The sequence below is a fragment of the Myripristis murdjan genome, chromosome 23, assembly GCF_902150065.1.
Source record: "Myripristis murdjan chromosome 23, fMyrMur1.1, whole genome shotgun sequence".
Taxonomy (NCBI): domain Eukaryota; kingdom Metazoa; phylum Chordata; class Actinopteri; order Holocentriformes; family Holocentridae; genus Myripristis; species Myripristis murdjan.
Window position 1 is genome coordinate 25,653,741 of NC_044002.1, and position 68,659 is coordinate 25,722,399.

Sequence of the window (68,659 nt, forward strand, 5' to 3'; positions counted from 1 at the left end):
AAATAAAATAAAAAATATATAATACAATTTGATAACTTATACATTAAATTATATAAGAAATTAATATTAATTAAATTATGTAATAACTTAAGCAATACAATAAAATTATAAAATGAAATAAATTCTAAATTGAAAATATAATTCTTAATGAATGTTAAGCGATACAGCAATAATATTAAATACAATAATAAATAATGACAAAATTAATCGTATGATAATCAAAATAATCATGTAGATAGGCAAAATAAAAACAAATATTAAATAATAATAGTAGTAATAATAATAATAATAATAATAATAGAAATAGCGTTTTTATTTTGTTTTATTTTGAAGGTAAAATCTCCTCGTTTCCGGTCTGAAATAAACGCCTCCAGCCAACCGTTGGAATAAATTAATGGTTGTTTGGCTCCTCCTGCTGGATTACAGCTGTACTGCAGCCTTAAATAAATTACAAGAAGAAGCTCGAAATCTCAGCAGATTATTGAAAATGTTCAAATAAAGTTTAATATAGTTCTGCCGTTCAGGAAAACCGAAAAAACTGTATCTTACTATAGCTTTAATAGTCATAACAATTTAATAATCACACAATTATAAACTCTGAGCTGACCTTTAACCAACTTTATGGCTTTGTTTACAGTTTTATTCTATGTACTGGCCTGTTTTTTAATCTGGACCCTCAGTCTTGAAATGAAATGAAAAAAGAAAAAATGAAATTAGATGTGTGTAGTACCCTTTATAACTTGTTATAGATAGATAGATAGATAGATAGATAGATAGATAGATAGATAGATAGATAGATAGATGGACAGACATGAAAGTAGGGCAGTGGCTCATGCAGAAAGTAAAGTGACCTGTCTCTCTTTCATTTAGTAGGACACTGCAGTTCACGCAGATCAATATGCATGTCGCGCGCCCGTGTGTGCGTGCGTGCGTGTGTGCGTGTGCGCGCGCCTTCCCCTCTCACCCACTTCAGTGTGTGTTGCTCAGTCTGACCTGACTTGTCATTCAGGACAACGGGAAAGATGTCTCGCGCTGCAAACAGACTCCAGCTGCTGATCAATCACCTTGATCGATCACCTGCTCTTCTCGTATCCTTTCCTCGCGGTGGATAAATGTTATTATCATTTTTATTGCAGGTATCATCGTGTTTGTCTTCATACTCCGGCCATCAGCGGGCAGCGCCGTCAGATGTAGCGGGACCTGGTGCGCGGAGGCTCGGCCACGCTCCAAGGCAGTGCCGGGGTCTGCGGTGGGGAACAGGCCTGAAAAACGCCAGAGGTTAAATGGAGATTAAAAGTTGTTGTTGGTGGTTTTAATTGTTGTTTTATGGAAGTTTTGCCAGCGAATCGGCTTTCGGCGTTCATCGGCTCCGCAGTTTGAGTCGCTTTGAGCAGAAATCCCTGATCTGAATATTTCCATAGGCATCATTTACAATAACGGTACATGAATGGAAGCTGTGTTAATACCTTAAAGCATGACTTTAAACTAACGATGCGATCAAGAGTTGATGATAATGATAATATAATCTTTATTATCATGTGCCAAGTAGTCATGTACTAATTAAGTTCATTAATACAGGGAGTGGTCGTGTTCATTTCCATGCGAGGGCACCAGCGGGGTTACCGGGTCGCATCCCTGTAATCCATTATCTACCGAGTATTCAGATTACGTTTTACTGTGTCAGCCAGCAGCCTTGGTTTGCTTTCCAGATCTTGCAGCCTAATAATTAGTTTATAGTTGGGCTGTTAGTAATCTTGGAATATTACCTGGTCATTACTTGACCTTGAGATTGAGTTTTGTTTGCAGAATGTGTGAAAGTAGAGATCACTGTGATCTGTTGTGACTTAAAACAGTAATAATCATGTTTTCTCATGATTTTAATTATTATTATTATTATTATTAGTGGTAGTGGTAGTAGTAGTAGTAGTAGTAGTAGTAGTAGTAATAGTACTAGTAGTAGAAGTAGTAGTATACTTGTGGCTGTTTATGAGGCAGATGGCTCCAAAGTACATGTTACAAGTTTCTGTTAATACTTTCTGATTTTATGTAACAGCAGCTTGTGACTGCTCAGGTCTGGTTATCACCTGTAGCAGCCTGTGTGAGACAGCCTGGGACTGAAACACTGTGGACCTTGAGCCAACACAGTCTGCACACACACACACACACACACACACATGAGAACCAGAGCACTGTGATGTCAATGTAAATGTGTGTAATCTATCAGTGGTGGAAAAAGCACTAAAAAGTACTACTTAAATAGAAGTACTGTTCCTCTGCTGGTATGTGACTGCAGTAGAAGTAGAAGTACTGTTCCTCTGCTGGTATGTGACTGCAGTAGAAGTAGAAGTACTGTTCCTCTGCTGGTATGTGACTGCAGTAGAAGTAGAAGTAGTGCAGTAAAAATGTCCTGCAGTAAAAGTCCAAAGTGTCTCATTTCAAATGTCCTGGCAGAAAAAAAGTTTCTGAGCTCCTTTTATGGAAACGTTATCTTTGCTTGATGCAATCTTTATCAGTGAAATTCCCAAAGAACGAGAGTACGAGGTACAAATTCGAGTCTTTGAACTGGAAATGAGTAAATTTGTGTCACAAAAAAAAAAAAACAACAAACCAAAGCCAGATTACTCCTGTAATCTTTGCTAAGTGACCGTTTACTGTGAAAGGCGTCTAGTTTCTGAGGATGTGACTTAGATGCACTTGAGAAAAAGTAAAATTACTCACTTTTAAAAAATACTCAAAAAGTACAAGTACACGAAAAGCTACTTAATTACCGCGTTATGAGTAAATGTAATCAGTGACTTTCCCCTCAGGTCGTCTGTAGGAGGTTTCTAAGGAGCACATCATACACGTTGGTCTAATTTGACTTCCTTTAATAAAAACTCTGATAAATCGTCTCCTGGTTCTCTGACGTCGTCTGGGGGCGGAGTTTACCACCTGGTTTGTTTCCCTCCTTGACTGTTTTTTTACCCAGCATGCCTCACCTGTGTCTGCTCTGGCCGTCAGCTCCTCGCCGCCGCAGACTTTCAGGTAACAGCCGCGCCCACTCCGAACCGCCGTTGTTGTTTTGTTGTTGTTGATGTGGAGTTTATTGTTGACATTGTTGATATTTTTGTTGTTGATGTTGCTGTTGTTGACGTCTTAATTGTTGATGTTGTCGTTGTTGTTGCCGATAATGTTATTGTTGTTATTTTTGTTGTTGTTGATGTTATTGTCATTATTTTTGTTGTTGTTGTTGATGTTTTGCTGTTTATGTTTTGTTTCTGATGTCATTGATGTTGTTGACATTATTGTTGTTGTTGTTGATATTGATGTTGATGTTATTGTTATTGTTGTTGATATGATTGTTGTTATTTTGGTTATTTTTATTGTTATTGTTGATATTGTTGGTGATGTAGTTTATGTTCATTTTTTTGTTGTTGTCATTGGTGTGACTGTTGTTGTTGTTGTTGTTGTTGCTGTTGATGATGTAATCGCTGTTGTTTAGATACACTCTTGACAACGAGCTGCTGACTCCAGAGCAGCGGCTCTTCTACGAGGAGAACGGCTTCATCGTTGTCAAGAATCTGGTTTCTGACGCCGACATCGAGCGCTTCAGGTGAGAGAGGCCGCGGGCGATCGACGGCACCAAAAAACAAATAAAAAAACAACAAAAAAAACAAATTTCTGAAAATCAGCTTCCACCATGAGGATTTTTACGTGTGACTTTTCGTCATTTTAGTCTTTTTCACTCGTGTGCCGCAGTCTGTTTTAATTCCAGGTTATTTTGGGTCTATTTATTTTATCTCTTATTTATTATTAATAATCACCTTGTTGTTGTTGTTGTTGTTTTCTTCTTTTATCTCTGTGATTTATTGATTTGTCCTGTTTTTTTCTCAGCTGATCAGGAAGCACTTTGTAACTTTGTTTTGCCATATCAATAAAGTGCTACTTCAATAAAAATAATGGTTATGAGAATGATTACCCCTAACCCTAACCATATGAATTCAATTATTTAATTTAAAATGGAATACCATAAGAGATAAGAAAAAAAAAAAACACCATAAAACATGAAAAAGTAACTCAGTGTGGATATCAGACTGACTTCATGTTCATACAGTTTTTAAATAAGAGAAGGAAGTCAAAAAAATTCACATCATAATTCAATTTAATTAAAAAGTTAATCACACTGACACATGAACACGTCTTCAGACTGTCTTTAATTTCACCTGCAGAAACCCTGAGATCTGAGCCTTATCTGTGTGTGTGCGTGTGTGTGTGTGTGTGTGTGTGTGTGTCACCAGGAGTGCGTTTGAGCGGATCTGCAAACAGGAAGTGAAGATTCCCGGCCTCGTGGTCATGAGAGACGTCGCCATCGCCAAGTCGGAGTTCGTGGCCGATCAGAAGGCCGTCTCCAAACTGCAGGACTTCCAGGAAGATCCCGAACTGTTCCGCTACTGCGCCTTACCACAGGTCCACACACACACACACACACACACACACATTATGGTCCCTTTGTAGATCCAGAGTCCAGTGGATCTCGATTCGACCCTACGCTGATAACCACGACCTGGAATATTTCACTGATTCTTGAGAATTTGGATAAATCATGTCCCACTAAGAAAAATGCTATTTCTGTTGGAAATTTACAACATTTTAATGAATAAAAAGAATCAAAGGCATAATCAGGGGGTCCTTTGCACATTTGTAAGGTTTTTCATAGGTTTATTTTTAATTTGTATTAATTTAATGATTATATGTTGGCCCATGCCCTACAAAACCAGTTGTCCTCGGATAGGAGATAATCATTTCAACTTGATTAAAACAACAAAAAGTAATAATTTCATTGAATAATATCTTTACCACATGAAAGAGTACATCATAATATGTATTAAAAACTACAAACGATGGGTTTTGAACAATATTTACTATTATTTTGTGGTTGCTCAAAATGTGTCCCAGATATTTGTCACCACCGTCAGATATTTATTTAAAAAATAATAATAAAAAAACTACAAGGTCAATTACATTCCTGAGGAGCCCTTTTCAAACCTTCAGCTCTACTGCATGCTTCAAGACCGCTCAGGCTCCTGGAAGTTTGCTATTTTCTCTTAAATCTCTTCATATTTTTGGACACTGCTACTGTCACAACCATAAATTGTCAACACCGTCACTTCTGTATAAAAAATATTAAATTAGATGATGGAATAAATGTATACTTTTTAAGAAGAGGTCTGATGCAGGTAGCAACAGGGGGGAAACAAGCTGGCTAATGTGAACAACTCATGCTGATCATGTGAAAGAGCAGGTTTTTGTCTCCACCGTCAGACGTCACCACCGTCAGGTTTTCTGTGTGACGGTGATGACTGAAGTCTGAAAAATGCTTATAACAGAGCTCAGGATTCTTATTTTTTGTACCAAATAGTTAAAAAAAGTTGTTAAGCAAGAAGCCATTGACTTGAGTGGTATAAATTTTGGAAATGTATGTTTTAATGAGGCCACCGTCAGATTAGTGTCACCACCGTCAGAGGCAGTTATATTGGTTTTAAATGAATATGCTTACAATATGTTTCTTTGGTGCTGTTGAATTATTAAAGTAATAGTCTCTTTAATACAAAAACATGTTTTTCAGATTAAAAAAAAAACATTACGGTGACGGTGTTGACAAAAACAAAGTAGCCTAATAACTGGAAAAACCTGTTTTATGAAAAAAATGCAAAATGAGGAGGTTGCACCAGTACATTGCTGAACAGCCAAGACCTTGGCCTATAATGATATACCTTCAGATTTTGTAATTTAACACACTTTTTTTTTTTCAAAATTAAAACCTGTTTTATCCAAATTCCCAAGAATCAGTGATTTGTATTTTCTTTTCCTGGTCCGTCGTGACAGAAAAATATAAAGTGTGTGTGTGTTTCGTCGCGGCGCTGAGATCTCTTTGTGTTTCCTCGCCGTCAGATCCTGGAGTACGTGGAGTGTATCACGGGGCCCAACATCATGGCCATGCACACCATGCTGATCAACAAGCCTCCTGACGCCGGTGCGTGGAAACGGCCAGGCTCACATCCATGTTCTCTCCTTTTGGTTTGGTTTGTTTTTTTGTTGTTGTTTTTTTAATCTCAGGTATCACTGTGTCCTCGTCTTCCCTCTCCTGTGTTCTCAAGCTCCTTTTTTTTTTTTTTTTTTTGACAGTCGTCGGGTTTCCATCCACCTGTTTTTGTGCACGTTTTCAAATTTGTGCATTAAAAACCCGAATGGAAACGCTGAAAATTTGAAAAAATCTCCAAATATTGCAAAAAAATGTTTTTACACTTGGAAGGAGGTGAGAAAGTTGGTGTATGGATAAAGGAAAATGTGAATAAGTTGCCATGGAAACAGGTTTAGCCAATAAACGGTGACATTCATAACGACAGCTGGTTTGTTTGGAGCGAAGAAGAGACTTGAACTTTTCTTGAACTATTTAAAGAAAACAATATTAATGCAAACAACAGAGTTTTGATTTTTGACCGACGCGCCTGTAAGACGTCGTCACGCTGCACCTTCTTCTTCTGCAGTGGTATAATGTCACCTGGCTGGAGAATCAGCGCCACCTAGCACTCACCTCGATGAACTCCAACTCCAAATATTCACATAACAGAAGTGGATGGAAACGCAAATAAATTCTTGTTTTGTTTTGCTGATTTTCTGAAAATTTGGTTAAAATTTGCGATGAATTTGGATGGAAACCCGTCGAGAGTCTCTCATCTTTTTATTTTGCCTTCGATGTCGACACCGTTCTTGTGTCCTCTCGCCTGACGCCTGCCTCCGCTCGCCCCTCAGGTAAGAAAACGTCCCGTCACCCGATGCATCAGGATCTGCATTACTTCCCGTTCCGGCCGGCCGACCGCATCGTCTGCGCCTGGACCGCCATGGAGGCCATCAGCCGGCAGAACGGCTGCCTGGTGGTGCTGCCGGGAACACACACCGGCACGCTGAAGGAGCACGACTACCCCACCTGGGAGGTACACACACACACACACATTTTACCTGACTTCATTCTTCATTCTTCATTACCTGACTTCATACGTTCTGCAGCAACACTCAACATGGAATCGTCCTATTCCTCTTCCTGTCCTACTTTCCTCTTCCTATATCAGAATCAGAATCAGAATCACTTTTATTGTCATTTTCCCCATGTACCTACATACATCAGGAGCCTGAAATGTCGTTTCTCCTCAATCACTTGCAGTGCAAGACAACACATGGAGCCCATTCAATAAACATAAAAAAAAAAAAACCCCGAGGACATAACATAGACAACCATTTAAAAAGAGCCCCACTGTGACATGCAGTTCATATCTATATATCTATATATCCACATACATCCATACATCCATACATATACATACATATGGATGTATGTGGATATACAGATATATAGATAGGAACTGCATGTCATATCGACTACTATTTCCACTTTTCTACACTTATTCCTACGTTCAGTGGCGAGCGGTGACGTTTTTGTGTAGTCATGCTATGATCCCAGTATCATGCGCGAGCTCGAAAATTTTTGGGCATTTATTTATTAATAAAAACGCATAATATGGTTTTAACTATACTATATCAACTCGACAACTCGATTTTGATAGACGCGTGTGCGCATTTTGCCCCAATGTTACCAACAACGTGTTGGAATTTACAGTGTAAATGAAAGCAGAAATTATTAGAAGAGTTACAGAGTTACAGAGTCAAGCAAATGACACATGAACATGCTCACAGTGTTACCAACAACATGTTGGAATTCACCATGAGATGGGAACTATAGAGTGGTGAAGTCCCGCCCACCCACTTCCGGTACATGGGTCCTCAAAAGCACAAAATTATGAATGTGATCCAATGGGTAGATAAACATTATTTTCTGGTCCCGTTTGAATTGTGCCATGGATTTCACATATGTTGTTTGTGATATTTAAAGATAATTTTTCACGCAAAGAAGACTACAATTTAGCGCGAAGAATATTAATAATGTTAGGTTTTGTGTGAGCCCGCTTTGTGAACTACAACTCTTCACTGCTCTCGGTGTGAATGATATACGTCACCACCCGCACTGGAAGCCTACAACAGACATGGCCATTTCTCTGCTCCGCGCTGAGTTTTTGAGGTTCTGAGTTTTTGAGGTTCTGAGTTTTTGAGGTTCTGAGTTTTTCCGCCCGGCGGCGGGGTCCGCTCGCCCGCCCTCCCGCCCTGTCAGCCCTCGGAGACGCGGACAATCGGGAACAAAACACACCGGCATCTTGACTTGAATCTGGATGGAGGGAAACGGCGATGACGTGACGTCACATACGCGACACAGCATGTAGTCTTTCTAATTGTGCTTTCTCAGCAGCATTTAACTGAACAATGGCGCAATAAACGGTCAAACTCTTGACATGAAAATGTGTTATTTAAGCCTATAAACAACATTTGTGTAATCCATGGCATAACGACGGGGGGACCAGAAAATAATTATTTTCTGTCCATTGAACACCATTCATTTTTTTCACTCCGAAAGGTCCCATGGGGGCCCACCGGAAGGGGCGGGACTTCACCACTCTATTGGGACATGCCACGGGGTGATGCAAACACACAGCACTGTCACCAGCTGCCTACATGGTCAATGAAATGACACACACACATGCCCAGCTGCCCATCAGGCACCAAAGTGATAAACGTCAGAGAACACCTCTTTTTCAGAACACCTGCAGCAGCCTAAATCGATAAAACATGCCAGGTTACTCAACTGAAGTTGTGTTTTCGCCCATTTTGATTGGCACGATGCAGATGAAAGAACAAACTAACGTTAACGTTCCCGTACTAGCTAGCCAGCTAGCGACGTTAACGGTAGCTAGCTGTCAAGTGAATGACTTGCTGTTGCCGCTGAACATTTCAAGCGAGCTGCTGCGTAGCTGCTCGGGTTGCTCATGCGTCTTCTGAAAAGCTGATTGGCAGACAGCTTATTTTCCACGTACAGAAACACCGGCTACAAAACTACTGTAAATACTGGGTATCAGAGCGCATTCCAGCATTTCACTAACAAACTGAGATAGATACGTGTATATAGGCCGCGGTTTGCAACCAAAATGATAGAAATAAGGTTTATTATAAAAGGACACACTAGGAGACCAACATTTTAAAGATTTTAATTGAAGGGCTCGGGCATGAGCTGCATTTATAGCTGATTATGACCGCTCGGCCCTGACTACGTCCCAGTTTCCTCCTCTCTATTCCTGTTCCTGTTTTTACCTTCCTATTCCCTCCGTCCATTCCTGTTCTTCCTCTCCTTCCTTTCCTACCTTCCTATTCCCATTCCTTTTGCTATTCCTACCTTCCTGTTCCTTGTCCTGTTCCTGTCCCTTGTCCTGTTCCTATTTCAGTTGCTGTTCCTTCCTACCTTCCTTTTCCTTTTCCCACTTTCCTGCTATAATTGGAGAGCCGTGTGTTTGCTGGTCCACTTTTCCTTTGTACCACTGATCCAAAAGTTGGCTTCCAGGGTTCAGGTTCAGGTTCAGGTTCAGGTTACTTTATTCGTACCCGTAGGTAGATTTGTCCTGCAGTGAGTTGTCCAAACACATGTACACATCCAAACATAGCATCAAACAAACATAATAACCAGAAACCATGGTAATAAAGTGCTACATAGATCAAGGCTCCACCAATAAACACTCGAATTTCCTAAAACACAAAATGACGAAGGGAAAAATGTTTTAAAACAAGAATACAAAAAGTTTAAAAACCCGGATACTAAAATTTAATCAGATAACAAAGATTAAAAATACACAAATAAATAAATAATGAATAAATAAGGCCTGTGCACGGCATCTAGGGTTTTTAGGGGCGCGGGGTCGATTGAACACGTTCCCAAGTCAGTTGGATCATGGGAAATAGTCAGAAGTAGCCCACGGGCCGGAAACAGAAACGGTATCTTAGGAATGGAAAATCGTAGAGACGCAGGAACGAGCCGTGGGTCTGAGTCGCTACGAGGCTCAGTCTGGAGATCCTGTTCATAGAACCGTGGACTGGTTTGGGTTTTGGGGGCGGCTCAGTCGACTGGACCTCAGGAAATAGTCCGACTGGCACGTTCGGCGTCCCTGAAGCCTTGTTTCTACGTCGCTGCCAGGTTCAGCTCCACAAATCTCTCTAAAACAGCCGGAGAGCAGCTCATGGAAGCCGATGGCGGCTCTTTGCTGGTATTTATTCCTCGGTTACGAGTCAGAAGTCCTGAGATCGGCCTCGTGGCTCTTTAGCCTCACTCCCTTCGTGGAATGACACCCAGGAACATCGGTGGCGCTCCAGGCTGCTCTTCATCTGGGTTCGGTCGTGGTTTACAACCAAACCACCAAAAAAAAAAACCCAAAGAGATTATAATTTATGTCCCGTCTTTTCCACATGTGCAGCTCCAGACTTGTGCAGACTGTCCTCGGGTTTGTCTTTTTGTTTTTTTTTGTCGTTGTTTTTTTAATATTGGATGGTTGTGTAATGTTTGTGTTGAGAAAAGTGGGCTCCTTTGGAAAGAACATGGAGATATGGGCGGTCACTTCTCGTAAATGACAGGAAAGCCAGTTGAGTGTGAGGTTGATTCGTTTTTTTTTTTTTATCTCTTGTCAACATTTTGTGTTATAAAACTCTAAATCTGCTGTTTTTATAAGAACCAGTGGAGAGAAATCCTAGAAAATCCTTGGACTTATTTAAAAAACATGTGTGATGAGTCGATTTATTGCAGTTCCAGCTAGAGACGGTGTTCCTACCTGACATTAAGTCTCATAAACACTCACCTTTGTACTGACCTGAAAGCTTTTTATGAATTAGAAAAAAAGTGTGTAACTTTTGGAAGAGGGCAGCTTTTTGTTGAAAATTAAAACTTAAATCAGCCTGAAGGACGTCAAACAGTCTACAAAGCAAAAGGGCATCTGGGAGCTCGCTGGCTTTTAAGAGGAAGAAGCTGGACTGACAGAGAAATCTCCAGGTGCTCTGCTGGTTCAAGATCATTATTATTATTATTATTATTATTATTTTTTTTTTTTTTTTTTTTTACACACTCTGAGGTGTGCACACGTTAACACTGGAAACTGTAATGTGAATTTGCTGCAGTTTCAAAGCTCCTAAACAGAAAAAATCATCCCTCCTTTTTGGAGATTTTATTTTAAAAGTTTACTGAAATCACAGAGGAGGACAGGTACGGCCAGCCAATCAGAGCAGACGTACCAAAACGGCTTTACAGGACCGGAGGCTTGGCATCAGAAATTAAATATGTTTCTTTTTTTTTTTTTTTTTTTCAGTAAAAACAAAGAAATACTATTTGTAAGTGCACAAAGGGACAAAAGGTGGTATTTCAGAGAGAAATCAGAAAAAGTGTAACATTTTGTTCCAAGGAGCAAAATGTATGACTGAAAGCATGTTTGTTAAAATGTATTCTGACAGGACGTGCTCCTTCAAAATAAGACTAACAACACTAAACCTGCACGCTAAATACTTAAACACTAAAAATAATCAAAGACTAATGAGGACAGAATGCTTTATGTACTGGTTTGTTTGTGTGTGTGTGTGTGTGTGTGTGTGTGTGTGTGTGTGTGTGTCCGTCCTCAGGGTGGTGTGAACAAGATGTACCACGGGGTGCGGGACTACGACCCGCAGCACCCCCGGGTGCACCTGGAGATGGCGAAGGGCGACACCGTCTTCTTCCACCCGCTGCTGATCCACGGCTCCGGCATGAACCGCACGCAGGGCTTCCGCAAGGTACTACACTACCCACAATGCACCGCTGGCTTCCTATAAACACACGGCCGCGGTTTGGCGTGGCTTTCGCAACCAAACTGAAAGATCGACACTAAAACGATGTGTTGAAAATACACACAAAATACACACACACAAAAAAACGGAGTGTCTTTGAACTACACACGAAATGAGAGAAACGCAAATTTGACCGCCTACGAAATGACATCACACGTCCCCGGCCAATAGGCTTTCACACAGAGCAAGCGGACCAATCACAGGAGACCCAGCAGGCGGACGGTGCGTTCGCTTTACGAGCTAAAAAAAAGCGACAAAACAGTTTCAGTCATCACATCGACACAGCGGCTAAAGATATTATGTTCGTTTTATTTTGAAAAATTATTTCTTAATGATTAATCAAGGAAATAATAATAAAAACTAAATATATATCAACCCCATTTTCCCTCCTTCTGATTGGCTTGCATCATCGGGGCGTCAAACATGCTTCACTTAAATCAACCACAAACTGTATTTAACAGAATTTAAAGGTGCAAGTGAAGGCAGCACCGGTTCATTAAAGACATTAAATCATAAAAAAAAAGTATTTCAAAGCTGCATAACAAATAGTAAATTCAAATGCAACGTGATTAGGGGACGTAAAAAGATTATAGCTCCCAGGAAGTGCAGGACATTAACCCTTTGAGACCCGGAGGGACGCCTGACTTGTTGTGTTTAAGTGCCTGTGAACGCCGTCTGAAACCTGAGTATTCACCTGATTTCTTTCATAAACACGGGAAAAACTGCAGTGAGGAACTTGGCAAGAAAAATCTGCCACAAAAAAAAAAAATTAGTAAAAGTTACAAGAGAATGAGGCGGACAGCAGCTGATCTCCTGATTTCAGGTCGTTTCCTCGTGGATTTGCAGCAAATGGATCAAACATTTAAACTTGTTGTTTTTATTTTCCTTACAAAAGCAGCACTACTGCCCCCTTGTGGAAATGCAGCCGTTGCCTGACACGTGTATTGCGAACATAAAAGCTTGATTTATTTATCAGCACTAAATATTGTCACGTCATAGTGACCCTGTTTAAACAGACATGGTTGTGTAGCTTGTATGTATGTACAGGTGAGAACAGGTAGTTACAGTAAAAATATTTAAAGAAACTTAATGATGTTAGAATGCACCTTTCAGTTTGACCTGGAGAGGAAAGACTATCACACTAAGATTTTATACAAAAATGCAAAAAAAAATTTTAAAAATTATACAAAAATATGACGTGGAAACTGTGTGTGTGTGTGTGTGTGTGTGTGTGTGTGTGTGTGTGTGTGTGTGTGTGTGTAGGCCATCTCCTGCCACTACGCCAGCGCCGACTGCTTCTACATCGACGTGAAGGGAACCACGCAGGAGAACATCGAGAAGGAGGTGAAGGAGATCGCCAGCAGGAGGTACGACGTGGACGACAGCATCACGCTGCAGGTTTGCTCCTCACCGCCACACACACACACACGCACACACACACACACACACACACACACACACACACACACACACAGGCGGCTGGGTTTGGGTGAACTGAGCCTTTACATGTGTGTGTTTGTCCCGCAGGACGTGTGGGCTCTGCGCGGCCGCCTGGTGCAGGGCGAGAGGACCACGCTGTGAAAACAACAAACGTCCGCTCCAGCCAATCAGCTGCGAGCCGGCGGCAGACCCGCGACGTGATTGGAGGAGAAGCACAAAGTGTTTTTTTGTTGTTTTTGTTTATCTTGTTAGCCAGTTAGCGTTTAATCTGATGGCATATTAATACATACATACACATAATCCATACGTAACAGTTAAAAATAATAAAAAATAATATAATATAATTCATAATATAAGATAAAAATTGAAAAAAAATATTAGTGAAAAAAAATTAAAAAGAAATGAAATAAATAAAAATAAAATAAAGTTCAAGGAAAAGGTAGCAATAAAAATTTAAAAAATGTTCCTACCTTTGTTCATCACCAGAGTGCCGAATCTTTATAGGTTTTTCATTTTAATTTTAATTAATTTAATTTTTTAATTAACTTTTTTTTTTTTCAAAGTTATTAATAAAATAACTCTTATTTTTTCTGTTAACAGAGTAAATATATTTTTCTAAAGGATTTTAAACATGCAGACATTTTCCAGCACTCGGTTCTTTTTCCCTTCACTTTCCTCAGAGCTGGAGCTTTAAAGGAACATTTCACCCAAAACACACGACAAAAGATTTCAGCGTTCCTCTGCTGTGAAGTCTGTCACACTGTGTGTTTGATTTACAGGCGGATGGATACGGTTCACTGGTGTTCTTCGGCAGGAAATAGTTCCCCGTTCCCCCTCGAGGCCTGTCGGGTGTGTGTGTGTGTGTGTGTGTGTGTGTGTGTGTGTGTGTGTGTGTGTGTGTCGTTGTTTTTGGAAAGAGTTTTTCTGGAATTTTCTGACAGTTTGAGCTCCACAGAATAAACCGAAACCGTCCTCATCCTCATCCAGACCTCTACAGATCACACACACACACACACACACACACACACACACACACACACACACACACACACATGTTTTTTTTTTGTTTTGTTTTTTTTAAATATATTTTGGGTGAACTGTTCCTTTAAACTCTTATTAACACCGGGGGTTTTATTCCTCCGGGACGTTTCCTGGCCTCAAAACACCTGATCCAGCAGAGCCCTGTGTGTGTGTGTGTGTGTGAGTGTGTGTGTGTGTGTGTGAGAGTGTGTGTGTGTGTGTGTGAACGGGCTCTTTGTGTGTGAGGGGAAGTTCTCTGCTCTCCTCTTAATGCAGAAATGCAGGAAGTCGGGCCGCCTGCCGTGAAAACACACACACACACACACACACACACACACGGCTCATTTCCCCCCACGTGTCACCTCACTGGAGATTAATCGATCAGTTGTTTGATCAATAAAATGTCAGAAAACAGTGAAACATGTTGATGAGTTCAATTTATCTGAATTTTCTTGCATTTTTCTGTTTTTCTTTTGTGAGAATAAAAATAAAAATGTTCGTGTTTTGTTTTCTCATAATTTTGTGAGTTTCTGTCTTGTAATTTTACAAGTTTAATCTCAGAGTGTGTGAGCTATTTCTTAATAAATCTGTGACTTGATACTCTCAAAATGTTCCTAGTTTTTTTTTCTTCATAAATTTAGTTTTTTTCTCGAGTTTTTTTCTCGTAAATCTACAGATTTAATCTCTTCTGGGAATCTTCCTGCTGCTCTTGGCCTCAGCAGCTTCCAGCCTCCGTTCTTTTCCCTGCTCTCGTTCACTTTCTGTCACTCCACACACACACACACACACACACACACACACACACACACACACAAGCAGCTTCATCATCTTTTTTTTGTTGTTGTAATTTTTACCTTTATTTAGCCTGGAGACAGAAGATCTGCTGCTCCAGACAGCAGCACCAGCAGTGTCATACCAACAGTAAAATAACAATAATAATAATAATAATAATAATAAAGACACGGTGCTGTAGTTGTTTCTGTGAAGGGATGTGAGGCTGCAGATGAGAGCTGGGAGTTCACCTGATGCACAATCAGTTTTTTCCAGCGAGGACGAAGCTGCAGGTGAATCACAGGTCAAACTCTCCTGGTGTCCTGCTGCTTTTAGGAGACAAGAGCCAAACTACAGTGACAAGAAACGTCCTTTTGTCCATCATCATCATCATCATCATCATCATCATGCAGATTAAAGGTCACACACTGAGCTGTCTGTAAGAAGTGACTCTCTCTCCACGTGCGCCCCCTGATGGTAAAACAGTGTAAGAGCGAGTGCAGGTGGCGTCTTTGGTCTGGTTTGACTTCAGGAACCAGTTTTTGATTTTCTGGCTCGAGTCGGGCTCAGTCAGGCGGAGAGTAAACAGTCGGCTCGTAACTGTGACGCATTCGTCCAAATCCATACTGACGTCCAGATGCCTTTATACCCTATGATGGATCCCTGCACGGGCACATTGGGCACGTGCCCCAGGGTCCTGGCAGCCAATCAGGGTCCTTGGCCGTTCTTGGCCAAGAGTGTAGTTTTTATTTTTTAAATTTTATTAAATCATGAAAATAAATGTGGGCCCCCACTGAACACCAATCCCTCATAATTTATGTGTTTTTTTTTAACAAAAAAATGTTTTTCGCAAAAATGTTTCTCAGTCAAGCCAAGGTCGCGCGTCAATCACGTGGTGTGTAACGTCAATGACCCTGGGTCCGTTTCAGCTGTCCACCCTCTTTCAGCCACATGCAGTATTTTAGTCCAGTAATTTTAGGCCAAAATTGGGGTCAACCTAGGACAAATTGCAAGAGAAGCAAACTCAGCTGATTCTGTATCCTCAGTTTGTCCTGAGTGAGGGGAAAAAGTCCCAAGGAATCCCATTGGTGGAAAGTTTTGAAAATCACCTATTTATGACCACATATTACCAAAAAACACTGTTTTTAACACACAGGGGAAAGGGGTTCAACATTTTACTTTCAGATATCACTATAAAAATTCACAAGTTGATTACACACACAAAGACAAGAAAAAAAGCCAATTACAAGTTCTTTGAATTATTCTGTTTACACAGTGTTTTTTGGTAATATGTGGTCATAAATAGGTGATTTTCAAAACTTTCCACCAATGGGATTTCCTGGGACTTTTTCCCCTCACTCAGGACAAACTGAGGATACAGAATCAGTTGAGTTTGTTTCTCTTGCAGTTTGTCCTAGGTTTTTTCATAAAATGACTGGACTATTTAACTTCCTCATTCATTCAGTCAGCAGGCGAGTTTTGGCATGGCATATTAATTCTGCCGTCTGTTATTTAAAATAAATAAGTAAATGAATAAATAAATAAAACAGTCAGTAGGCCTTTATTAGAAGTCCATTAGTAGCCTAGTTAGGTGGCGACTTTTTTCACGAACATGGCATGTCCTTTCGACAACGATCCCGTGGATGAAGCTTAAGTTACCTCCCTCTGTGAAACAGGCTGGAGTTACCCCTCTTTCTCTGCTTTGACTTACCTCCCTTTGTGAAACAGAAAACTCAGAGTTTCCCTCATTTCAGGGTTAACAGACTCAGAGTTTTCACTAAACCTGCTTTGTGAAACGGACCCCAGGATAGACAGTTTACGTCGTTAACGTTAGACCTGCGTTTGACAACATGGAGAAGCATTGTGAATACACTGGGCACTTGTATCTGACTTTAGAGAAGTAAACCACACTCCTCTGAATCCGCTTGTCTGCTAGTCATTCCTACAACAATAACATAATTAATAACAATAATAATATATAATATAGTAACATATTATTGTGGGGTGAATTGAGTGTGTGAAATTAGTGATACAGGGCCCTCTGCGTTCGTGCCCAGGGTCTGGGTTTGTGCTCCTCATCCTCTCCAGCAGCTTGTCCCTCCTCGGCCGTGATGTTCTCCATGTCTGTGAGGTGGTGAGGAACCTCGTGCTGACGGTCCGAGCAGATCCCCTTCAGGGTTTGATTTTATTCTTTACTCAGGAACATAAACATAAACATATGGAACAAAGAACGCACATTTTTTTCAAAGCACAAAGGACAAAAGTCTGTTTTTAGGAAGAGCATGAAAATAAAACCAGACGCCTCCATCTGCATCTCCTCCCTGACCTCCTGCACACACACACACACACACACACACACACACACACACACACACATAAACACACACACACACACACACACACAAGCGATGTCTTCCTTTGCACATCTTCTCTCTCCTCCGTCCTCCTCTCCTCGTTTTCCTCCGTTCCTCTCCTTCCCCTTCCCTTCTCTCTCTCTCTGATGAGGCGTTTGATGTCCTGTCAGGTACGTGGGTCTTTACAGCGTCTGCCTGCAGTTTACGGGCCGGCCTGCTGGTGCCTTCATGTCTTTTTAAAACGCCTCGCAGTGACCAAAGCATCAGCCCGGCGTCTGTGTTTCCCCAGGTTATGTTCCACACCGCCTCCTCTCTCTCTCTCTCTCTCTCCCTCTCTCTCTCTCTCTCTCTCTCTTTGTGTCACAATCAGAAACAGAGTTGGAAAAACGTTTACAGGCTGCCGGGTCTCGTGCTGCCAAAGCTCCTGGAGCTGCGGCTGCTTAAAGCGTCTTACAGTCTCATTTTCCACTACAGACTCCCACAGAAAAAAAAAAAAAAAATTAAAAAAAAGAGCCGTGCACAGACTCACCGTCATTAAACACATCAGTGTTCATCAGAGTTCTTTTTATTTGAATCAAAATTAAGAGCCTACGGCGGCTTATCAGGGCCACTGCAGGGAGTAAAAAAAAAAAAAAAAAAAAACGACTGAGCTGGGAGAGTGGGGGTGATAATCGAGAAAAACTCATTATTTTCAGGATTAAAGTGGAAAATTTATGAGGAAAAAAGATGGAAAATTCGGAGATTATAAAGTCATAATAATAGTTTTTCCTTTAGTTTTTGTTCTCCTCTTTTTTTTTTTTTTTTTTTTTTTTTTTTTGTCAAGGAACCAAGAACCAAGAACCAGATTCAGCAAAGTGAAGCCATGTGGCTCCTTGACAAAAACAAAAAAGAAAAAGAAAAAGAAAAACTGTTTTTCTGAGTTTATTCTCATAAATTTACCTTTTTTAATTTTTTTGCTCAGAATATTACACTTTCCCTGCCACCTCGCCATGTATCAGCTGTGTGGTTTCTGAATGTTGAGAAGCAGAACATTATAAGGCGGCTGCTTCAACCACAAACTCACATTTTTATTGGCCATGAGGACGGCGGTCTCTGTGGTCATTAAACGCAACGCTGCAGGAGGACGGCGGTCTGTGAGGTCATTAAACGCATCACCACAGGAGGACGGCGGTTTGTGAGGTCATTAAACACATCACTGCAGGAAGATGGTAGTCTGTGAGGTCATTAAATGCATCACCGCAGGAGGACGGCGGTCTGTGAGGTCATTAAACGCAGCATCACAGGAGGACGGCGGTCTGCGAGGTCATTAAATGTATCACCGCAGGAGGATGGCGGTCTGTGAGGTCATTAAATGCATCACCGCAGGAGGATGGTGGTCTGTGAGGTCATTAAACGCATCACCACAGGAGGACAGCGAGGTCATTAAACGCATCACCACAGGAGGACGGCGGCCTGTGAGGTCATTAAACGCATCATGCACGACAACAGTGGTCTGTAAGGTCATTAAACACATCACCACAGTCGGACGGCGGCCTGTGAGGTCATTAAACGCATCACCACAGGAAGATGGTACTCTGTGAGGTCATTAAACGCATCACCACACGAAGACGGTAGACTGTGAGGTCATTAAATGCATCACCACATGAAGATGGCGGTCTGTGAGGTCATTAAACACATCACCACAGGAGGATGGCGGTCTGTGAGGTCATTAAATGCATCACCACAGGAGGATGGTAGTCTATGAGGTCATTAAACGCATCACCACAGGAAGATGGTAGTCTATGAGGTCATTAAACGCATCACCACAGGACGATGGCGGTCTGTGAGGTCATTAAACGCATCACCACAGGAGGATGGAAGTCTGTGAGGTCATTAAACGCATCACCACAGGAAGACGGTAGTCTGTGAGGTCATTAAACGCATCACCACAGGAGGATGGAAGTCTGTGAGGTCATTAAACACATCACCACAGGAGGACGGTGGCCTGTGAGGTCATTAAACGCATCACCACAGTCGGACGGCGGCCTGTGAGGTCATTAAACGCATCACCACGGGAATTCTGTTCTTTAATATTATCAGTTCTTCAAATGTCTTCTTTGTGTTTCTCTTGAACGTTTGTCTGCACCGCCTTATAACCATGTCCATATTTAACATTCAGCATTAATGAGCCTCTAATCGACCAATCAGCATCAGGAACAGTAATAATCATCTCTGTGAGCGTGGCGGACAGGGACCCGGAGCCTCTCAGCACATCGTGTTCGCGTTGTGTTCACGTTGTGTTCACATCGTGTTCACGTTGTGTTCAGTGTTATGTAAGCGGCGGCGTGACGGACAGCTCGGGACAGGTGTGTGTTTTTCTGTAAATACACACTTGAGCCTCACATGTATATAATCTGGGCCGTCTTATATAATCTGTACGTCTGGACCTTCTTCTTCTTCTTCTTCTGCCAAGTCCTGCTCTCCTCTTTCTGTCCCCCTCCTGTTCTTTTCCTCCACCTCACTCCTCCTTCTTCTCCCTCTCCTCCTTCCTCCTCTGCTTCTTCTTCTTCTTCTTCTTCTTCTTCTGCTTCTCCCTTGGGCGATTGAAATTCCAGCTGGTCTCCCTCCTCCTCCTCCTCCTCCTCCTCCTCTCTTCCTCCTCCTCCTCTCTTCTTCTCTTTCCCCTTTTTCTCTGCAGCTCATTTGGTCGTGCGGTGAAACCCAGACGAGTCCTTCTCTCTCTCTCTTTCTCTCACTCTCTCTCTCTCTCCGCTCTGCGAGATGTTCTGGACCAAGGTCTTCGTCCTCTCTCTGCCGGCCGCCCTCCTCATCCTCACCTGTGAGTACCTGGGCTGAAAAAGCAGGGGTCAGGGGTCAGGGGTCAGGGGGGATTTGGGTTATAAAGCATCAGCTGAGATAAGGAGATGTGCTGATCTTTTATTTTGAAGTAACATTACAGCCTTCATTTTTTTTCGTTTTAGTTTTATTTTTACTTTTTTTGCAGCCACTTTCTATCGTTCCACTCAGGCTTTTATTTTGGAGTAATCTTCTAACCTTAGTTTTTCACTGGTTTTCATATTTATTTTTATCCTTTTACTCCAGTTTACTGACTTTTATTAATTTGCTTTTGGCATTTCTTGTTGTAATTTTCAGTCTAGCATGCTTTTTTATTGTTGTCTATTGTTTGTTGATGTTTATTCTTATTTTATTGTATTTTTACTGAACATATCAACAGCAGTTTCTGAAATAAAACTCAAAGAAATGGTACGTGGACAAATCACAGCCCTTAAATCTCTTCTCTCTTATCAAAGAGTAATCTGTTGCTGTGATGAGCTGTTATCATTAATTATCAATAACTGGAATAAAACGTGCCGTTCTGATGCTGTGCAAAGGAAGACAAGCATCGTCTCCAATTCAGAGACAAACAGGAACATTTATCCTTCCTAAAAAATCATAGTTAGCTCCAAAAATCACCACAAAAAGCAAGAAAGCCAAACACTGATCAGTCAGTCTGCATTTTTCATGAATGTGCCGCCTTTGATATATTTTTTCAGGCAACTTTCCCGGGATCAGTGCAAAAAAAAAAAAAAAAAAAAAAAAAATTGTCAGAATAAAAATCCTCCTTTTGCGTCTTTTTCTCTTCCTCCTCCTTGTTTTCTGCTCCGTTTCAACCACTCATCCATTTTCTGGATTTTTTGGTCGTAGTGAACAAACATCCTCGCTCGCAGATTTAAAGCACAAACACACACATCTGACACCTTCAGATAAAATGTGCTTTATCAAACTCACGTTAACAGTTTTATTGACCTTATTATAGCGCAGGCTCATTATTTTAGCAACTATGCACACCTGATATTTTTCCAACATACCCCCAGCGGTGCACTTACCACCATTTGACTGATTCTGCAGTGAGAATCCTAAACTTACATCGTCTCTGACTTCTGCACGGGAATGCTTCGATAAAGTCTCGGAGGTTGATCATTCCTAACTGATGTACCTGAAGTAGCTCATTAGCATAACGAGCAGCTCTGTCCTCAGCCCAGCATGAAGGTAAAGCGTGTGACAGACCCACTGCTCCACCAGAGGGCAGCGTGTCAGTGTTACGCTTTAGTGCCACTGAGGCGTGAAAACTGCAGGGTTTTCATGAAGCTGCAGTGACGTGAGGCGGCCTGCAGGGGGCGGCAGAGTGCACGTGAGGGGGCAGATCAAAGACGTCAGCGTCCCGGCTGAGGCTCCTGCGTGTCGCTGGGACGCCTCGGTGACGCAAAAACCCCGACACGCTGCCCTCTGGTGGAGCAGCCGGTCTATTACACGCTTTGATATACAATATAATCCATAACGTGACGAATTCGTAACAGACAGGTGATGCAAATCTTCCCTGTGGTTGGTTCAAAATGATCTCTAAACTGCATTTATGGCAGATTTTAATTTCCTCTTTGCTGAACCAGGATGTGAAGGCGAGTCTTGAATTCGATCATCTTGAGCGAATGTTTTTCACAAAACCGAAAGGCTGTGGTGTCATAATATTTCTAAAAAATCCAGTTCTGTCAGCAAACAGGCTGATAATAATCAGCTGATAATGTCTTCTCTCCCGCTCAGTGTCCGGCGGGGCGGAGGGCGCGGCCGTCCGGGACGACGCCAAAGCCGAAGAGCCAAAAGGTGCGGATCCTCGCCTCGTGTTTCCACCATGACACTGCTGCTCCACCTTCTCACCTCTGACCTCTGACCTCTGACCTTTTAGGGGCGGCGCGGCGGATCTTCATGCCCGAGTCGGACGCCTCCAACTTCTTCAAACGCCGAGGACGCCGCTCCGTCCGCTACCAGGAGATGCTGGGTGGGTTTTTCCGCCTGTTTCCATTTAACAGCTTGGAGAGCAAATCACTGTCAGCTGGGTTTGTTTTCTCCGAGCTGCTGGAAGCCACACACAGATTTACCTGAAACTGTCACTATTACACTGCAAAAACTCAGAATATTGGTCTTATTTCTAGTCAAAATGTCTCATTACACTTAAAATAAGACACGATCACCTGAGAAATAACTTGTTTTTAGAGAATTTCCACTTGTTTCATGTCAAAATTTGCCTCAAACAAGTGAAAATTGTCTAAAAACAAGTTATTTCTTCAGTGATCGTGTCTTATTTTAAGTGTAATGAGACATTTTGACTTGAAATAAGACAAATATTGTTGGTCAGAGTTTGACGTTTTGCAGTGTGGGCTTCATTCAGGCTCTGGGGGGGGAAACGTCCGAGAACTGGGACTTCCAAATAATTCCTCACATTCACTCACGTTTCTGTAACCGAGTGGCTTTCTTGTGCTCCTGTATGCACTGCAAAAAGTCAAAATCTTACCAAGATTATTTGTCTTATTTCAAGTCAAAAATGTCTTATTTCAAGTCAAAATATCTCATTACACTTAAAATAAGACATGATCACCTCAGATGTAACTTGTTTTTAGACAATTGTCTCTTGTTTCAAGTGAAAATTTACTTGAAACAAGAAACAAATTCTGTCAATAAGTAAGTAAGTAAGTAAGTAAGATTTTGACTTTTTGCAGTGTGTTTTTAAAGTCGGTCACTTTAGTTTGACTTCGGCTCACGGCTCGACTTTTGTCCGTGTTTTGAATCAGATCCTTAAAAACCGATCAGAGGCAGGTTGAAGCCTCCAGAGCCCAGCGGGGAGGAGGACATGTCGCAGATCTGAGGCTCTGAGGGTTTTTGAGCCGACCGACGGCGGCTTGTGTGTGTGTGTGTGTGTGTGTGTGTGTGTGTGTGTGTGTGTGTGTGTGTGTGTGTGTGTGTGTGCGTCCGGGCTCAGATGCCTTTGTACTTTGATGCTTTGGCAAAGAAAGAATGAACTTATTGTGCTGAGAGAGAGAGAGAGAGAGAGAGAGAGAGAGAGAGAGAGAGAGAGAGAGCCTGCTCCATACTGCCCTGTGACTCCCTCTGCAGCCTCCAGCTCGTGTGTGTGTGTGTGTGTGTGTGTGTGTGTGTGTGTGTTAAGAGTTGCTCCTGTATGAAACAACACCTGATTTGCAGCCTCGCTCTCGCTCTCCTTCTGTCTCTCTGTTTTCTTAACTTTCACAGCTTCCACTCGCCCTCATCATCCAGCTACAAACCAACACACACACACACACACACACACACACACACACACACACACACACACACACAGCTCCAGTCCTGTCCTGGAGGCCAAACCCAGCCATAACTCAGTGTGTCCACGCTGAGGCCGAGTGGACCGCACACACCGCCTCAGGCTCGGCGGCCACACAGGACACCAAATATAAATCAACATAAACAGCGTCTCCGTGCTCCTCCAAAGCCCTCAGACCGGCCGCGTTAACCCCGAGGCCCCGCCCCCCGGCCCCCCCCGACTCCCCCGACCCCCCCGGGCCGCCCCGTCAGGGACATGATGAACGGCCTGTCCTCGGAGTCGAGCTCATTGTTTCCTCTAAGACGGACAAAATGTTTTTGGCCGGAGGGCGAAGCGCCTGTCACCTCAGACACAAGACAAGGTGTAACACACACACACACACACACACACACACACACACACACACACTGAGCCACTTTTTATTTTTAGCTCACACACACACTCAATGCTTTTCAGTGCGATATCCATTCTATTTTTAGAGGATTTATTTTAGTTTCATATTTATTGGATGTGTGCTCGTCGTCCACTGACAGTAATTCTGTTCTTATTTTCTATTTGGGAGGAGGATCAGGGAGGCGTCACTCGAAGGGAGTAAATATAATTATAAAGACAATTCCTCTGTGGGATTTTGAAAATGTGACGGCGCCGGTTTGTCCGGAGCGGGACGCCAATAGAGGAGAGGATATTTGGATTCTAAAATAAAACAAGTCGACGGCGACCTCCAGGTTTCCTGTCAGCCGCTCCTGCACGGGACGCCTCCTCTGGGACGCCTCCTCTGGGACGCCTCCTGCACGGGACGCCTCCTCTGGGACGCCTCCTCTGGGACGCCTCCTCTGGGACGCCTCCTCTGGGACGCCTCCTGCACGGGACGCCTCCTCTGGGACGCCTCCTCTGGGACGCCTCCTGCACGGGACGCCTCCTGCACGGGACGCCTCCTGCACGGGACGCCTCCTGCACGGGACGCCTCCTCTGGGACGCCTCCTCTGGGACGCCTCCTGCACGGGACGCCTCCTGCACGGGACGCCTCCTCTGGGACGCCTCCTGCACGGGACGCTCCTGCACGGGACGCTCCTGCACGGGACGCCTCCTCTGGGACGCCTCCTCTGGGATGCCTCCTGCACGGGACGCCTCCTCTGGGACGCCTCCTCTGGGATGCCTCCTGCACGGGACGCCTCCTCTGGGACGCCTCCTGCACGGGACGCCTCCTCTGGGACGCCTCCTCTGGGACGCCTCCTCTGGGATGCCTCCTTCACGAGACGCTCCTGCACGGGACGCCTCCTCTGGGACGCCTCCTCTGGGACGCCTCCTGCACGGGACGCCTCCTCTGGGACGCCTCCTGCACGGGACGCCTCCTCTGGGACGCCTCCTCTGGGATGCCTCCTTCACGAGACGCTCCTGCACGGGACGCTTCCTCTGGGACGCCTCCTCTGGGACGCCTCCTGCACGGGACGCCTCCTCTGGGACGCCTCCTCTGGGACGCCTCCTCTGGGACGCCTCCTCTGGGACGCCTCCTGCACGGGACGCCTCCTCTGGGACGCCTCCTCTGGGACGCCTCCTGCACGGGACGCCTCCTGCACGGGACGCCTCCTCTGGGACGCCTCCTCTGGGACGCCTCCTGCACGGGACGCCTCCTGCACGGGACGCCTCCTCTGGGACGCCTCCTGCACGGGACGCCTCCTCTGGGACGCCTCCTGCACGGGACGCTCCTGCACGGGACGCTCCTGCACGGGACGCCTCCTCTGGGACGCCTCCTCTGGGATGCCTCCTGCACGGGACGCCTCCTCTGGGACGCCTCCTCTGGGATGCCTCCTGCACGGGACGCCTCCTCTGGGACGCCTCCTGCACGGGACGCCTCCTCTGGGACGCCTCCTCTGGGACGCCTCCTCTGGGATGCCTCCTTCACGAGACGCTCCTGCACGGGACGCCTCCTCTGGGACGCCTCCTCTGGGACGCCTCCTGCACGGGACGCCTCCTCTGGGACGCCTCCTGCACGGGACGCCTCCTCTGGGACGCCTCCTCTGGGATGCCTCCTTCACGAGACGCTCCTGCACGGGACGCTTCCTCTGGGACGCCTCCTCTGGGACGCCTCCTGCACGGGACGCCTCCTCTGGGACGCCTCCTCTGGGACGCCTCCTCTGGGACGCCTCCTCTGGGACGCCTCCTCTGGGACGCCTCCTGCACGGGACGCCTCCTCTGGGACGCCTCCTCTGGGACGCCTCCTGCACGGGACGCCTCCTGCACGGGACGCCTCCTGCACGGGACGCCTCCTCTGGGACGCCTCCTCTGGGACGCCTCCTCTGGGACGCCTCCTGCACGGGACGCCTCCTGCACGGGACGCCTCCTCTGGGACGCCTCCTGCACGGGACGCCTCCTCTGGGACGCCTCCTGCACGGGACGCTCCTGCACGGGACGCCTCCTCTGGGACGCCTCCTCTGGGATGCCTCCTGCACGGGACGCCTCCTCTGGGACGCCTCCTCTGGGATGCCTCCTGCACGGGACGCCTCCTCTGGGACGCCTCCTGCACGGGACGCCTCCTCTGGGACGCCTCCTCTGGGACGCCTCCTCTGGGATGCCTCCTTCACGAGACGCTCCTGCACGGGACGCCTCCTCTGGGACGCCTCCTCTGGGACGCCTCCTGCACGGGACGCCTCCTCTGGGACGCCTCCTGCACGGGACGCCTCCTCTGGGACGCCTCCTCTGGGATGCCTCCTTCACGAGACGCTCCTGCACGGGACGCCTCCTCTGGGACGCCTCCTCTGGGACGCCTCCTGCACGGGACGCCTCCTCTGGGACGCCTCCTCTGGGACGCCTCCTCTGGGACGCCTCCTCTGGGACGCTGCTGCCTCAGGCTCAGGGGCTTTGTTTGGCCTGTTGGTGGCGCTGTGGTGGCCCGACCTGCTTCATTTAGTGGAGACAAGGCGTCGCACCTAAACCTGTCGTTCCCCAGAGGCTCCTGAAGTCTGATGTGTCTGAGACGGTGAGCCTGAGGCTTTGGGTCCTGTTGGCCAGCAGGGGGCAGCACCACCCACCCAGCTAGCTGCTCCCGTCCTCATAGAGCAGATTAAAGTAAATATCTGAGAAAAAACTTGGACAATCTCTGAGATTAAGGCGGTACACTTTCAAGAACAAACTCACAAATTTACAAGAAAAAACTTGAGAACTCTGAGATGATAAAAAAAAATTTTCTCGTAAAATTTGTGACTTAATAATCTCAGAATTTTTTTTTTTTTTTTTCATAAAATTGTGGGTATCACTTTACAAGAAGAGTACAACAATTAACGTTAGTTAACGTGAGTTAATGCGTAATGGTTAATTAACTGTTAGTTACTGATTATTATGTCATTTATTAATGTTAATAATATCTACAATAACCCTTAAATAACATATAAATTAATACCTTAGCATGAACAGCATTAGTACATGATTCTTAGACACATTAGTTAACGGTTAGTTACCTGATACTTCATGTTTATTACCTGTTATTTAATGTTTATTACCTGTTACTTCATGTTTATTATGGCATTAACTAACATTAATTGTTGTACTCTTATTGTAGAGTGTTACCAAATTGTGAGTTTTTCTCATAATTTTACCACTTTAATCTTGCAAATTCTGAGTTTTTTCCTCGGATACGTCGGAAACAGCAGCAGCTGATGATGATGGAAGAACAAGAATAAGAGTTCATAAACGCATTTTATTAAACATAAAAGATATGAATCAAATTTATATTGTAGCCTCTGCCATGCCAGTGTGTGTGTGTGTGTGTGAATGGGTGAATGTGAGGCAAATATTGTTGAGTCCTTTTAGTGACTGGTAGACTACAAAATGCAGCCCATGTACCGTTTATTAAAAGGCCTTTGCCTGCTGAGGGACTTGATGGAGCGTTCAGATCCAGAGCCGTCGGAGCGATCAGCCTCTGGTCTGAGTTTATTTCGGCTCCGGGTGTGTTGTGAGGCGAGAGTGAGGTTCCACAAAGTGCAGTATTCACCTGGGACGCCACATTACAGCCACACGCTGCACGGGAAACAGCACGTCCACATGTCCTCGGGGAGATTTCACCACAAACTGCGACCTGCACTCATAACGACCTTCATTAAGTCACATTATGTTTCTGTTTTTTACTGAAAAACACAGAAAAAAAAAAAAAAACTGGAAAAAGCCGCTCTGTCCCGTCCAGAGAGGGGCGGAGGTCTGCTCCAGCTCGCCACATTCCTCCAAAATAAAGGCCCGGTCCACGACAACCTGAGGGGGCAGCTGCATGTGTGTGTGTGTGTGTGTGTGTGTGTGTGTGTGTGTGTGACCCTGCCACAGAAGCGATGCACAGGTAGCAGGAAAATCCCTGCAGGAGCCGAGGCAGGAATGTAAAGGAGCAATTTAGACTTAAAGAGGCGCCGCCGGGGGGGAGGGGGGGGTTTCTGTGAAGTGTTTTTGTGGCTCGTCGGTGAAATGACCTGCTGACTGTTTAGAAAATCGGCCCCGAGGTGGTCGCCGGCCCCGGGGCCCCGTGCTCACCCTTAAAGGTGCAGTCAGACAGGAAGCTGCACGCTCTGCTCTCACTTTCAAACGGCTTGTGGTTCGCCATGTTTACGTTTTGAAAGTTTAGAGCGCATCAGGGTTTACAACATAATGATGGAAGCGTATAATTTGGCCATTCCCGTGCCTAAATATATCTCACAAGTTGTTGCTGCAGCTTTGGGGTTGATACCGTTGAATTTTAAGCATTTTTGACGACTGGAGAAATGATAAAAATGGTCAAAAATCCCTCCAGAATACCACAAGACGACTGAATCAAAGCCAACTGATGCAGCTCCAAGACTGTTTAGGCCCCAGTCTGCACACACACACCATTTTACAACAGGCCACAAGAACACATGTGGACTGCAGGCTTTGGGGCCCAAACTGCATGGGATTAGCAGAAGGTGGGCGTGTCTGCAGAGGGGAGAGAACCCATTTTCATTCACACAGCTGGAGGTCAGAGGTCAAGGGACGAGCAGTGAGCCTGACCGACGCTAGATGGCGCTGTTGTTTAGAGTTTGGCTGATGAAAGACGCTGGCTAAGCGATACAGAAACGCAGAAATAAAACTAATCCCATCAGAAACGTCTGTTGTTCTGCTGCTCATATTTGAACGTTAAAATCTCGACCACAGAAACGATCAAATTGGCCGATTTCACAAACCAAACGAGCCGTCAGTTTTCCACCTGGACGTCTCCGTTGTTGGTGGTGGTTCTGTGTCCTGTCAGGGTCAAATTTACCGAAAAGGTGGGACAGGAAGTAGGGTTGGGTATCGGTTGGGTTTTATCCGATACCGGTGCCGACTCGGTATTTTTTAAACGGTTCCGGTGCTTAAACGATTCTCGAACCGCTACTTAAAAAAATGAAAACGCACACACAAGGCAGTACTTTTTACTACGGATCTTTTGTAGCACAGGGGAGATATGCTGCTCAAACACTCAGTATGTAGTGTTAGTGTATGTTTATGAGTTGTAGAACATAATAAATTATCTTGAAGGAGTAGATGTTTACCAGTAAGCTTGACTCCAATAATCTAACAATATGTTAAATTATTATTTGTTTTAAAAATGTAAATTACTTATCAAACAGACCCAACAATTCAGCTACCAATGAATGAGCAGTAGTATGAATGTGATAACATAGATTGAATATGAAAAATAAGCCGAAGTGATACCTCTTCTCTGAATAGACAAGCTAAGCCAGTGTGCTGCTGTTAGCCAGTGAAAATAGAGCGGAGTGGCAACTCTTCGCTTTGTTACACAATCTTTGTCAGTGCGCTGCTGTAGCTGGAAAGTTTCTCTGCCTTTTGGACTCGTACGGTGCCGGTGCAGTTTTTTATTATTATTATTATTATTATTATTATTATTATTATTATTATTTTATTATTATCAGTTGGCTAATTCCGCGATTCCGTGTTTGCGGAAGTTACAGGGCCCTAGTTAGCATCCCTGTCACTATCGGCTCTGATCAACAGGTGTGCTGAGCAGCATCACTGATGTCACGTTCAACAACCACAAGTTGATGCTGGTGTTCTGTCAATTTTTGCTGCTTTGTCGAAATTTGCTACCGCCGCATAAACCGACAGGTTAATCTATCGATATCGGCATTAAGTGGGCAAAGTTATCTGATGCAAAGTTATCTGGCACCGAAATGAGGCACCGACATTTTTGTTCTTATTCGGTCTCGTTACTACCGTTTATGTTGGAACCGGTGCCCTGTTGGCACCGCGTTTCGGTACCCAACCCGAACGGGAAGGTACACACTCTTTTCTTAAGATGCGTTTAGTGTGTCAGCGAGCAGCTCGCGTTATTAAAGAAAGCTCTGGCTCTGCTTGTCTTCTGGAAGAGGAAGACAGCTGTGGCCTGTGAGATGTAAACACGTTCCATGTGGCTTTAAATGACATTTTATTTTATTTTATTTTATTTTGGTGAGAACACGAGGTCAGTCCCACCGCCCCATCACTCAGGTCAAAGGTCAGACGGATTTCACTCAAAGTTTGTTCCACAAGATATTAAATTATTTCGTCACGGAAAACTAGTCATTTTAGTTTTGTTTTTGTAAATCCCAGGGTTTAGGATATGATGTCTGATGTTTAGCTGAGTTGTATCTCCAGCTGTGATGTCATTTAAGAAAACCAAGAGATTAGAATGAGTCGGAGGGTAAAAAAAAAAAAAAGAAAAAAGAAAGAAAAAATGGGGGAAAAATAGTTTGGCAGCACAAATTGGCTTCTTCTACAGGCAAGTAGCTTCGCATGTGTGTATGTGTGTGTGTATGTGTGTGTGTGTGTGTGAGTGACAGAGAGAAGGATGAGTTAATCTGCAAGCCAAACCCCGACTCCACGCCACAACTGAGCCTCAAATCACCGTCCTGCTGCGGAGGAAAATAAATCTGCAGACGGGACGCGTGTCTCGTGTCGTAATCCCGACACTGCAGCGCTCCGACTCGGGACGTTACAGCCGTCATGTCTCCTGTCCCGGGACAGAGCCTGGCCTGTCCCGGGCTGGGCGGGGGCGCAAATACAGCTTACACACACTGTTTTTATTTATTTACAGAAACAGTTTATCCAACTTTATCAGGAATCAGTGACTGGGGCCAGATGTGTAAACACTGTTTATGCTATTTTCTACACAGAAATGAGTTTTCATAAGAACAGGTGCAGGGAGGAGGTGCTTCCTGCACGCGCACACACACACACACACACACACACACACACACACAGAGTTTTGGCTGCAGGTTGTTGTAGAAGTGGCAGAAAATAACATGAAAGTGGGATTTATGCCACATTATTATTGTAACGTCATTACTTCAATTTCACCGTGCATGTATGATTTGGCACAAGCCTATTTATCTATTTATTATTATTATTATTATTATTATTATCATTATGTTTGAATGAGAATGTGTGTGTTGCACCGTGTGACACATAATCCAGATGTGAGTGACGTGTGTGTGATCAGCTCATATTCATTATGATGAGCTACACACCTCGCTGAATGAGCAGCAGCAGGTGTTTCTATGGAAACGAGCCAATTAGGAGCCTCCGTTTATGGCTGATTGTGGGAGCGTGCATGAGGCTCGTGCACGTGCACAACAGTCACACAAAGACTGGGGGTTTATTTTTTTTTTGACTGTCTCCTCTGTTCCTCTGCTGGTATGTGACTGCAGTAGAAGTACTGTTCCTCTGCTGGTATGTGACTGCAGTAGAAGTAGAAGTACTGTTCCTCTACTGGTATGTGACTGCAGTAGAAGTAGAAGTACTGTTCCTCTGCTGGTATGTGACTGCAGTAGAAGTAGAAGTACTGTTCCTCTGCTGGTATCTGACTGCAGTAGAAGTAGAAGTACTGTTCCTCTGCTGGTATCTGACTGCAGTAGAAGTAGAAGTACTGTTCCTCTGCTGGTATCTGACTGCAGTAGAAGTAGAAGTACTGTTCCTCTGCTGGTATGTGACTGCAGTAGAAGTAGAAGTACTGTTCCTCTGCTGGTATGTGACTGCAGTAGAAGTAGAAGTACTGTTCCTCTGCTGGTATCTGACTGCAGTAGAAGTAGAAGTAGTGCAGTAAAAATGTCCTGCAGTAAAAGTCCAAAGTGTCTCATGTCAAATGTCCTGGCAGTAAAAGTGACTGAGCTCCTTTTTCCAAACAGTAACTGTGTTAGCTGGGATCTTTTCCATGCAGTTAGAAAAGGAGGAGAGAACACGCTGCACACTGCATGCTTTTAAAGGGGCATTACACTAAACTGAAGTGAGGACCCTGGAGACTCAACTGACAAAATGTGGGATAAATTTTTTCCAGTTGAGTCTAAAACCTTTTATTCCATTTATTTTTCTTGACTGTTTTGGGTTTGAGTTATTTAAATTATTTTTATTTATTTATTTATTTTTATTTGTTTATTTGTTTATTTTCTGTGTTTCATGTCGTACTCATTACTACTTTTATTTTGCTAGTTTGAGTTCATTCTGTTTCTTGTTAGTCTTCTTCCTGCCGCCGGGGTTTCCTCGATGGAAAATGCTGAGTTTTATGACGCTGTTTCTTCAGCTGCTGTTTTTACTGGGGTTGTGTGTGTGTGTGTGTGTGTGTGTTGCTTCACTGTATGGAGCACTTTGTGACATATGCATTTGAATGAACAGTGCTATATGAATAGTCTGATTGATTGATTGATTGATTAAAACGGTCCTCGCTTCCACTGACTGCCTGCAGTTTTTCATGGTGCAGCTTTTATTGTGAAATTTGGAAAAGGACAAAAAAGTAGAGCCAACACAGTAGAAGCAGGTTCCTCTTCTCATCTCTGCTGACTGAGCTTTTATTGTGAAAGGCTCCAGTCAGTCATTAATCATCTGTTCTGTGTGACGGATCTGATTTAAAATGTAGAAAAGACAAAATTCAGGTAGAAAATGGACTGAAGGAAAACAAAAATACCCTCATTTAAAAAAAAAAAAAAACTCAAAAAAGTAAAAGTACACAAAGAAGCTCCTCAGTTACAGTAACAGGAGGAAATGTAATCAGTTACTTCAACCTGAACCTGACAACAGACACATGACAGCTCTCTCTCTCTCTCTCTCTCCCTCTCCCTCTCTCTCTCTCTCCCTCTCTCTCTCTCCCTCTCTCTCCCTCCAGCTGAGCAGAGGGTGAGGCAGTCCCAGGATGAGAGGAGGAGGGAGTACAACGAGGAGCAGAGGGACGAGTATGAGAACTACACCGAGGAGGCGCGTGACGGTACGACGCCCAAACACCTCAACTGTTCATTTTGCGGCGAGGCCCCGAGCCGCCGCCCCTCCCCCCGCGGCCCGACGCCCGCCGGGACAAACTGCAGCTTCTAAACTGAGAGTTCCCTCTCGGAGCCGCAGAGCTTGGCAGCGTCGGCGAGTTGACACCAAGTTAAAGGCACAGTTCACCCAAAATACAAGGAGGAGATATTTTCCAGCTTCCCCTTGTTAGTTTCTGTGTGATTTGACGACGTTTCCAGGCTGGATGGAAAAGTAGATTTAGTCTTTTCTTCTTGGGCCAAGTGACCACATGACTTCACTCGGCTGCTGTCTCAGGCCTGCAGCTGACGACCTCATCAAATCTACTCTGACATGGGATTCAGGAACAAGGAGATCCTGCTGATCTGAGCCCAGAATCAGCAGATTGTTTTCTTCTGAATCGGCCCAAGTCACAGCAACGTCTCTTCAGAGTCCAGATGCTGAGGAGGAGGTTGGGGTTCTGGACTCAGACCAGCAGGATTTCCTTCAGACTGGATCCCACAGGAGGAGGACAAACTGGTTTTCAGATTTTTTTTTCTCATAAATTTGACTTTGATCTCATAATCTAAGACTTGAATTTTTGAATTCAGACTTGTTTGAATAAACAGTTTGATTCACTTCATAGGATGTAAGCAGATTTTTTTTTTTCTGTTTTGGGTGAACTGTTCCTTTAAAAAAAACAAAACAAACAAACAAACAAAAAAACTACTTTATTTACTTGTAGAACAAAATGTCACAATGAGGGATTGACTTCACAGGACACCAGCAGGAATATCTTGTTTTGTGTTTTGGGTGAATTATTCCTTTAAAATAAACACATTTTCTTTATCTACAGAACAAAACGAGAGGATGAGGGAGAAGAACGAGCAGGTGCGGGAGTTTCACTACGACGGCATGTACCCTCGCTACTACTGGTACCACTGAGCGCGCTCCGTAGCGTGATGGGCGGGGCCAACAACACCTGGCGGCCAATGGCGGACGACCCCGCCGCCCAGAGGAAACTCGTTCATCATGTTTCCTCTGATTCCTGAGAAAAATTCAACTGTTTGTCTCTACCATTTTAGTCTGAAAGCTTTTTGTATAAAATCTTAGTGCAATAGTCTTTCCTCTCCAGGTCAAACTGAAAGGTGCATTTTAATAGTCATTAAGTTTCTTTAAATATTTTTACTGTAACTACCTGTTCTCACCTGTACATACATACAAGCTACACAACCATGTCTTCATGGCCAGTCTGTTTAAACAGGGTCACTATGAAGTGACAATATTTAGTGCTGATAAATAAATCAAGCTTTTATGTTCGCAATACATGTGTCAGGCAATGGCTGCATTTCCACAAGGGGGCAGTAGTGCTGCTTTTGTAAGGAAAATAAAAACAACTTTAAAGGACCGCACCAGTGATTTTAAAAGTTTGGCTCATTTACTAAAAATTCTCCACATTTTCCATGTCAACAAACTTTTTATCAAATCATGTGAAAGTACTAAAGATTTCACAACATAGAATTAAAAATATCTCCATTTTCAAATTTGAATTTTTTTCAGTTTAAAGTGGAATGTTTCCCCCCGGGGGGAACTATTTTTTTTTTTTTTTTTTTTTTTTTTTTTTCCCCACTCTGACCACAATTTAAAACCCAACAGTGCTGCAGCTTTTAGGAAAACTCATGTGGAGGACTTTATTCGGCTGATGGAAAACTGGAGTGAAGAAAGTGTGAAGGCTCTGAAAGTTCATGTTCATATCGTAGTGGAATGAATGGAAACCAGCGGCTGGAGGAAAGGGAGGAGGAGTGATGTGGCAGCTCCAATGTCCCACTGCTCGCTTTTGGTAAAAGAGTTCATGCATTTTTGTTGACATGACGCTGAACATGCAGAGTCACTGGGACGGTCCTTTAACGTCTCTTCTGTAACTCAGAGCCACAAATAAAGACCAAAGTTTCTCCGATCTCTAAACGTCGCCGATGTGTCATGACTCATTCTGGTATTTGGAGAATTTGAAAGGAGGGAAGGCAGGATGGAGCGGGGACGAGGTCGGCATGGGGAAGTCATCAGTCTGGAGGCTCTGCACATTCCAGAGTGGAAATATTAGACGAGAAACTGGGCAGCGGTGTGTGCGCGGGGAGCTGGGAGAGGGAAAGAAGGTGGAAAAATACAAAAAAAAAAAAAAAAAAAGCCAAAGGCAGGATAATGAGCAAAAAGAAGGAAAAAAAAAACGTCAAATGATGTGGCATGGCACTCCACTCTCGCTAATCACACAGCTTCAGGTCCAGGAGGCTAATTTTATCCCCCAGCTGTGATTTCAGCTCCGCATCTGCTCATTCTGGCCGTTCAATAAAACTGTCAGCAGGAGCGACGGGCGCCTGGCCGGCACACGGATCCTGGGGGAAGGGGGTTCATGTGTGCAGATTACAGGACACAAGTCACAAGGACCAATTGTTCAATACATCAATAGCGCCAAGTCAGCGGAAAGATTTTGAAAACGATCCCGATGTTAATGTTTTTACTGTCGTTCCCCTCAGGGCCGTCCCTAGAAATTTGGGGGCCCTTGTGTTTTACCATGAAACCACCCTTTGTGGAGCCCAGAGTTTTATTTCACCCAGTGAACTAAATTAACTTCATCTCCACTTGTACACATTGTAAAAAGTTGCCAGAAAAATCCCTCAAAAAATTAAGAATCACATTTTTTGAGGTAATTACCTGGCAGCTATTTTTAAATTTATATTCTATTTTATTTACTTGGCTAATTCTGTGGTCATGTTTAAAAAAAAAAAAAAAAAAAAAAAAAAAAAAATTATATCTATCTATCTATATATGTATTCCTTCATGTCCTGCTAATTTTCGTCACCTTTCCCCCCCCCCCCCAATATATTTAAGAATTTCCCAATTTCTTTTCACTGCGAATGTGTCCTGATGTGCCCGTCATCACTAAAACTAAACACTAAAGCTAAAATTGAAGCTAAATCTAAAAATAAAGCTAAAACTGAAGCTAAAACTAAAACTGAAGCTAAATCCAAAAATAAAACTAAAACTGAAGCTAAATCTAAAAATAAAACTAAAACTGAAGCTAAAAATAAAGCTAAAACTAAAACTGAAGCTAAATCTAAAAATAAAGCTAAAACTAAAACTGAAGCTAAATCTAAAAATAAAGCTAAAGCTAAAACTGAATCTAAAAATGAAGCTAAAACTAAAACTGAAGCTAAATCTAAAAATAAAGCTAAGGCTAAAACTGAAGCTAAAGCTAAAGCATCAGACCGTGGGAAAAGGGGGCCGGGAGTTTTGCGTCTCCAACAGGAACAGAAACATTTCCCTGGATAGCTCGAACATTTTTTTCTTTATTTCCATCCAGATTTAAACGTGGAAAAGATGAATCATGACCAGGTTGAAATCCCTGTTGTGTTTTATTAACCGGCAGCAACACAGACGTTTAATTCAGATGACATGTGGCTCGTTGTTCATTTCATCAGCTCATTTCCAGCAGACAGAAGGGAATCTGACAAACAGCTTCCACTAAAATCAATTAAAAAAAAACTACTCAAAATTAAAAACAGGATTCAGACCACAGTAACACAGAGCTGTACAGGATTAAACAAAACTTGTAAAAGTGGCTCCTCCAGCAGGAGGCGGTGTTGCAGGCGTGGAGGAGGAGGAGGAGGAGGAGGAGGATGAGGATGATGATGAGGATGATGAGGATGAAGACGGGAGGCTTCACTTCATGCTGTTGAGGAACTTGGGCTGCTCGTCGCCGCGAGGCAGCAGCAGCTCGCCGCCCAGCTTCGGCCCCGCCTTCTCCTGCCATTCAAACACATTGGAAAAATTCATCAATACATAAGTTTTTAAGAAATCACAATGATGCCAGGGATATTTTCTTTGACAGGGCAATGAAAAATATTTAAAATATTTTATTTTTTAAATAATCAGATTAACGCTCATTTTTATTAAAGGCAAAAAAATGTATTTGTTCTATATTAATTGGCCTATAAAACAATTTGTGCTAGAACAAATTAGCACAAATTATAAATCCTAAGAGAAACTAAGAGACAAACTGAATACAGGAACTAAATTCAAAGAGCAACCTAACAAATGGCTAAGTGAATATCAGGATATTTGGTGTAAACCCTGGAAAATAAAAAAAGGTAAAACATTTAGATTTTTCTGGAATGGTTAAAAAAAACAAAACAAAAAAACAAAAACAAATCCAGCCTCCAGAGCTGGTTTACCTTCAGCATCCCGTCCCGCTGCCATTTGAACAGACCACAGTTGCTGTAATGACAGAAACAGAAACACTGAAGTTAACACAAGTTTGTAGGTCGTGGTTTTTCATTTGGACAGAACCAGGCTAACGACTCCCATAGACTTCAAGTCTTTATGCTAAGCTAACAGGAAATGCTACCCGTAGCAACTGGGGAAGTCGGGAAATGGGGGATTTTGCCCAAAACTGTTGGATCCGTCCTTTAGGAGGTGACTAAAAAGAGGAAATGAAGTCTCCCGGGGGCGAGGGAGGGGTGTCCCGGGGGGGGAGGGGCGTCCTGGGGGGGGGGGGGGGAGGGGCATCCCGGGGGTGAGGGAGGGGCGTCCCGGGCTCTGACCTGCAGTGTTTGTGCGGCAGGCGGTCCAGGGCGATGGCTCTCTGGCCGCAGGGGCACCTGAAGAAGCGTTTGACGGCGTCGTGCCAGCGCAGCTCGTGGCTCTCGGCCACGCAGCGATCCGCCGGCTTGAAGTAGGTGTAGCCGCACTGTGAGCAGAGGATCATGGGAAACGTGTCAGCATTAACTCATATTTACAGAGGCGGAGATCTGAAAGAGGCGGGTGGGGGGGGGGGGGTCATCACACAGATTTCTTTTCAGACACATAACTCTAGAAAACACAAAATACAAAAACTGAATCTTTGTATTTCTTGAGGAAACAAACTGTTTTTGAAAAACACAAATTCATAGACAGTTTCTCTTTTGGCTGTTTAGCCCTGAATAACAATGAAACAAGAAGGAATTAATCAGTAATATTATACGAACCATCATTAATAAAAGTTAATAGTTAATTAAATTTGAGTTAATTGTTTACATTTTAAAAAACAAAAATAATGTTTACTTATTGCACAGTAAACTATACATTACTTTATTGTAGCACTCATAACATTTTATTTACTCCATTAACTATCTGTACATGATAACAAATTGATTTGTAAACCGTTAAAAGATAATTTGATCATCTACAAACATAACAGAGATGTCATACGTATAAATTCTTAAAGGTTTACAAATCAACTGATAAAAATCCAGAAATACCTACTACAGTAAATAAAATCTTGTATTTGCAACAATAATATGTATTAGTTTACTACACAAAAAGTAAATATTATTATCATTTTGTTGTTAACTGAGAATAACTAAAATTTAATTAACTATGAATTTACAGTTTATTAATGATGGTTAATATAAAGTGTCCCACTGTCTACAGCTGATTAAAATATGACAAAATGACCATAAAAGCCTCTGAAAGGGCAAAACGGGTGCAGATTGTTTTTCTGCTAAAATGAAGAGAAACATCTGGATCTGGAACACGACGTCAGCCGAGACGCCGTGCAGGTTACCATGGAGACGGCGGGCTTGGCGCAGCGTGTTTAACGGGCCGTGAGGCGCAGGATGTTTTGTGTTTTTGGTCGTTAACAAATCAAAGCGAGTGGCGGGGCGTTCAGGGTCCCGTACCTTCCTGCAGGACACGGCCCGACACTTCATCTCCCTGATGCCCCTCATCTTCTCCTCCATCTGCTCCTTCTGCACCAGAGCGTCAAAGTACCGCTCCTGCAGCTGGAACTCCGCCTGCCACACACACACACACACACACACACACACACACACACACACAGTCAGCTGATTTACAAAGGGAAAAAAACACACTGAGGCCGTCCCCTGAAGGAGGAGTTGTCCCATGAGCTCGGGGTCCCGGGCTGACGGGGGATGGGATTGGGTGTGTGTGTGTGTGTGTGTGTGTGTGTGTGTGTGTGTGTGTGTGAGAAGGCGTCTCGTCGTCTCACCGCCTGCAGTTCGGCTCCGTGACGAGACTTGGCGTTGAGAATCTTCTGGAACTCGTCTGATTGGACGTAGCTGAGCTGATCTCTCCGCCTCTTCAGCGCCGGCTCCTCCCCCTCGCCTCCTGCTGGGTCAGAGCAGGAAGTGATGAGCGCTGAGTGTCTGCTGGAGGCGGAGCTTAGTCCCGCGTGCTGTGTGTGTGTGTGTGTTGTTACCTTCAGGTGAGCTGCGGCTCTTCTCCACGCGGGCGCTGATCTCGCTGCTGCTGCTCCTCTTCCTCTTCACGGCGTTTGGATCCTCCCTCTCCAGCTGCGCCCCTCTGACCCGCAGCGTCCTGAGGGCGGCCATCTTGGCGGCTGACAGGCCGGAGGCGCCGGGCGGCGGCGGGCTGTGGTCGAAGAACAGGATGTCCTCGCCCTCGGAGAAGCCCCGGCCCAGCGTGGGGGTCTGGGGGCCCGCGGGGCTCCGTGCGGCCTCGGGAGCCTCACAGGGGGCTTTAGGGGACAGGAGGCCCCCCCGGCCCGGGAGCCCCGCCGTGCCCGAGCTCTGCGGCGCCCTCTTCTGGATTTCCTCGGCCCGCCGCCGCCGGCTCTGCAGGAGCTCCTGCTGCTGCTGTTTCTGCTGCTTCAGCAGCTCTGAGGCCGAGATGGAGCGCACCGCCGCACCGGCCGGCCCCGGGGAGCCGGAGGGGGGGGAGGGGGGGGGGGGGGGGGGGGGGGGGGGCAGAGTCACCGAGTGAAAACCCGAAACACAGACGGGACGACCTGAAGAGCAGCTTGGCTTCAGTTTAGCTCGATCCTTCAGAGTAAAAGCCCCTGAGGTGGAGCCGCAGGTGAGGGCAGGTGAGCTACACTACTCACAAAAAGTTAGGGATATTCAGCTTTCAGGTGAAATTTCAGGATGAACCTAAAATGCATTCTAACCTTTACAGGTGAACTTAATGTGACCTTCTGTAAACTTTTGAATGCACATGTCCAACTGTTCAATGTTTCAGTACTTTTTGCACAAGTTGCTGTTCTCTAACAAGGAGTTTAACGGCAAAATTCACATCAGGTGTTTGATGCTCCAGCTCATCGAGGTCGTATCATTAGGGAACGGCTGCTGGAGACTGGGGTACCTCAGATGGAGTGGCCTGCACTTTCTCAGACCTGAATCCCATAGAAAACCTATGGGATCAGCTGAGTGGCCGTGTAGAGGCTCGGAGCTCTGTACCCCAGAGCCTCAATGTCCTGAGGGCCGCCCTTCAAGAAGAGTGGGATGCCATGCCTCAGCAGACAATAAGTCGACTTGTGAACAGCATGAGACGTCGTTGTCAAGCTGTAATTGATGCTCAAGGGCACATGACAAGTTATTGACACTGACATTTTTTGTTGTGGTATATCCACCACTGTTGTTGGCTTTTGTTTCAAGAAATTATTTGAGATGAGGAAATCACCAGTGTATGCTTCTACTTAAATGCCCTACTTTCATGATATAATATCACTGTAGCGTGAACTTTTTACATTTTCCATAAATTTCACCCAAAAGCCAAATATCCCTAACTTTTTGTGAGTAGTGTACCTGTGTGTTTGCTGTGTGTTTACCTGTGTGTTTACTGTGTGTTTACCTGTGTGTTTGCTGTGTGTTTACCTGTGTGTTTGCTGTGTGTCAGGTGTTTCCTGAGCTGCAGCGCTCCGGGCGTCGGCTGTGACATCAGACTCCTGAAGTCGTCGGAGCAGCCGGAAACCTGTCCGGCCTGCAGCGCTGAAACAGCAGAGAAACACCTCGAGTCAAAGTGATGCAGCAGGACGTTCATGTGGCCAGCAGGAGGCGCTGGATTACAACACAAACGATCAGCTGGCCGATAATCAGCCGGTATGAGTGTGTGTTGTCTGTGTGACAGCGTGTCAGGGAAAGAACATTACAGAGCCAAGGAAACAGGGCTACTATTCCAAGAGAAAAACTCAGAATTTCTGAGATTAAAGTAGTAAAATTACAAGAAAAAAAAAAACAGATATTCTCTGAGATTAAAGTGGTAAAATTACAAGAAAAAAAAACAGATATTCTCTGCAATTAAAGTAGTAAAATTACAAGAAAAAAACAGATATTCTCTGAGATTAAAGTGGTAAAATTACAAGAAAAAAAAACAGATATTCTCTGCAATTAAAGTAGTAAAATTACAAGAAAAAAAACAGATATTCTCTGCAATTAAAGTAGTAAAATTACAAGAAAAAAACAGATATTCTCTGAGATTAAAGTGGTAAAATTACAAGAAAAAAAACAGATATTCTCTGCAATTAAAGTGGTAAAATTACAAGAAAAAAAACAGATATTCTCTGCAATTAAAGTAGTAAAATTACAAGAAAAAAACAGATATTCTCTGAGATTAAAGTGGTAAAATTACAAGAAAAAAAACAGATATTCTCTGAGATTAAAGGAGTAAAATTACAAGAAAAAAAACAGATATTCTCTGAGATTAAAGTGGCAAAATTGAAAGAAAAAAACAGATATTCTCTGAGATTAAAGTGGTAAAAATACAAGAAAAAAACAGATATTCTCTGAGATTAAAGTAGTAAAATTACAAGAAAAAAAACAGATATTCTCTGAGATTAAAGTGGTAAAATTACAAGAAAAAAAAACAGATATTCTCTGAGATTAAAGTAGTAAAATTACAAGAAAAAAAAACAGATATTCTCTGAGATTAAAGTGGTAAAATTACAAGAAAAAAACAGATATTCTCTGAGATTAAAGTGGTAAAATTACAAGAAAAGAAAAAACAGATATTCTCTGAGATTTAAGTGGTAAAATTACAAGAAAAAAAACAGATATACTCTGAGATTAAAGTAGTAAAATTACAAGAAAAAAAAAACAGATATTCTCTGAGATTAAAGTGGTAAAATTACAAGAAAAAACAGATATTCTCTGAGATTAAAGTGGTAAAATTACAAGAAAAGAAAAAACAGATATTCTCTGAGATTTAAGTGATAAAATTACAAGAAAAAAACAGATATTCTCTGAGATTAAAGTGGTAAAATTACAAGAAAAAAACAGATATTCTCTGAGATTAAAGTGGTAAAATTTCAAGAAAAAAACAGATATTCTCTGAGATTAAAGTGGTAAAATTACAAGAAAAAAAACAGATATACTCTGAGATTAAAGTAGTAAAATTACAAGAAAAAAAAAACAGATATTCTCTGAGATTAAAGTGGTAAAATTACAAGAAAAAACAGATATTCTCTGAGATTAAAGTGGTAAAATTACAAGAAAAGAAAAAACAGATATTCTCTGAGATTTAAGTGATAAAATTACAAGAAAAAAACAGATATTCTCTGAGATTAAAGTGGTAAAATTACAAGAAAAAAACAGATATTCTCTGAGATTAAAGTGGTAAAATTTCAAGAAAAAAACAGATATTCTCTGAGATTAAAGTGGTAAAATTACAAGAAAAAAACAGATATTCTCTGAGATTAAAGTAGTAAAATTACAAGAAAAAAAACAGATATTCTCTGAGATTAAAGTAGTAAAATTACAAGAAAAAAAACAGATATTCTCTGAGATTAAAGTGGTAAAATTACAAGAAAAAAAAAACAGATATTCTCTGAGATTAAAGTAGTAAAATTACAAGAAAAAAAAATAGATATTCTCTGAGACTAAAGTGGTAAAATTACAAGAAAAAAAACAGATATTCTCTGAGATTAAAGTAGTAAAATTACAAGATAAAAAAAGATATTCTCTGAGATTAAAGTGGTAAAATTACAAGAAAGAAACAGATATTCTCTGAGATTAAAGTCGTAAAATTACAAGAAAAAAACATATATTCTCTGAGATTAAAGCGGTAAATTTACAAGAAATAACTCATATCTTAGTGAGAAAAATGCTCAAAGATACTGAGATTATCAAGTCACAAATTTGAGAGGAAAAACTCAAATTCTGAGGTTGAATTCATAAATTTATGAGAACCATAATTTCACATGGTGTATATAACACAGAAATAATGGAATATAACGCAGAAAAAATGATTTGGGCAATTCAGAAAAAGAATATTTGATTGTTATTTTCCTTAATTCAAGTGCGATTAATATATTTAAATACATAGCTCAATTTTTTTTATTTTTATTTAAACATATTGATGATTGTTAAATTCCCGGTTAAGTTTATTTGACATCAGTGCTCTTTTAGGGTGAAAACCTGATTTAAAGATAGGAAAAATCTCCAGGAAATGAATGGAAGTCAATGTAATGTCCTCTGAGGTGATGGAAACATGACTGTGTGTGTGTGTGTGTGTGTGTGTGTGTGTGTGTGTGTGTGTGTGTGTGTGTGTGTGTGTGTGTGTGTGTGTGTGTGTGTGTTTACCGAGCCTCTTGGCCTGGTCGGCGAGCTGAGACGAGCCTTTCACAAACAGCTGATCCAGAGAGCGCTGGGTGGGTTTGTTGGGTTTGGAGGCCGAGCTGAAACACACACACACACACACACACACACACACACACACACACACACACACTTGTTATCAGGACGCCTGCTTTCCGTGTCTGAAACGTTGAATGGCCCCACCCTGCGTGACTCACAGCGAGGCGGCGCAGGCGGCCGAGGACACGCCGCCGTAGTGGAACCCGTCCTGGCAGAGGCGCTGCTTGAGCCCGCCCCCGCCGCCGCCGCCGGCTAAGCCCCGCCCCCTCGGCTTCCCCGGGGCCTTCCCCGAGAACGACGACTGCAGCTCGGCCCGCTTGGAGCTCATCTTCTTGTACTGAGCCTTGACGTGGTACTGACAGAACTGACAGGCGTACTGCAGACACACACAGGAAGCCTCCTTTCAGAATAAAAGCCCTGCACTCCTTCATGTTCCCTCAGTGAAAGTTCAGCAGTGATCTCAGGAAAATGTAAAGATAGAGTTTACTAACAATTTATTACACAGACCTACAGATTTATACTGTACGTGTGTGTGTGTGTGTGTGTGTGTGTGTGTGTGTGTACTGAAGGACACCCATCTGAGCAACAGCACAAACCGCTGAAACCCCAATAAATGTAAAGCAGAAAAAGTGCAAGATTTTCCTCTGACATGCAGAATGTAGGGAAACTGGACACACACACACACACACACACACCAAGATAAATAGAATAATATAAAATAATTCATCAATTAACTTAAATAAACATTTTAAAAAGCTAAATAAAGTTTGTTAATCAGGTTAAAATGAAGAAAATTGGTTTTGTTTCAGCAAGTCAACTTTTCTTTTGGAAAGCTGGATTGGCAAGTTTGTTGATATGGTTAATTAAAAAAAACTGCTGTACCTGAAATAAATAAATAAATGAATAAATAAATCACTAATTTAATTTTTTTTTTTTAATTTTTAAAATTTATTTTCATTTTAATAATATTTAAATAATTAATAAATGTGTGTATTTGTATAAAATCTGGTGGAATCTAATCAAAGCAAGAGTAAAAAAGCAAAATATAACAGAGAGAGAGACAGAGAGAGCTGGATTTAGGAACTACTGGACACACTCATGCAGACACAGATAAAACAAACACGTATGTAAACACACACACACACACACACACACACACACACACACACACACTCACACACACACACACACAGACCCACCATGTTGACGATCTGCGAGCAGGGCTCTCCGTTCTTCTTGGCCGCCTTGCAGGTGCCGAAGTCCTGAGCCTCTCCCATCAGCAGCACCTTCTGAGGGTGATCCACCGACAGGCTGACCTGCAGCCGCGGGACCACACCACACACACACCACACACACACATCACACACACATCACACACACACCACACATCACACACACGTCACATGACCGCAAAAACACCCAATCACACGACACGGTGCAGCAAGAGCAGGCAAACAAACGACGACTGAAAACTGATTTATCCAACCTGCTTTGAACTTCCACACCTCCTTTGATTTATTCTGTTTGTTTTACATATTTTATTGATTTTATATGATTTGTTTTTTGTCTCCTTTTGCTTCTTCTCATTTTACTGTTTCTATATCTTCCTGTCTTTGATCTCCATCCTTTAAATATTTTATTGACATGATTTTTTGCAGCCTACTCTGTTTTTCAACTGATTGTTTGGTTTTATTGTGCAGTATGTGTACTTGTTTTAAATTGCCTGTTTTATTCTCTCTTTTTTTTTTTTTTTTTACTTTATTGTGGCCGTGGTCCAATCAGTGGGAGAAGTTCATGTGTTGTGTTTTTTTTTGTTTTAGCCCCGGAAAAAACTACGACAAAATTTTGTGGTGTTATGCTAATCTGCTGGGATGTTCAGTGACTTTTTGTGCTATGCCCCGCCCACTGCCACGCCCCCTTTTGGATGTTGACCCGCGTCCAAACTTTCAACCAAATCTGGTGGAAATCCGAGCATCTGCTTGGAAGTTCCTCTGCCGTGTGACAAGCAGACAAACACCGACTCTTACAGTTTCCATCCCGTCAGAATTTGGCTTTAATTTATTTTTAATTTTTTTTTTCACACTAAGAGGCGATTAATCGAAAAGTATTTCTGATAAATATTATTATAAAATATTTCTTATTTCGTTTCCTATTTCTCTAACAATTTCCCAGGGATAATAAAGTGCTTCTGATTCTGAGATGCTAAACAGAATAATCTGACTTTTGTGAATGTAAATGTGGTTTAATGAGAGAAAAGACAAACTTGGTTCAGTGCAGCATAAAGACAGTATGAGGCACAGCAGCAGGTTAAGTTCTGTAACAGGAGAGAACTTGACTCATTTTGACAACAAGAAATTAAACGATGGATAAATGAAATTAGATAAAATGTTTACGTGGAAATTAAGGCCTAGTAAATTCAAGTTTATGAATATTTCATGATTTTTGAGGCCTCACGTTGATAAAACTGAATTTAAGACATTTTCAGACTGAGGACCTGCAGAAAAATATCTAAATGACCAAAGTGTCAAGATTTCATTTGAATTCATAAACAATAAATATATTTAGTCCATAACTGAGGACAAAAAGTTCATATTTCATGTATTTACAGACTGAAAATAGAGATAAAAACAAAAAGGGAATTATTTAAATGGTTCTTTGCTTCACTTCATGTGACTTCAGCACGAGTTTGTCACTTTTATTTTACGCAAGCCGGCCAAACGTAACATAATGTCATGTTTGTGTTTGGTAAAAACAAAGTTCAAGTCTTTGAGACAGTTAATCTACAGACTGAACAGTGAAAATAACTGATCAGCTGCAGCTTTAAACCAAATAAACCAGTCAACAGTTTGATTTGGTGCAAAAAAATCAGAGTTCCTGAGCCGACGGAGGCTGCAGGTTCCTCGGCTTCTTCAGGGTCTCGTTAAAATCCCAGCCAGAGGACGTGAACTCGGACTCAGACGCCACACTCCTCTGCAGATTTGGGCTCGCGGTGCCAATTCCACACCAACCAGCCACCTTCCCGGCTACTCCCCCCCCCACCGAGCTCCCCGCTGGACTTTTACTGCCGAGGCCAAAGCCGCCAAACCAGTTTACTGCACCCGATCCCAAAACAGAGCCAATAAAACCAGAGTTCATCACCCAGACGGGAAAGACGGTCGCTCGGCGCCAAGTCACGTGTTCTGCCACTCAGCTGCTCTCGTCTGAGACTCACTGACAATCACTGACGTTTAAAAACTGCGAATTTCCTTCAGGATGAATAAAGTATCTATCTATCTATCTATGTATCAGAAACAAAGTGAGAGCTTCCAGACTTCCTGTGAGCTGGTCTGGTGACTCCAGGCGAGAGCCTTCACCTCTTGAAGGAACGCACTGATCAATAACCGAGTGAGCAGAGCGGCTGGTTTTTACAAGAATCAGAGAGAATCAGACAGAGCAGGCACTGAGTTTTTTCTTCATTTCTTCCCCAAAACAAAAGCTGTGAGGGGAACGCACCTCCAGCAAAACACCGTGTCTGGGACTCTCCAAGCGTCTGGAGCTCCTCTCTTCCTGTTTGGACGTGAACGCGCTGTTTTTTCAGCTCCGAGCTGCAAATCAGAGCAGCGACACGATCCCGATCTGCAGCTGCTCTGACAAAACAGGACAGGACCGACTTCCGACACGGTGTCAATTACTGTCAGCTCCTCTCTCCAGACTGAAGCTGGTTCAATCTGATTCACACACACACACACACACACACACACACACACACACACAAACATAAAATCCAAAAGTGCCATCCCAGTGGCTCCACCTGCTGTTGTTGTTTTAAATCGATGAGTCAGGTCTTTTACTCAGAGCTGCTGCTGCTTCAGACCTCCACCGTTTTCCTCCAAACTTCCTCACAACTTTCCTGACATTTTCAGTTTTCCATAACTTCTCCAGGGCCTGAGAACTGTGTGTGTGTAATTGTGTGTAATTCACCAGGGGCGTTAAACCAAACACACCCTACCAAGTCGTCACCAGTGACACTTGGACCTCGAGGACGACTGGGAGTTCTCTGTCAGGGTTCATTACATTTGGCCTTTTCCTTTTGTCTTTGAAAGAAAATTTATTGATTTCATGTTATCGCAAATCTCTGGAAATCAAGATCACTTTCTAAATAAGATAAAATACAGAGAATAGTAGAAATCGTGGTCTTTTTTTTTACTCCCTGATGTGAAAACCAAACCAAACCGTGACCCAAAACCCACAGCACAAACCGAGCCGTGGGTTTATTCAGCTGTAATTCCAGAATTTCCCTGGTTGGGATCAATAAAGTATATCTATCTATCTATCTAATATTCACGTTTAGCGGCTCTGTGCAGGTTTTGGGTGAGCGTGTGGACCCGGAGCGGGACTCACCCCGTCGTAGCCGTCCCTCGGCTTCATGGGGTTGGGGTTGAGGATGCCCAGGACGGTGCCCGGGTCCGTCTTCCAGTGCTCCTTGTGGACGTCTCCGAACAGCAGCAGGGACACGAACACGTCCAGGTCGTGCAGGTCGCTCAGCTTCCAGATGCTGAAGGTCTTTCCCTGCGCAGAGGAGCGACTCGGTCAGGTGCAAACTCAACATCTGGACAGGTGGACCACCCACAGCCCGCCAGGTGAACTACAAACTCCAGCTCACACTGCAAAAACTCAAAATCTTACCAAGATTATTTGTCTTATTTCAAGTCAAAAATGTCTTATTTCTAGTCAAAATATCTCATTACACTTAAAATAAGACATGATCACCTCAGAAGTAACTTGTTTTTAGTTTCAAGTGAATTTTCACTTGAAACAAGTGAAAATTGTCTAAAAACAATTTACCTCTGAGGTGATCATGTCTTATTTTAAGTGTAATGAGATATTTTGACTAGAAATAAGACATTTTTGACTTGAAATAAGACAAATAATCTTGGTAAGATTTTGCGTTTTTGCAGTGCATCATACATGAGGCTGGAAGTTCCTGCTGATGTCGTTTTTTAAAAAGTTGTAGTTGAGTGAATCAGTTTTTTCCCAAGTGTTTAGTTAACTGAGTATGCACTTGTTGTGGTGCAGAGTGTGTGTGTGTGTGTGTGTGTGTGTGCTCTCACGCTGCTGTTGCTCTGCGGCGTGGCCTTGCTGACCAGCACGGCGAACGTCACCCAGTCGCTGTCGTCCAGTTTCTCCCGGGCCAGACGCTCCGGAAGCTGCGAGAGGCGGATCAGACGCCGGCCGGCCATCTTCCGCTCCATCTCAGAGGAGGAGACCCGCGGCCTCCTGCACACACACACACCCACAGTGAGAGAGTGTGTGTGTGTGTGTGTGTGTGTTAAGGTTAACAGCAAAATCTTTGTTATACTATGAAGCAGGGAAAAAAACTGGAAAAAAATTGGTTTGATAAAAAAAAAAAAAAAAAAAAAATTGGCAACTGGATTGGCCAAAATAAATAGAATAATATAAAAATATAAAATAATTCATCAATTAACTTAAATAAATATTCTAAAAAGCTAAATAAAGTTTGTTAATTAGGTTAACTGAAGAAAATTGGTTTTGTTTCAGCAAGTCAAGTTTTTTTTTTATTGGAAAACTGGAATGACAAGTTTGTTAATATGGTTAATAAAAAAAACCTGCTGTGTTTGAAATAAATAAATAAATAAATAAATGAATAAATAAATGAATAAATAAATAAATCACTATTTTTTTTTTAATTAATTAATTTATTTTCATTTTAATAAATGTGTGTATTTGTATAAAATCTGGTGGAATCTAATCAAAAATCAGTCTACCCCTGGTGTGTGTGTGTGTGTGTGTGTGTGTGGCCTCCTGACCTGAGTCTCAGTCCTGAGTATCTCTCCACAGCCACGTCCTGAGGAAGAGGAGGAGGAGGAGGAGGAGGCGCGGCGGCTCGGCTCTGGGAGGCCGGCGGCGAGCGGAGAGGATTCCCCGCCTTGACGCCGCCGCTTTCTATTGGCTGGAAGGAGCTGCCAATCTTTATCTCCACGAGAGGGCCTCTGCCTTCTGAGGAGACACACAAACACACAAACACACACACACAGTGACATTAACATCAATTACAACATTTTTCAGAGTAAAAGCCTGAGGTGTGTGAGGCTGGTGGCGGTGTGCTGACCCGGCGGCGCGGCGGCTCCCTGGTGAGCCACTTGGGCTTTACGCCGGAACGAGTCGCCGCTGATCAGCTGGGAGGAAAACTCTGAGGACTCCTGCAGCTTCAGGCCGTCCGGGCTGGACGAGGACGAGGACGAGGACGAGGACGAAGACTTCACCGCTGTGAGAACGAGACAGAAATCAAACACAAATACTGTTTACCAGAGACTGGGGAAAAAAAACAAATCAATCCAGTTACAAATCACAATTTTCTTTTTGTTGTATGATTTTTATATCGGCATGTGTGACCTTGAATCAACACTTTGTCCTTTTTTTCCAAATGTTTAAATTTTATTCAAGGTGAAAAAAAATGGGTCAGATATTGAGATTGTGATAATATTTGTGATTTTACTGGGAGTGATGATTTTTGCATCATAATTTTCATTTTAACTGGAAAAAAAAAATAGTAAAGTGAAGATGATGTGATGTTTGCTGCACCGAGCCGTCATGCTTTTTACATCTGTGGCTCCACAACAGATAATTACAGTAAATAGTTCATTATATTTCTCAGTAATTAAAATATTACTATTACTTAACCTTTAGCAAAACAACTGCAGCGGCTGTGATTTGGATATTGCACTTCATGTTGTGATTTTAATACAATTTTGATTAATTGTGCAGCGCGAGTTCTCATTCTTTTAAGGAAACCAGGACATTCAGAGCCGATACAGAAATTCAGGAAAAATCTGTCCATATTTCAAATATCATCTATGAGACATATATCTAGACATGTTTTTAATTTTAATTTTAAAGTTAAAGTTCAACTGGTTTGACCAAAAATGTGGACAGGATCAATTAAATAAATAACTAAATAAACTTTGATCAAACTGTAACTTTCCCCTGACTCTCCTGTGTGCCTGCAGCTTCCTGCTCTACCTGCCGTCCTGCTCCTCGCTGTGGGCGTGTTCGTTTTGGAGCCGCTCGCTCTGGGCGTGGCCTGTGTGGGCGTGGCCTGTGTGGGTGGAGCCTTTTTCCGAGGGGCGGGGCTTCCTGCGCTGCCTCCTGCTCTCTGCGACGCCTCCAGCTGCTGCTGCAGCCGCTGCATCTTCTCCTGCATCTGCCGCAGCTCCGCTGATGGACAGAAACACAACATTACTCATTAAAAATTAATTTTTGACTGCAGCTCCGACTCTTCAGCAGCAGTAAAGTTTTTCTGATTCATTGGGATTCAGTGGCAAAACTGGTATGAAGTTGATTGCAGCATTTAATTTTCATAACCTGTGTATTTACTTCACTTACTTATGGTTTAATTAATAGGAGCCAATACAGTGTACACAGACAAACTGAGAACAGCTGTCCAGTGCAAATATCAGTGTTTGTGGACGCTAATGAGCAACAACAACCTGTCGCTAGATGGACTTTTGTAAAAAATAAGAGATAAGAGAAAAAAAAAGAACAGAATGTAATAAAAGCTGCCTTGTTATTACACAGAAAGACACTGGAAGTGAAAAGCAAAAATACATTTTCAAATTTGCTGTTTTTTTTTTTTTTTTAGGTAAGTGCTGCTTGGTGGGACATGTGACCCAACTTTACCCACAAAATCTCACAATAAAAAAAAAAAAACCTCTTTAGGCATCTTCAAGAAATATTCGATGAGCTGTCTGTTTGCTGATGAGCGAGGCGAGACTTAAAAGTAGAGCTGCACGATATGATATTTACTGACAGGTGAGTGGATCAGCTGATCAAACGAGCCTGAAACCAACATTCCTGTTTTCCAGGCCGGTAAGGCGACACTTTATCTGCCTAAATGCTCCACGCTCCAGTGAACGAGCACATTATTTAAATCACTGTGTTTTATGTCTGCATGTGCACTGGGCCTTCACAATAAGAGCGGGCATGATAATAAAATGTTATTCCCACAGATGTTCTCTGTAATTAAAAGGGAAAAATGAGTGTATAGCAGCAATCTGCCAAAGGAGTTAGAAAATATCGGCATGAAACCCAGTATCCTGCCTGTCTAAGTGGAACTGGTGAAACTGGAGATCGGTGTGACGCTCCGTCCCAGTTCACCCAGAGGGAAACGGGGCCTCTGTCGTTCTGGTTGCTATGGAAACCCACCCTGTAAATCCTCGTGGGACTTGTTGAGCGTGTCTCCTCCTGTGTGTCTGTCCTCAGCCTCCATGTCGCTCACGTCTCCAAACAGCTCAGACACCTCAGCAGAGTCTTTCCTCGCCACACCTCTTCCTCCACCTCCACCTTCCTCCTCCTCCTCTTCCTCCTCTCCGTCTCTGTACTCCTCCTCCTCGCCGTCGTCATCGTCGAACAGGCCGTCCAGCTCGTCCAGCTCGTCCAGCTCGTCCCGCTGCTCCCCGGGCCCCTCGCTCTCGGCCAGCAGCGCCGTCAGGATGTCCAGGTCGTCCTCACCTGGGTGGACGAGACACAAACCTCAGTCTCAGGCGACACCAGGTGATAAACTGATATTACATCAACATCACAACATGAGACTAGATACTGTCTGGCTTCTTGCAGATCATAACGTCATGAGATTTGTCTTCTCCTGGTTTTAGAAGTTAAAGGAATGCTTTTGCTGAAATTATCAGTCTGTTCATCAGGTTAACGTTACTAATGACTGACTATCAAACATGTACAGTGTGTGATTACTTTATGAAGGCATTAAAAGCCATATCTACAATGTCATCACAATATTATTAACATTAAGGTATTCGGTTAAGGATTATTTATTGTTTATTAGGATTCTCATCAACTGCCGCCTGCAGGTGACGCCTCGTCTTCCATCCAGGATATCCTGATATTTGATTTTCATGTCCTTTATATTAGAAATATATATTATTGTACTTACTTTCCATTTTGCCAACACGTGCTGCCTTCAGGTGGCCTGTTGAACTGCAGGAAAGGAAAGGAAAGGAAAGGAAGGAACGTGAATGCAGCATCAACAGTTTGCCAACAAACTTCAGCCGGTTAGATTTAACACTTTGAAATGTTTTGAAGCGAGGTGCAGGGAAACATGAGACTGATCTGACAGCTGCTGCTCGAGTAAACTCAGGCTGAACCACACAACGTTACTGTATCGAAATCTAGATATGAACATAAAAGAGATTAATATCACAAAATACAACTATATAAACAATATCAAATCAGGGTGAGGGACTGATCTGCTCTATGCAAAAAAAATATTTTGAGAAGAAACTTTATTTTCTATGTCCAGTTGGTGTCATGATGCTGTTTGTTTGAAGAATGCTCAGTTTTCATTGGTGCTACTCTTAAATATTATTGAAGCACCGTGTCAAAGCCGAGGTTGCAGCAAAATGTTCAAGCTTAATTTTTAAAAATGTATTTTTTTTTTTTTTAACTTTATTTTTTTTTTAAGTAGTAACACAGTACAAACAGTACAAAAGTTCCTTGACAACATCAAAAATTATATATGAGTGCATCGGACATGACAAAAAGACAAAACAAAACAAAAACCAGTAGGGTCTAGAAGGCTGAGTATACTGAATCAGAGAGAAATAATAAATAGACAAATAAATAGGCAGATAGACATTTAGGACAATCCAGCATAATGTGGGATTCTCTTCAGTTAGAGAGATATCTAGCTATAGGTAGCCACCTCCTCCCAAAGACATCAGACCTTAGTTGTAATTGAGCAGTTAAAGCCTCCATTCCATACACCTCCCTCAATTTCTCTTTCCACTGTGCCACTGTAGGTGGCTGTGGATTCAGCCATTTTATTGTTATCATTTTCCTAGCAGTCATCAGGAGTATATGTAACAAGTGCTTTTGGTCTCTAGTGTACATGCCTTCAGGAGCTAGATCAAACAGAAACTGACTTGGAGTAAATATTATATTAATATCCAAAACATTATCAATCTCCCTCTTTACCCCCCTCCAGAAAGGAATAATCTTTGGGCAGTCCCAAAATATATGTGAGTGGTCACCAACCACTCCACATCCTCTCCAACAGTATATTGCAGTTGGGTTATCTAGAGATTTAGAGACAACAGAAGGTGTCCTAAAAAACCTTGTTTTCATCTTCCAATCGAACTCCTTCCACATGTTACTATTAATACCTCTGTGACATCCACTACAAATTGTTTCCCACTCCTCATCCTCAATTATAATATTTAACTCCAGCTCCCATTTATTTTTTATATAAAAAGTATTGTCTGATGTATCTAGTAACAGATTTCTGTATATGTGGGAAACATGTTTTTTATTGGGTATCTGATTTTTAATTATATTGATGAAGTAAGATTCTATGTTGGTTGGAGCATTTCTAATTATATTCCAGTCTACATGGTTTGTGATGTAGTGTCTTATTTGAAAATACCGGAAGATATCCCTTTGGGGTAAAAAAAAATTATCTTGGAGATATGCAAATGGCTGTATACCAGTGTCACAGAGCAACTGGTCAATGACCTTTAGGTTTCTCCCTGCCCAACTCTTAAAAGTGATATCTGTTGTTGAGGGGGGGAAGTCCGGATTTCCAGCGATCTGCATAGCCCTTGAAAGGGCGACTGTCCCTCTTATTCTCTTTTGGACTGTTGACCATATTTTCAAGGTGTGTTTCACCCATATATTTTTGATTTCATGTTTCTTCTGAGACTGCTTATTCAAAAACACTAAGGAGGATAAAGGTAATACTTGCAATGAGTTCTGTTCAATGTCTACCCACCCTGATTCCACATCGTTGTTGACCCAAGCTACCACTGCTGTTAATTGTGCAGCCCAATAGTAATATTTCAAGTTAGGAAGGCTGAGTCCACCCCTGTCCTTCCCAAGAGTGAGCGTTTTAAGCCTCACCCTTGGTTTCTTATTTTGCCAAATGAATTTAGATATAAGCTTGTCCAGCATATTGAAGGCTGATGTTGGGATCCCGACTGGGAGAGACTGAAACAAGAACAGAATTCTGGGAAGTAAATTCATTTTAACAGCCTCCACTCGGCCCAATAGAGATAATGGTAGGACATCCCATCTTGCCAATTCATTTCTAAATATCCCAAATATTTTTTTGTAATTCGCCTGGTATAGTTGTGCTACCTGGGGAGTGAGTGTGATCCCAAGGTATCTGAAACCCTGTTTAGATCTGCGAAAGGCCACAATATCATCAAGCTGGCTAGGCCATGCCCCGGACACCATCATCGCTTCTGATTTACTGGGATTAACTTTATAACCGGATACCAAGCCATATTCATTTAGGCTTTGCAGAAGAGCCGGGATTGAGTGGGAGGGATTTTCAATGAATAACAATATGTCATCTGCATATAAAGCTATTTTATGTTGGTTTCCCCTCTCATCCCTTATTCCTTGTATAAGGGGGTTACTTCTAATCAATTCTGCAAGAGGCTCAATGCTAAGTGCGAACAGGGCTGGTGAGAGTGCATCCCCCTGCCTTGTGCCCCGTCCCAGCTCGAAGAAATCAGAGCATTGGCCATTAACTCTGACTCTTGATCGCGGGTTCATATAAAACACTCTAATCCAATTCAAAAAAGTTTCATTGAAGCCCATATGAGCCATTGTTTGCTCCAAAAACGCCCAGTCTAGTCTATCAAATGCTTTCTCAGCATCTAAACTGAGAAGCATTGATGGAGTCTTTCTACCAGAGGCTATAAATTGTAAATTTAGAGCTCGTCTGACATTATTGGTGCCCTGCCGTCCAGTTATGAACCCAGTTTGATCACTGTTAACTAATTTACGGATGTATCTTTGTAATCTATTTGCCAAAATGGAGGTCAGGATTTTTAAATCCTGACAAAGCAAACTAATCGGCCGATATCCTGTACATTGAGTAGGGTCCTTTCCGTCTTTGTGTATAACTGTGATGATTGCCTCTGCCCAGGTTTTTGGGGGGTCCTTTTCATCCAGTGCGTAGTTATAAACCCGACATAAAATTGGGGCTAGCTCATCAACAAAAGTCTTGTAATATTCCCCAGTGTATCCATCAACACCTGGGGATTTACTATTTTTTAATTTACTAATACTATCTATTATTTCCTGTACTGTTATGGGGGAGGATAGCAACTCAGACTCATCCTGTGATAATCTGTTCAATTGGATTGAGTCTAGAAAGTTTGTTATTTTTTTCTCCTTCCCAGTCACTTCTTGACCTTCATATAATTTTTTATAATATGCAGCAAACGCCTCTGCTACTTCTTTTGGTTGAGAGGTAATTCTATTTGTGTCGGGGTGTTTAATTTTAGGTACCACACGGTTTGATTGAGCTTTCCGTAACTGAAAAGCCAATAATCTACTCGCTTTATTCCCCATTTCATAATATTTTCTTTTTGTAAATCTGAGCATTCCCTCTGCTTTATATGTGAGGAAATCATCTAATTTTTGTCTCTCCTGTTTTAACAGTTCTAATGTGATCCTTTTTCTTGATATTTTGTGTTCTTTCTCTAGCCTGATAATTTCAGTCTCTAGTTCAAGTCTCTTAGCTTCCCTCTGTTTTTTAAGTCTCGATGTAATTTGAATGATGTGTCCCCTGACAACAGCTTTGGCACCATCCCATAAAATAGATGGAGTAACGTCTCCAATGTCATTTAAATCAAAATATTCTTTTAGCCTGTCACGTAGTTCCTGTTGGATAAGGGGGTCATTCAATATTGAGACATTAAGTCTCCAATATCTGATTTGTTTTTCTTGACCCAAGTTTATTTTCATCACAATGGGACTATGATCTGACAAAGTTATAGGTTCTATCTTGCATTCTGTCACTCTGTGCACATCAGCCTTTGAAACAAGAAACATATCTAATCTGGAGTAACTCCCATGAACTTGGGACCTATATGTATAGTCTCTGTCTCTGGGGTGATGATATCGCCATACATCAATCAAGCCAAGTCCATCCATCATTCCCAGAACAGTAGTTGTTTTTCTAGTTCTAGGTCCCTTTTCAGGAGGTAATCGGTCCGTATTTGAGTTTAGTACACAATTATAGTCCCCCCCAACCAATATGATTCCTTTCCCCTCATCCGCCAGTTTGGAGGCTATTTTCTTGAAAAAGAGGGGACAGTCCTCATTTGGAGCATATAAGTTCAAAAATGTAAATCTGTTCTCACCAATCGTACCTATCACCATGATATATCTACCTTCCTTGTCTTTTAACACTTTCTCACAATTAAAGAAAACATTCTTTCTAAATAAAATAGCGACACCTCTTTTCCTCCCTCCTTCATGAGATGCACTGTATATTTGTTCCACCCAATCTCTCTTTAGTTTTAGATGTTCTGCTTCGGAGAGATGTGTCTCCTGTATCATTGCAGCTGAACAATGTAGAGCTTTAAGTTGGTTAAGAATTTTTTTCCTTTTGATTGGATTTCCCAGACCCTTTATGTTATAACTAACTACAGTTAGATCGTTCATATTACACTTATTTCAATCCTTACTGTCGGGATGTTTTGTAGTCAACTTATACATGACAAGTGCACCATCATCTGTTGTAGAAGACCTATGAGTTGTCAAGGATGTAACACAAAACAAAACAGAAACTATACACATTTCCCAACAAAAAACATTAGAACTCAAACACAACAACCTGGCTTCCAAGTCCTCAACTGGCCTATCTCCAGTAGTGGCCAGTCCCCGTGTAGGATTGGGCAGAGGGTGGCGGGAGCCCTCCGGGATAGTGTCACATCGTGCGGCAGACCCTTTCTGTCGGGTTAACTGCTGCAGCCCCATAGTGGCTGAGTGTAAATCACTCATAATAAGTCAGTTACAGCCGATGCCACAAACCAAAACGACCAACTAATACGCTGTTGTTACATTCTGGACTCAGCAAAGTGTAGATAAATATAAATAAGAGAAATATAAACTTAAAACAGTGTTTTTTTTTTTTTAAAAAAGAAGAAAAAGGATATGTATATTTAAAACATATAGCCCAACACACCATTATCATTAAAGGTAATAAGACCAATTAACTATAACCATTTACCATTAACTTATTTGTTGCTACTCAACTGTCTAGTTAACATGGAGAAACCTTACTTTTTGCCCAGTATTTCTCCTCTCTTCAGTGAAAAAAGAACCTGCAGTCTTTCTCTGTAAACATGTTGACATTCCGTCCTCCTCGGTTGGCAGCCCGTCTCTCCCATCTATGTCTGGCCAACTCGCGCTCTACTTTATCCCTCTCGTCAACTCGGATCTGGATGTTGAGGTCTTTAAGCACCTGTGCTGCGTCCATCACCGTCTGGAAAGTTTTTTCCTCAGATCCCACCATCATCCTCAGTCGGGCTGGGTACATGCACTTCGCTTTCACATTTTTCTCCTTGAGCTGTTTCACAACATATCTGACCTGAGCGCGTTTCTTCTGTAGTTCCGGCGAGTAGTCATTATCAAAGTAGATCTGTTTCTCACCCAATTTCACTGTGCGCTGTCTCCAGGCGTGCTGTAGGATTTGTTCCTTCACTGTGAAGTCCGCAAATTTAATCACGATGGATCGAGGCGGATCGTTTTCTTTCGGTTTTGGCATGAGTGCTCTATGCGCCCGGTCAATCCTGATGTCGTCTTCGGTTAACGGCAGATTAGTCAGCACCGTCGGCAGTAGCTTTTTAATGAAGGCGACCATGTCTCTCCCCTCGCTTCCTTCAGGAACCTGATACAGCCTTAGGTTTTGTCTTCTGTGCCTATTCTCAAGATCCTCACACCGTTCAAATAATTCTGCCTCGCGTTGCAGTAGGAAGGCGATGGCTTTTCCGTGGGCTGTGTTGGTTTCCTCAGTGGTTGTTATGCGCTCCTCCGCATCAACGACCCTCTCTTCCAGCTTTGTTAGTTGTGCACTCAAACCTCCAACTGATGTTTCAAGCCTTGTGAATGATTCCTTGGTTTGGCCCTCAAATTCCTTTACATCCCTCCTCATCTGTAGAATGTCCCCCCGTATTTCTCGGTTCGACTGAGCGATAGCTTGTAGCATCCCCTCCAGGTTGTTAGCGGCAGTTTCAGTTGCATTGCCAGCGCTAGCTTCGTCGGGGTTAGCAGGCTTGATAGCATCAGTTAACTCCGATGATTTTTCATCCCCTTCTCTGTTTCTAAACTGATATCTAGCGAGTCTATCGGTAGCGCTCGTTTTTGTGGTGTCGTTGGGCATATTTTTGCTGAGTGTTGTTCAAATATCGTTTTGGTAAGTTGGCTAATCAGCAGAGCTCAAATTTATGCGTCCTACATGAACTTGGCGCCGCCGGAAGTCTAAAAATGTATTTTAATGCATCCTAAGATAGTGATTGATCTGCTCTGATCCATAAAATACTTTATGAAGAAACTGCATTTTCTACATCCAGTTGGTGTTATTATGCTGTTTGTTTGAAGAATGCTCAGTTTTCACTGTTTCTACACTCAAAATTTCAAATACATGTGAAGCCACAGTCATATTGTATAACATATGTATATCCAGATATTTGGCATAAATATCAGGGTAGGAAATTTTGTCCATATCGTGCAGTTAATATATATATTAAAAAAAAAAGAAAGAAAGAAAAATCAAGAACCAAGAATACACCGCCATGTTGGGCCTTCTGAAATCCCAGAGGAGATTAGACATCCAGCAGCTCAGTACAATAAATAGACACAATAAGATAAATACACTGGGTCTAAATTAGAAATGAGAGATTAGAATTGCACACCACATCTGTAGCCTGCCGTCAAAAAGCCTCAACTATTCAACCTGCATTTGGCCTAACTTTTTATTCCTCCATTATCTGATTAAATTCAAGTCAAGTACATGAAGTCTACATATTACATACAGTGTTCATGAGAAAGGTTACTGTAAATACACTGCAGTACAAAAAAAATCTTAAAATTATTTATTTAAGATCCATCTGCGGAAAAAACGAGATTGTGTGCAACATGAGTAACATAAATCAGTCTTTGATAGCATGAAATCTGTCTAATTTTTTTTTTTTTTTGCGAACTAATTATGTAAATTTAACCAAAATGACACAAGTCTACCAGGACATGTTCACTGGTTCCTCCCTCACAACCACACAAAGTGCACTAGTCGTTTATATCTGGGAAGAAATCACAAACACCACCTTCACCAGGACAGCAGCTGTGCACAAACCTACACGCAAACTGACTTCTTGTATGTGGAATTACATACACTACTCACAAAAAGTTATATTTGGCTTTCGGGTGAAATTTCGGGATGAACCTAAAATGCATTCTAACCTTTCCAGGTGAACTTAATGTGACCTTCTGTAAACTTTTGAATGCACATGTCCAACTGTTCAGTGTTTCAGTACTTTTTGCACAAGTTGCTGTTCTCTAACAAGGAGTTTAACGGCAAAATTCACATCAGGTGTTTGATGCTCCAGCTCATCGAGGTCGTATCATTAGGGAACGGCTGCTGGAGACTGGGGTACCTCAGATGGAGTGGCCTGCACTTTCTCCAGACCTGAATCCCATAGAAAACCTATGGGATCAGCTGAGTGGCCGTGTAGAGGCTCGGAGCTCTGTACCCCAGAACCTCAATGTCCTGAGGGCCGCCCTTCAAGAAGAGTGGGATGCCATGCCTCAGCAGACAATAAGTCGACTTGTGAACAGCATGAGACGTCGCTGTCAAGCTGTAATTGATGCTCAAGGGCACATGACAAGTTATTGACACTGACATTTTTTGTTGTGGTATATCCACCACTGTTGTTGGCTTTTGTTTCAAGAAATTGTTTGAGATGAGGAAATCACCAGTGTATGCTTCTACTTAAATGCCCTACTTTCATGATATAATATCACTGTAGCGTGAACTTTTTACATTTTCCATAAATTTCACCCAAAAGCCAAATATCCCTAACTTTTTCTGAGTAGTGTATTTATGAGTTCACACACACACACACACACACACACACACACACACACACACACACACACACACACACACACACACAGTTTGCATTCTTTTCTATTTGAATATTCCCATCTGTATTTAGATATAGGAGTGGTGATGTGCTAAAAATGATCTCTAATAAACACATTAGTAGTTTTTCTCTCCATCACATTAATACAGCAAATTAATAACAGGAGGATTTATTTAAAGAGAGCTTAAAGGTTTGCTGCCGCGTTTAGCCTGAAAACTGAGTTCACTTCGGGTGATTTTAGCCTTTTAAAGACTTTTCCAACACCAGCAGACACTCTGGCTGATGTTAATTTCAAACTAGAGCATTTACACAGCTGATAATCCTGCCGATAATCCAGCTGTTTTAACTTTAGCGTCGCTGTTATGAGGAGAGAGGCTGTAAACTAGCTCACCTGGACCGCACAAAGCAGCTTCAGTATGAAAACAGTCAGGCTTTAATCCGCGTCTCGGTTATTAATTTACTCTTTGACGGATGTTTTCCAGCCGCTGACACCGCCTGGAAGTCCAGAGATTAAATATATTTCTCAGATTATCGGCTTCTTGCGACCCGCCGCCGAGAGGGAGAGGATCTGAAAGTGGCGCTAAACGCAGGACCCCGCCGTGTTGTCAACCCCCCGCCGCCAGCTGCCTTTCAATGTGCCTGACCGGAAAAGACACGTTCACCGTTTTAACGTCACAAAAACAGGAATTACAGGCATTAAAAGTAAATAAAAAGTTAGAAAACAGCGGCTGCAAAAGCATTACGTCGTTATTATTGCGTGTCTTGTGTTCAGTGCGCTATTTGAAAACAGGCGACCGCCGACGCATCAAAAGGCTCTGTAGTTTTTACAGCCGCAGGTTTCCCCACCACCCGCATTCCGGGAAGTCCGCCTCTGATTGGCTCGTACATGGTTGGTTGGTTGATGAAGGTTAGCGTCAGCCAATCAGTGAAGTCAAGGGGCGGGTCTTCGCGGAGTGCGGGTGGGAAATTACAAAAATAACGGTTTTTCACTGCTCATTTTAAGAGTACAGTTAAATTTCGGGATTAAAATGTCTGCTTTCCTATAAATTATGTCTTAATATCGTTATCCTAAACGATAAATATCTGATATTTTACAATTTAATGACATTTATTTATTTATTTGGATCCCCATTAGTCACTACCCAACTTCTCCTCGTGGGGTCCACACAAGTAAACAATAAAACAACTACTAAATTTATTATTTACATATTTATTATTGTAATAATTTGTAACATTAATGCACAAGTACGATTAATTCACATGGTTAGACATAATGCACTTTATTTTTTATACACATTTCAAGTCAGATATTTCTCATATTTTCTTTATTATTTTATTTATTTATGGGTATTTTTTTTTTTTTTTTTGTTTTCTGCTTTTTATATTTTCCTCATTTAATTACTACTTTTAACTTTTTTTTTTAATTTAGTTTATTTAGTTTATTTAGTCTTGTTGATTTTCTTCCTGCAAACAGATGAGATTTATGATGTTTCCTCAGCTGCTGTATTTAAATATCTTCTCTCTTTGGAGCATTTTTTATTGTTTTACTGTGTGAAGCTCTCTTTGTTACATGTGTTTGTATGCAAGGTGCTATATAAATAATGTCACGCTGATTGATGGTCAGGGAAAAACTCTTGAAGCCTCACGGTGTCGACACAAGCGAAGACAAACAGCTGCTACTGGCAAACCATTGGATTTTATTCACAGAGTTAAAGCAGAAGGCCTACAGGGTTACAGGGTGAGCTCAGTAATCTGCTGCTCAGTAAAACCGATTATCCAGTCAAATGTCTTGAGATTACACCGCAGAGTCAAAAGAAATAAAAAATATATATATTATTTCTCAACATTTAAAGTGCCTATGTGGTGTCCATGTCCCTTCTGTCCACTAAACACCAACAACCTGAATATCCGGCTAAAAGAGACTTGAAAACACATAAAATAGATGCTTTTTTTTTTTTTTCTTCTTCTCCTCATTTTGATACGATTAAGAAACTTACCCAAGAATAAAGGAACTCGGATGCTCACAGTGCTAAACAAGATTTAGACTCCTAAAAGGCTGAACTTTGGTTGATTATTTTACCTGCTCGTTGACGGCTGAACGCCACGTGACGCGGAAATCAATCAACACGCCGGGTTTCAAACATCAAACCTCACCTGTGTCTGTATCAGGTGGTTAATTTACAGTCACCTGGAAATTATTAACCCCTTACCATCCCACCCTTTTCTTTAGGTCCATTTTAGCGTCAAGTTATTACAGTCATAAATCTAATAAACAATGTCTCTTTATTATTTTTTTAAAATTTATTTAGAGTCTATAAGGGTTACAGCAGTACGATGGGAGCACATGAAGCCACTGCCATGTTCAATTTTTGGGTTGATTCCATTTGTTTGCACAGATTTGGTGGGAAATTTAACCATTTTTGATGACTGGAGAATTCATAAAAATGGTCAAAAATCCCTCCAGAATCCCAATGTTAGGACGCCAAGACCTGGAGGAACACCACAGGAAAAAATTCAGGCTTTGATTTGGCGCCAAAAACGTTTTCTGTTTGGAGATTTTCTGTAAGAATTGTATTTTTCATCGATTCGATGTCGAGCGCTGACTCCAGTGAAACGGCTGCTAACATCATCACACAGGAATCAAATTGAATTCTTGATTTAGATGCAGGCTTTGGGGCCCAAACTGCACGGGATTAGCAGAAGGTGGGCGCGTCTGCAAAGGGGAGAGAACCCATTTTCATTCACACATCTGGAGGTCAGAGGTCAAGGTGGAAACAGACATGCCTCAGTTTTTCGCCTCGCCAAAATATGCAGCAATATTTAACCCGTTTACCAACAAACTGGCATGACAAGCTTGTTATCAATTGTTTCTTAGGTCGCCTAGTTTCATGACACCACTGAGTTTTTTTAATTTGAAATCGTCTACAGCCTCTGACAGGCAGCCGGTGGGCCGGGGCCATGGGGATGATAAGGGGTTAATTCTCTTCCTGTGTGTTTTTTAGACGTGTGATCACGGTGTTAAAACCCTCCAGCGTCACGTCGTGTTCTTCCTGCCGTCCGTCCGTCCTCCACCAGCGCGGCCGCGTCGCTCATGAATGGCGGCACCGAGCGTCGGCGTGAGCGGCACATTTCTCTGTTTGTATCGGGGAGTGTGGAGCGTTAAAGAAGGAGCACATCTGGAAGCAGAGGAAGACTCAGATTAAGGTGCTACTGTGGGAGTCCATGCTGCTGTTGTTGTTGTTGATGTTGTTGATGATGTTGTTGTTTGTTGTTGTTGTTGTTGTTTGTTGTTGTTTGTTTGTGACGGCCGAGGCTCAGATGATGCAGTCCATGATGTGGATCTGCAGGGAGTCCAGGTCGGGCAGGATCTCGTTGCACTTGGGACAGGCGTGTTCGGGTATGTTCCCCTGCTGCTGCCAGCTGTCACCGCCTGGGGGAGTCACACACACACACACGCACACACACACACACACACACGCACACACACACACACGCACACACAGATCACAAGCTGTACCTGCAGGGTTTCCAGCCACATGTTTTTATGACAGGCGTTCATTTTCTATTTAAGCATTTCCAGAGGCGGGGCGTCACGTTGGCGTCTCCTCATTTGCATAAAGCTGAGGTCTAGGCTACTTTATGCAAATTAGGGGCGTCCAGCTCCAACTTGCCGCCTCTGGAAAACCTTGAGAGACTTTTAAACGAACCGGCGTCGATCTGGGATGAAGACAGACTGAGCGGCTGCAGGGTTTCTTTCTGTTTCTATTTTGAGGACGGCCCTCTGGTGAAGAGTTCGTCCAATCAGGTGCAGGTGCAGCCAGGTAACATGTAAACGCACTGCCATAACCCTCTTGCTCTGCTCAGCTGACCTTCTCTTGATAAATGAAGTGTAAAAGTTAAGTACCTCTCCCGGTGGGAGCAGCGGCGCCCCCGTGTGGATTGCTTCCTCGCGACACGTGTCTCCTCTGCATCTCGTTCAGCGACTTCCTGTGTGCAGAGAGGAAGGAGGAGAAAAAACAACGAGTGGGTTAATAAAGTTCAAACTAAACACACTCAAATAACGTCTCTGTAACAAACCAGGTTCTTAGAGGAACACTGCAACGTTTTGGGCAAAATTCCAGATGTTTTTTCCTCTGGACGTCCAGTGGTTCAGTTCCTATGGTTAGCATTTTCTGTTAGCTTAGCATAAAGACTTGAAGTCTATGGAGGATGAGCATTTCAATCCCACATGATCCACTGTGTAAACCAGACAGCTTCAGAGCTGCTGAAGGTTGATGTCTTCACTTTGACGGAGCTCGGCTAATGACTCCCACAGACTTCAAGTCTTTATGCTAAGCTAACAGGAAATGCTACCCATAGGAAGTGAATATGAATATGTGCCATGCGATATGGATGTTTAGTAATGTCAAACCAGAGCACTGAGACGTGTTTGCTTTGTTTCCTGTGGCTGTTGCTTGATGTGATTTTGTGCATCAGCCTCGTGTGTAAAAATCAGCCTGTGTGGTGATACGATCAATTAAATTCTTAGTATTTCCATGAATTAAGCCTGAACTGCTCCATGTGATTACCAAGAGCATCAGACAGACAGCAGCACCGAGCGACGTTAGGATGGTCTTTGCTTGCTGGCTGTGCGTTCCTGCTTAGCGAAACGCACAGAAATTCAAGAAAAATTGAAATTCAGTTAGAAAAAAATTCAGTTTTATTTCATTTTTTTAATTATTTTTTTTTCCTTCTTTTTTTTTGCACAATAAAAGCAAAACATCAGAACAAAAATGAAATAATAATAGATAGTGCAGGTGAGATACAGAAAACTTATAGGAGAATCCCATCCCAAAATTTGATTACATAAAAAAAAAAAATCTATGTCAAAAAATGTCAACAAACCAACAAAAAAAGAGCAAATAATATATTGGTTATTGCAAAAGGGGGGCGTTGGCAGATCTATCTTACGTCTTATTTATTTATTTCATTTTGCAAAATTGTTGTGTGTGTGTGTCCTCTCTGTGCTTTCAGAGAGCTTTTCTAGAGACATGCCACATTTTTCTTGTGCAAAAATGTTTTTTTTTTTTTTTAAAGCCTTTCCCTTCCCACCTTCAGAGTGCGGTCCCCAGCGTACCTGCCCAGCGAGTCCATCTCCTCCTGCAGCTGTGTGTTCTGCTTCTTCACAAACTCCAGCTGGGCGGCCAGGCGCTCCTTCTCCTCATGGATCTTCTCCCTCGCCGCTCGCTCGGCGTAGAAGTCCGAGGAGTAAACCTCCGCCTGCAGAGGACACGCGGCGGAAACTGAGAAACCTGAAGGCATCGCCTCGCTCTCTTAAAGTCACATCAACACACCGGAGGATCACAAAGCTTTTCCAACGTCTGTCCCAAACACAAAGGCAGCGATGTAATTTTACTTTTTTTTTTTTTTTTTTTGGAGAAAACAGAAAAAAACTGCGTCGTCAGAATGAGTGTTGATAGCTGTCATGGCTAAAACAGACAAAGAAAAAAGAAACTCAATATCCATCAACAGTGTATATATTGCTTGCTGCTATTTATCATCTGTTTATACTGTAAATTTGCACATTGCCCACATCTATGCACATTGTATACATCGATGCACACTGGTTTTTTGCACATTGTTTTTTTGCACATTGTTTTTTTGCACATTGGGTATTTAGATCTTTAGATCTCTAGTGTCATCTTTTATTCTTTATTTTTTATTTATTTAATCTGTAATCTGTGGATACTGCTGAAAACTGTGAATTTCCTTTGGGATGAATAAAGTATCTATCTATCTATCTATCTATCTATCTATCTATCTATCTAAAAATCAACAGTGACACACACACACACACACACACACAGGGACACAGACCTGGGCCTGGAACACAGAGATGGTCTCCAGCTCCTTCTCCTTCTGGTAGATCTCCTGCTTCATGGCGTCGATCCTCTCCTGCTTGGTGGCCAGGGCCTGCTCCGCGGCGTCCAGGCGGCCCTGCAGCTCGTCCACCAGCTCCTTCTGCTGGGCGAGAGGTCAGAGGTCAGAGGTCAAACACACCCGATACTCTCTGCTCACCTTGCAAGCCAAAGAGGACGAAAAAAATTCAATTCATGAATAACAGTATTGTGATTTTTTTAAATGATTTTTTTTTTTATTACTGAATTGTTTAAATAAAGTGTTTGTGCAGACATTCACAAACTAGAGGAGGATTCAAAAACTAAAAATTGCAATAAATCACACGATCAAACTGCAATACAGCTGCGATATGATCGTAAAATAATAACGTGTCAGTGTCGGATCAGGAGATAAACAGCTATTCCAAAGCAGTGCTGATGTTTTCTTTCAGCAACATCTAAACACAACATGAGACAGACTTTCCAAAAGCTTAACGTGTTGTCCACTTATTGAGAAAAAAAAAAATCATGCTAATTTCTTGTGGTTGCTATGGCACCGGCTTCAAAGTAAGTAAAGCTAAAACTAAGCCGCTCTTAGTTTATAAGCCCAACAGTTTGTTTTCAAGCCCTGGTTGGACCAAAAGACAAACAAAACAAAACAAAAAGGTCACATGACTTCCAAGCGGCTTGTTTATTTCCTCCAGCATGGGGGGGTCATGTGATCACGGCTGCCTGTCTGTCAGCTGGAGAGATTAACGTTTCAGGCCAATCAGCTTCCAGGGAGCACGGCGGTGGGCGGGACTTTGCACAAACAGGGACGTTCTTTCCAAACGCAGCCACTTCTAAAATCTTAAATGTCAGCAGGGTGGCTGTGGTTGTGTTTGTGGGTGGAGGCGGCACTGACAGTGTGTGACAGTGTGTGACAGTGTGTGACAGTGTGTGACAGTGTGTGTGTGAGTGCACTGTGTGTGTGTGTGTGTGTCACATGTGGCCGTGGGCTCAAACAGGAAGTCACCTCTCTCTTCTTCTTGTCGTCTTTGAGCTCGTTGTAGTCCTCAAACAGTTTGGTGTAGGCGTCCTTCAGCTGGGCCAGGTTGTTCCTGTCGGGGGGGAAGAGGGTCACCTGAGAGTCAGCGGCTACGTTTACATTCACAAGAGAAACCAGGTTCTGGAGCACTGCAAAAACTCAAACTCTTACCAAGATTATTTGTCTTATTTCAAGTCAAAATGTTTTATTTCTAGTCAAAATATCTCATTACACTTAAACTAAGACATGATCACCTCAGAAGTAACTTGTTTTTAGTTTCAAGTGAAAATTTGCTTGTTTCATTGGCAAAATTTGTTTCTTGTTTCTAGCTAATTTTCACTTATTTGAAAATTGTCTAAAAACAAGTTACTTCTGAGGTGATCATGTCTTATTTTAAGTGTAATGAGATATTTTGACTTGAAATAAGACAAATAATCTTGGTAAGATTTTGTGTTTTTGCAGTGCAGGAAAAGGGTTTAAAACTTTTACTTATTCCTGAATCGGTTTAAAACCAGACGGCCTAAGGAATCTGTTGGTACCGATCATGACATGCCAGGCTGTCGGTAAGGCGGCTAAATATCACTTTTAAAAGTTTTGGTGAGGGAACAACTGGCACGGCTGTTTCCAGCGGGGTGCCTTGACCTCTGACCTCCAGGTCTCTAAATAAAAATGGTGACAGCAGTGCTACAGCCAACCACAAGCACCAAGCAGATTTTCATGGTTGTTCTAGCCGTGCCCCATCATTCCAGAGGGTGGAGGGAACCGGTGGCAGATATTAGTCCAGTCATTTTATGAAAAACCCTGGGACAAATGGCAAGAGAAGCAAACTCAACTGATTTTGTATCCTCAGTTTGTCCTGAGTAACCTTGAATTAAAAGGTTACTATATAACAGTGAATTAAAAGGTTACTATATATATAATAACCTTTTAATTCACTGTTTAAATGTCTCTTCTGGCATTAATTCCTTATATTCCTTATTAGCGCATATCCAATCAGATAATGTGTGATATGCATGTGTAAATAGAATAATTCAAAGAACTTGTAATTGACTTTTTTTCTTGTCTTTGTGTGTGTAATCATCTTGTGAATTTTTATAGTGATATCTGAAAGTAAAATTTTGAACCCCTTTCCCCTGTGTGTTAAAAACAGTGTTTTTTGGTAATATGTGGTCATAAATAGGTGATTTTTAAAACTTTCCACCAATGGGATTTCTTGGGACTTTTTCCCCCTCACTCAGGACAAACTGAGGATACAAAATCAGTTGAGTTTGCTTCTCTTGCAGTTTGTCCTAGGTTGACCCCAATTTTGGCCTAAAATAACTGGACTATATGTTTTTCCCTTTCCCTCCATTTTCATCCAAGCTAAACGCTGACACCAGACCACCAGGCCTTCAGAACCAGAAGGCCTGGTTCATCCTGTCCTTATCCAGTCTCTTCTCCCGCCTGTGCACACTCATAAAAAGCCATTCAGAGATGCGAATAAGGGTTTCCATGGCGACAGTAGCCGGGTTTCCATCCACCTATTTCTATTCGCATTTTCAGAAATTGCGAAAAAAAAAAAAAAAAAAACTTGGATGGAAACGCCAGGAATTCTAAAAATGGCCGAAAATTCGCAAAAAAGTTTTTACGCTTGGCGGAGGTGGATTTCTCAGCGTATAG

General features: G+C 42.6%; 4 protein-coding genes across 6 annotated transcripts in view; 2 read left to right on the forward strand and 2 right to left on the reverse strand.

Annotated features, from left to right (window-relative positions):
• Window positions 1-980: 980 nt before the first annotated feature.
• On the forward strand, window positions 981-14,164 carry phyh (phytanoyl-CoA 2-hydroxylase). The gene is made up of 9 exons (XM_030045328.1): window positions 981-1,088; window positions 2,969-3,024; window positions 3,482-3,592; window positions 4,278-4,446; window positions 5,932-6,013; window positions 6,793-6,974; window positions 11,575-11,724; window positions 13,042-13,176; window positions 13,306-14,164. Exons 1-9 carry the CDS (start codon window positions 1,023-1,025, stop codon window positions 13,357-13,359), a joined length of 1,005 nt encoding a protein of 334 aa, XP_029901188.1. The 5' UTR covers window positions 981-1,022; the 3' UTR covers window positions 13,360-14,164.
• Window positions 14,165-20,062: 5,898 nt separating this feature from the next.
• Window positions 20,063-34,294, forward strand: ucmaa (upper zone of growth plate and cartilage matrix associated a). Its single transcript, XM_030046017.1, has 5 exons — window positions 20,063-20,181; window positions 21,942-22,001; window positions 22,084-22,176; window positions 32,621-32,719; window positions 33,584-34,294. Exons 1-5 carry the CDS (start codon window positions 20,124-20,126, stop codon window positions 33,670-33,672), a joined length of 399 nt encoding a protein of 132 aa, XP_029901877.1. The 5' UTR covers window positions 20,063-20,123; the 3' UTR covers window positions 33,673-34,294.
• Window positions 34,295-36,118: 1,824 nt separating this feature from the next.
• Window positions 36,119-60,711, reverse strand: mcm10 (minichromosome maintenance 10 replication initiation factor). 3 transcript variants are annotated; one of them, XM_030046338.1, is made up of 18 exons: window positions 60,489-60,711; window positions 52,096-52,139; window positions 51,354-51,659; window positions 50,172-50,366; window positions 49,261-49,416; window positions 48,959-49,148; window positions 48,242-48,407; window positions 47,532-47,699; window positions 44,351-44,467; window positions 43,310-43,527; window positions 43,098-43,192; window positions 40,396-40,508; window positions 38,981-39,449; window positions 38,771-38,892; window positions 38,442-38,555; window positions 37,326-37,471; window positions 36,957-36,999; window positions 36,119-36,528 (listed from the first exon to the last, which is right to left on the reverse strand). In XM_030046338.1, exons 2-18 carry the CDS (start codon window positions 52,100-52,102, stop codon window positions 36,445-36,447), a joined length of 2,709 nt encoding a protein of 902 aa, XP_029902198.1. In that variant the 5' UTR covers window positions 52,103-52,139; window positions 60,489-60,711; the 3' UTR covers window positions 36,119-36,444. The 3 variants fall into 3 exon arrangements, with proteins under 3 accessions (XP_029902198.1, XP_029902199.1, XP_029902200.1); XM_030046339.1 differs by having other exon boundaries at window positions 38,771-38,889; window positions 60,489-60,710; XM_030046340.1 differs by having other exon boundaries at window positions 38,981-39,400; window positions 40,395-40,508; window positions 60,489-60,710.
• A 1,063-nt stretch (window positions 60,712-61,774) lies between these two features.
• Window positions 61,775-68,659, reverse strand: part of optn (optineurin) — an 18,480-nt gene continuing 11,595 nt past the window's right edge. The window contains exons 9-13 of the mRNA XM_030046062.1: window positions 66,989-67,073; window positions 65,954-66,097; window positions 65,214-65,356; window positions 64,002-64,084; window positions 61,775-63,527 (exon numbers count right to left, since the gene is read on the reverse strand). Coding sequence (XP_029901922.1) covers window positions 63,412-63,527; window positions 64,002-64,084; window positions 65,214-65,356; window positions 65,954-66,097; window positions 66,989-67,073 — 571 coding nt within the window. The 3' untranslated portion in view covers window positions 61,775-63,411. The remainder of the gene's footprint in view (window positions 63,528-64,001; window positions 64,085-65,213; window positions 65,357-65,953; window positions 66,098-66,988; window positions 67,074-68,659) is intronic.

Coding starts and splice junctions, on each gene's coding strand:
- phyh (XM_030045328.1), top strand. CDS start 1,023: ATGTCTCGCGCTGCAAACAGACTCCAGCTGCTGATCAATCACCTTGAT. Junction 11,725..13,041: donor GCACGCAGGGCTTCCGCAAG/GTACTACACTAC, acceptor GTGTGTGTGTAG/GCCATCTCCTGCCACTACGC. Junction 13,177..13,305: donor ACGACAGCATCACGCTGCAG/GTTTGCTCCTCA, acceptor TTTGTCCCGCAG/GACGTGTGGGCTCTGCGCGG.
- ucmaa (XM_030046017.1), top strand. CDS start 20,124: ATGTTCTGGACCAAGGTCTTCGTCCTCTCTCTGCCGGCCGCCCTCCTC. Junction 22,177..32,620: donor CCGCTACCAGGAGATGCTGG/GTGGGTTTTTCC, acceptor CTCTCCCTCCAG/CTGAGCAGAGGGTGAGGCAG. Junction 32,720..33,583: donor CACCGAGGAGGCGCGTGACG/GTACGACGCCCA, acceptor CTTTATCTACAG/AACAAAACGAGAGGATGAGG.
- mcm10 (XM_030046338.1), bottom strand. Junction 49,417..50,171: donor AGCGAGGAGCAGGACGGCAG/GTAGAGCAGGAA, acceptor TCGTTCTCACAG/CGGTGAAGTCTTCGTCCTCG. Junction 47,700..48,241: donor CGCCGCAGAGCAACAGCAGC/GTGAGAGCACAC, acceptor TCCTCTGCGCAG/GGAAAGACCTTCAGCATCTG.